The sequence below is a fragment of the Muntiacus reevesi genome, chromosome 7, assembly GCF_963930625.1.
Source record: "Muntiacus reevesi chromosome 7, mMunRee1.1, whole genome shotgun sequence".
Classification (NCBI taxonomy): domain Eukaryota; kingdom Metazoa; phylum Chordata; class Mammalia; order Artiodactyla; family Cervidae; genus Muntiacus; species Muntiacus reevesi.
The window spans coordinates 25,151,475-25,204,263 of NC_089255.1; the positions used below are offsets into that span (position 1 = coordinate 25,151,475).

Consider the following 52,789-nt stretch of genomic DNA (forward strand, 5'->3'; position numbering starts at 1 on the left):
TTCCTGTAAAAGGTCAGCTTGACCAGACCACAGTACACCTAGTCAGTCAATCTTCTCAAACGGCATATTTTTTGGCCGTATACTTATTTCCTTGTTCCTTAATCTTTCTAAGTAAGGTCAGATACACAACCGCAGGCGACCAAACTCTTGATTGCCTTGCTGCTTTTAAGTCTGTATTAAGCTCATTCTTGCCCAAACTCCCTGGGGGAGTGCTCCACTGCTTGTGAGTCACCCTACTCTTCCAACCATGAATTGTTCACGTTTGAGTAAAGGACATTAAACTCGTTACTAAATTGTCTTGATTTTTGCCATGTGACAGGTTAAGTTTCCTTGTGACTCTCTCTGAAATTAAGAATTAATTCGAAACTAATGCATAAAACTGTATTCACAAATGCATATATTCCTTAAAATGCATAGAGTATTACATTCTCTAGATAAGTGTTCTGCGTCTTGCTTTCCCCAACTACACAGAGAAATATCCTTTATTCCTACTCCTAGCACATCTGGCCCTTATTGCATTGCTGCTATATTGCTGTTCGGCTGCTATAATATAACCAGAGGGACTGCAGTGCAGACGATGCCAGTAGGTGGAAGACAGGATCATTTCAGGATGCGAAGAACTAAGGGACCCGATCGTGGGTTCGGGTTGGGGAGAGCTGGCCCGTTGAACCAATTTGGTTGGCATACAGAGTATTAGAAAGTGAGATGACTTGGGGCCAGAGGACGAATGCTGTAGCATTCCAGGCCAGTATTTTAGACTTTATTTACCTTTTGCTGTGGAGAGGTGACTAAGTCAGTTGTTATGCGTGAAACAATGGGTTGTCTGAAGGGCTTGACAAGCTGAGAAATGTCCAGAAAGGAGCTCTAGGGTTGGAAAAACTGCAGGGCTGGTTTGTATTCTAGCTTTTAGTGCTCCCTCCCCAGTCAAAGAAAAAAACATTTTTTATTTTTTTTTTTGTCCACACCGCGGGCTACAGCTTTTCCTTTTACTTAGGCCGGGAGCTAGGACAGACCTTACGGAAGTCTACCAAACAAGACCCGGCAATCTTTACCCGCCCCCCGCGCCGCGGGAATTCCAAGATCCGGGTGGGCCTCCTTCTAGGCGCTCTGAAGAGCAGGGATGGGATACTGAGACCGCCAATCAGACATCTCGAATACCCGGATGTGAAGCGGTGCGCCTTACAAAGGCAAGTTTCCACCCAGAGCTTCGTCAGGGTACAGTGGCCAATAAGCATGTCTCAGAAGATAAATGACAGGAACTATAACCAGTTACAAACTAGTTTCTCCCACGCATGTGGAAATTCTCTAGATTAGTCTAACCCACTGCTGATTGTGATTGGATAGAATTGTGAAGAGCGGTAGAACTGTCTAATGAGAAGCGGGAGCGAGAAAACTCGCAGCCAATAGGAGGATTCTCAGGAGTGGGGCGGGCCTAGACCTTCGCCTCGGCGGCAGAGGAGACTCGGGGGCCATTTTGTGAAGAGGCGAAGACTGAGCGATTGCGACCGTGTTGCCGACCTCGAGCAGCAATCGGCTTCTCCACATAGAACCCAGGGGTAGGAGATTCAGAATCGAATCTCTTCTCCCTTCCCCCTCCTGGTAAGTGGAGGGAGCGGAAGAAGGGGAAGCGCTGGGTTCTTTGGGCAGCGCGAGGTGGAGTGGGAGAGAGGACGAGGGAACCCTCCCCTCGGTAGAGTAAGCAGGCTCCCATTTATTCTCTGGTTTGGGGGATTAGATCTTACGCGGAGTTTTCTAGGCCTCAGCCCTTAAGTAGATTTTTAACCCAGCGTCCTCTAGGCCACAATCGGCAGGGAAAATGCTGTTTTTCTTTTTTGCTCACCTGTGTTAACGGCTGTTCTTTCATTTTCTGTGACCATGAGGACTCTGAAATTGTGAAAGGGATGATCAGAAATGCTCATGAATGTAGTTCAGTTAATGTAGTGCCGATGCTTCCTGTTAAATTTTTAAAATTAGGTGGGGGATGGGGAAGGGTTATCAAACAAATTTTTTGTAGCGCAAGCCTCCAAATTCTGGAGCGTACCGCAGGGTATAAATATGAAAACAATAGGTTTAATATTTTACTGGTTTCTTTTTAGTTTACGCCTCTCTGAACAAATGATGGACCTCGAAATAGTTTCAATTTTATTAAAAAAAATTGTAATCTGATTTACATATTAACAGTAATAATTAAAGCTGGATTTTTATCTGCAGGTTACAAATCACTTGAAATAAATAAGTTAGTGGAACTTGCTTGAGGTAGGTATTACTATCTTTCTTAGACAGAAACCGAGGCATGAGTGTTGATTGCCTGGGTCATATTAATCAGCCGAACTAGTAAGGAATTTGGTCGCCAGGTTAAGTCAAGTGTCTTTACCTCCCCGTTGAATAGTAGATACTAAAAGTAATTACAGCAAGAACTAGCGGCAACTGGAAAGTCCCAAACTGCTCTTGGGGAAAAATTATGAGTATTACGTTCATTAATGGAACGTTCTAAGATTTTGTGAAGTTTGATTTTAGGGATATTCTGGCATTAATTTTCCGGACCATCCCAAAGTTGGCAAAAATACACAACTATATGCTTTTTGTTAAGCAGGTATTATGGTGGTTACTATTTGCTAAGCCCTGAAAATTACTAAACAATTTTTGCCAAGTTTGTGAAAATTACATAAGCTTCAAAGTATCACATTCACTTATCCAAGATACCGCTTTTTTTTTAATCTTTGTGTAAGATTTAAGTGATTTTGTTTTTCATAATGCGTTAAACATTCACAAAAAGTGATGTTAAGCACAGTTTAAGCCCAGATTGGGTAAATTTGTCCCTTAGGAACAGAAGCTAAAACTATTACTCTAGGTAGCTATATATTGATCCCTTACCATATAGATTTTGTAATAGGAATCAAAAGCTTTGCCTTTAAAAAAATAAAAGCTTAAGCATTTATATTGTCACATGGACTTTAAAAGGGCAATGATTGGTTAATTTAGGAAATCATACACCTAATACTGTTGGCAAATAAAGAGAAATGTAGGAAATAAGTAAGAATGGTTAAATCCTTAAATGGAAATTAAAATTACTTGAAGGGCACTTTTCTCCCCTGAGGTGTTAGAAATGGGTTCCTTAAAAAAAAAAAAAATGGGTTCCTTAGGATCAGCGTGTACCAAGGTAACAGTTTAATATCACTCATCCGGAATGATTTGGCCACAAAATTAATATCTGAAATAATTCTAGATTTGATTTCAAATAGATAGGCATTAGTAACATTTTCATGTTGGCTGGAGAAGAGGGATTTAAGATGGCTTCTTAAACTTGGAGGACCTCTTTGTGTTTCCCATGCTTAATGCCTCCTGCTGTTTTCTTTAGTAGAGGATATAAACACCTTATTCCTGATTAGGTCTCTAGAGGATTTTGCATAGTGTGTGACCTTGTTTTGGATGGAATTTCTGTTCGAAACAAGCAAGGAATAAGCTCCAAAATAGCTAGTTATTCTAATCTTAAAGATTAACTTATATTAACTGGTGGATGTGTGAGATGTCACGTGGGGAGTGTGACAGTTGAAAGAACCCTGGTCTAGGAGTTAAGAGAACTGGATTTTCCCCCTCCTGCTGCTTATTACCTACCTGTTAGGCAAATCAGTTAAACTTTCTGAAATTCAGTTTTATATTTATAAGGGATCTTAGACTTCTTACCTCTTAATATCTATTTTCTGTAATTCATTTGTTGCCAGAAGGCTAAATAGTGTACAGAAATAGTTTTATTTGTTGACAGCAGTTTTTGTGTATTAGTAATTACTGTTAACTGTCTTAATAACAGTATTTCAATCTTCAGGTCATTTTATTGTCTTTGGGGAGCATTATTTGCTCATGTTTTAATATATATATTCATTCATTCTCATTGGGATCAGGGAGGCTTAAAATTTTGTACATAATAGATTTACTAGATAGTTGACTATGGTGAAAACCAGAACTTTAAGATGTAGCACAGCTGCGTGTGTTCTCTTAGATATTGGAAATCTGAGGTTTATAAAGGGAAAAGGGATTTCTGTAGGGCTTTATGGTATAGCATTTAGTGTGGTAGGTTATAATCTTTGAGTTACTATGTTTTGATCCTAATTGGGGATAGAGATTCTTTATTAAACTCTATACAGTAGTTGTTTTTTTTTTTTTAACTCTATATAGTAGTTTCTAAACATGAGCAGACATTAGGACCAGCAAGAGGGCTGGTTAAAACAGATTGCTGGGCTCTCCATCACCACTTTCTAATAAATTCAGTGTGGGGTAGACCCTATTAATTTGCATTTCTAATGTATGCCACGCTATCTTGGTTGGCAGCCCTCTCTTTGAGAATACCCGTTTAGAAGATGCAAATCTAGAGGTTTGACAAAGTATAAACTTCAGGTGTAGTATTAATTGCAAAGGTTACAATTAGGTGTTCAATTTGGTTAATCATTTTTATGAGGGGTAGCTCATCAATTAAACATAGCATCTTGGGAGACATCTTAAGTTCTTGAATTTGAAAGATGTAAATGTTTTCACATTACTTTTTAAGCTTATAACATGTTTGCCGAGGATTTGTTTGTAGATGAACCAGTTATTTAACATCCTGACATTATTGACTACCACGTTCAGGCTGTGATTCCAAAGAAGAAAACTGAATGTCTCACCATAACTGAACATCCCTTACACTTAACACATTCAGAATGTATATTTGAATGTACATTCAAATAATTGTACATTTCCTGTAACTTTTTTTTAATAGTTTGTACATTTGTAAAATTTAACACATCAGTTAAAATTTAACACAGTCCAAGTGTAAAAGTAGCTTGTGTGGTCTGCTACTTCTCAAAAATAGAGTTAATAATACCTTTTCCATTGCTGTAGTCATTAATTTGTAATTGATTTAAGGAACACTTTTTAAAACTCAGCTTAAATTTTTTTAGTTCACTGACATTTGGATAGAATAAAATCTCATGGCTGAATATTAAAATGCAAGTACAGTCATTCTTATTTGCTCAAAGACCTACAATCTAATTGCAAATCTTAGCCAGTCTTGTGGTGGTACCTTTCAGATTCTTAGAATTCCTATCTTGGAATTAGCCATGTGTACTATTTGTAAACAGTGGGACCACAAAGAAACATGTACTTTTTGCCTGTTTTTTTTTTTTTTTTAACATTGTATAGTCAGTAGCCATAATAACCTTTTTCCTTCATCTGACTTTTCATTCTGTTACTGAGTGGATTAATGTGCTATTTGTGTAAACTGTTTCCCTGACAGATTCTGTCAGGTCTTACAGATTGACCACTCATTTGTTTTGAGATTAGATGTCATCTCTAGTATGTATCTTCAGAGTAGACCCTTCCCCTTCAGTTTGTATGGTAGGAAAAGCTACCTGGGCCTAAAATTTAAAACACGAATCTGCTTTCTGATGTTTGACATTTGCTCACTTCATCTCTGTTTACCTGGTTTTTCTAAATTTTCTTTTGCCAAACTGATTATCAAGATGAGCGTTTGAATGTGGATTTTTTTTTGAGACCCTTAAGGGAATATAGGTGCATATGTAATTAAAATAGTCACCTACTGACATTGAAGAATTGTGAAGCCAGTCACTGGTAGAGGTGATAATTCTATAGAGGCTCTCCCCATCCAGTGGGATGTTGATGCTTTACCAGAATGTTACATGAAATGGACAGATGTTTCTGTCTTGGGGGTTTAGGGCACAACATTTCTGAGGAACTCTGACTCAATCTGTCCCTTCTCCTTTCACAGGGCAGCAAGGCGAACCCCATCCCTACTCACTGGAGCTCAGCTTTGATTTTTAACCTCCCTTCCCCACCCTTCCAGAACACACACATTCCCATTCCAAAATTGATTTTATAAAGACATTTTAAACATAATGATGCAACTTGGTGTGCACTACGGCAAATTTGCAGGTGTTTTTTTTTTTCAATTGTTTCCAAAAACGGGACTTGGATTTAAGATGTAATTTTTAAATTTCTATTTCTATTTTTTCTGCAGCAATTGGGTTAGAGGAGGAGGAGCCTTTTAGCCTCTCATAAACTGACCTCTCTACTTCCTCGTGTATTTTTAAGATTGATTGATGATGTGGAAAGGGCTTTGCTTGTCTGCTACTGAGAACTTTACCCTTGCGGTTTTTGTGGAAACTGCTTTTGGAAAGAGAAAAGAAATGAACTTTACTGACTTGACATTTTTGCACCTCCCGTTTTTCTAATCTGGGCTATTTTTATTTTTGTTTTTTTACAGTGAGATTTTTTTGATCTTCAGCTACAGTAAGTTATTCCAATTTTTTTTTTACATTTTTCCTGACTTTCCGCTGATTTCCTTTTTATTGTTGTTACTAGTTACTATTATTTATTATTATACTTAATGATGGTGATGATGATGATGATAATGACACTGATGATTTTTAACCGGATTAAAATCGAGTTTTTCTGAATGTTCATTAAGAATTTCTCCGGCCTCCTGATTGACTTTGGAGTTTTACATCTTGGGAGAGAAAGTGAAGGCATTAGCATTTTTAAGTGGATTGATCACATAAACCTTTTCTCTCCCAACCCTCCCCCCTTTCCCTTATCCCCTTCCCCACGCTCGAAAGAATTTTACTGGCTGTTAAGTCTGTGACCTTATTTTTCCTGATCTTTAACTTAACTGTTTTAGAGCATCTCTGGACGTCTGTATTTTTTATTTTTTTATTTTTGTTTTTTTTTATTTTTAATCTTTCATTTGTTAAATTTTTAAACTGTGCTGCAATAAAATGTGTGTGGTATTACTTAACACCTATGACGGTGATGGCATTTTCCCAGAAAGCCATCCCCCTCCTGTTTCCCTTGAAATCCCATCCTGCTTGTCCTGTACACTACCCGTCACAAACCACAAGCTGCAGCAACACGGATGCCCAGCCTGGAGCAGCAGCAGCCAGGATGACCTGGAGCCAGGGGGGCCTTCGGACAGATGCACACCCTTCCTGGGTGATGGTAAGAGGTGTGAGGTCCACTTGGTTTCATTGGAAAGACTAGGAAATAACCCCTGTTTAAGTTGGTGTGGTGCAGGTGATAGCTTCTGGAAATGTTTGGGTTAGGCTTTTGTGTGTGTTTCTCAAGATGTTTCCTAAGGAAGGACCCTTGAGGGTTTTGTAAACTAATGGAATTACGAGTGTCAAACTTGGGGTCCTGAGGGTTTTTGATAAAGGAAAGAGCAGCTGAAGTTTACATATATTTTAGAATGAAAATAGCATGTTTTAATTATCAGCAAGACAAAAACATTAGGTATTCTTTTTTTAGATTATTGCAAATTAGTAAAGATTTTCTGTCATTTAGAGTAATCTTCCTTGGGATTGTGGCAATAATTTTGGATTGTATTCAATTTTGACTTTTTTATCATTAAAATTTAGTGTGAATCAACCCACAAGAAACATGCTTTGATATTGAAATGCTTTCTGACTAGAAGGGTTTTTAAAAAGAAAAGGATAAATAGACTTTTTAACCTCAGAAAGCAGGAAAATCTGAATAATCTCTGTATCCAAACCAGGTAGGATCAAGGATTGACCTCTTTTTCAGGGATTACTTGTGGCCCAGCTACATGTTAGGGAATCAACTCTGTTCCAAAGGTTATAGTAAGACTGAATATTCACAAGAAAAATGCAGAGATTAATAAGGATGTGGATAGTCAAAGTGTTAAAAATAATAGCAACCTGTAGAAATCGCAGAGAGTAGGACACAATTGAGTGACTAACACACTGTAATGTTTTACTGACAGCGGTGAAATGTTTTGATAATTCACTTGAGAGTTGTTTTAATATTGAGCGGGGGTAAGGCCAGGGGAGAAGTAGAGTGGTTTTTAACAGTATACTTACTGCTGTGTGTACTGGAGTACATCACATACTTGACCCCTCCCCTTATTCCTGTTGAAAGTAAAATCTAGTTAAAGTGAAAACTGAAGGCAGCCTCAAAGGAAAACAAAATGGGAGAAAATTAAGTAAAATGTCGTGAGGTTACCTGGAAGAGGAATGGAAAGTGTTCTTTTAGGTCCAGGTTTTATTGATATCCTTTTACAAATCCATTATTTTATGGGTCATGTTCTTCTGGTTTGCAGAATGCAAAAAGGTATAATAGTTCTTCAGGGACTCATAGCCTTGTGAGGGAGACGGATGGATGAGATAATGTCACTGTGGTTAAAGGTAGGCACAGAGCCTATAGAACTGTGCAATAGATGGGTGCCTAATTGACTCTTAAGAGGTCAGGAAAGGCTTTTAGAGAGTTAAGGCCAGATTATAAAAATTTTAATACCACGCCAAGGGATTTGTACTTTATCCAGAAACCGACAACTATTAAAAGATTCTGAACTGAGGAGTGACATCAGATTTTCATTTTTAGAAATGTCATTGTAATAGCCATGTGGAAATGGCGTAGAGGAGAATGAGATTGGAGTAGGTGATAAGAAACTGGAATAGAGGGAAGAATAATGAACTGGCTTTACTGGCCAGTTCACTGGGCAAATATCACTGCCAAAAGCAATGGTATTGGGATTAGGAACCAGTAAATTTAGGATTTGGTGGTGACTGTGATATGAAGAGTGACAGATTTGGGATGATTCCCAGCTTTCAAGTTAGAAATGTTTGTTAAACATTTGAATGCTTGTTCTGAAAATCACCATTAGGCTTGGGTGTATACAGGTGAACAAAACATACTGTCTCCTGCCCTCGAGTATTATAGCCATTGAGAGAAGAGAGAAAAAAACAGCACTTTCACAGTCTAGATCCATGAAGGAAAAGAGATGATAGTTAAGGGAGCCAGATACAGATACGGCAGTGAAAGGGTTCTGCCAGCAAAGAGACCTTAGGAGCTGATGTTGAAGTCAGAAGTTGGATTATCTTAGAGAGCCCAGATAGGTGGGGGGTTGGGAGGGAGTTGGCCTCATTTCAAGAAATCCTACTAGAAAATAGTCACCAAGAATACACAGAACAAGATGTGAGGTTGGAAAGGTAGGCAAGAACCAAGCATAGTATATGGGCCCATGTTTAATATCTAGATTACTTCAGACACAATAGGAATTTGTTTGAGGACTTTGGAGATTAGAGAGAGTTGGTTACTTTCTTGGAATTTCCTTTTGGCAGTTGTGTGGGGAATGTTAATGAAGACTAAGTGTAAGAAGGACTAAAGACTAGGTTAGAAGACCTCTGTTAAAATAGGCCACTATCTATTCATCTCTTGAAGAAGGTAGTAATCCTAGGCCTGACAGCACTTGGCCCTGGTTTTTCAAATGAGATTTCTTTGTGTGTATTGATGAATAAGAGTTTGAAGAGGATATTTAGTTAGGCTTTAGGGTTAGTTATTTCTCTAACACCCCTGTTGAATCAGACCTGACATAATAGCTTTCCTATTTGAAAGGAAAAATGAAGTACAAAATCTTTAGTTTCTTGAAAGTGGTAAACAGGAAACTTACCGTGTGTCCATTGCTGTTAAAGTTCCTGTGTTAACTTAATCATCATAAGCTTATGTAAATATTACTGTCTTTCACATTTTGGAGATGAGACTATTCGAGCACAGATTTGCATAATTTGCCAGAAGTTAGACATACCCAATGAATGTCACATGAGGCATGGATTCAACCCAGGCAGTTAAAACTATAGATATCAAGTCTTAATCATACTAGATTGACTGTACGTACTATGTGAAGTATTCTAGAAAAGCATCTTTAATTTGATTAAAGTGCCTAAAACAAAAAACTTCTCTGGACTTCTGTTTTTAGCAAGTTTTAAGCAAGATGTCATTTTTGTTAAACTGTTTTGTTCAGTTTACAACAGTTTAAATAGCATGAAGTATCCAAGGTAATTATTTGGGTAGATACAGGTTTGTGGTATAATTTTGAAGACTCTTTGGTTGTAGCAACATTCTTCAGGGAAATAAGCATAGTAAACATTTAAAAGTGAGTTTCACTTGGGAGAAAAGAAGTAATTGTATAATTTATGGTTTTAAAAAATATGTAACCCAGAAGGATTTACTAAATCCAGTGGTCCTTTTCCAATCCTTATCAGTCTTGTTGGTATGATTTAACCAGTTGAGCTGCCACTTTTAAAAAATATTTTCTACTTAGCTTCCAGGTTTTATTCTCTTTCTGGCTATTCCTTCTCCCAAGTGTGTTCTTCTACTTCTCTTTTCTACTCACACTTCCCTGGGTCATTTTATTCAGTCACATGATTTTCTATACTATCTGTAAGCTAATGATGCCCAAACATGTATCACCAGCCTGGACTTGTCTTTATTGTCTCTATCCATTTACCCACCTGACAGCTCCCGTGAGTGTTATGTATATATGTTTAAAAGTCCAAAACTGGGCTCCTGCTGTTCTTCTCTCAAACCAATTCCTTCTGCAGTGTTGCCCATTTCAGTTAATGAAACTGGCGTTTTCATGTCAGTTAGGTCAGACTTTGATTAGCCATCCTTGACTTTTTTCCCCTGTCATACCTCATCTTTGGCATTGTAGAAAACACTATCATTTCTGCCTTTAAATTATAACAAGGATTCACTTCTGCTGTGACTTGATCCAATTTCAAGCCATCATTTGTCTTTGGTACATTATTGCAATAGATTATATTTCTTTTATACCTCCACCCCAGTGTGTGGTAGCTAGATTGATCCTATTAAAATAATAATGTTTGAAAAATGTATTACCTGAGTTTCCAGTTTGAAACTCACTTAATAACTGCCTATTTCAACATTCAAGTCAAAATTGCAACATGTGCTATATGATCTGTTGTGCACCTCCTTCCTTGTTAATTGTATACTACTATGCTTCAGCCACACTGGCCTCCTTAACTGAGATTTGAATACACTACATATTCCTACCTCAAAAGCCTTTGGGAGGGGGCGGGGGGGTGTGTGGTTCTTCCCCAGACAGGTTGGATTCCTCAGTTCATTTTCGTTCTTACTCAAAAGCCATCACCTCAGTGTTGTTTTCTCTCACTTAGCCTTCTAATTGCTCTTTAGCACTTTTCATCAGCTCACATATTATAGAAGTTTATTTTCTACTGTGTAAGATACAGAGAAATATCTGGAAAGATGCGCGTGAAACACCATTGATGGATTACTTCTGGAAAAGCGGGAAGGACTTAGGGTTAGAAGGAAACTTGCTTTGTGTGTTTAGAGACCGTTAATGAGCAACACAACAGTATTTTACTTCGAATTAAAGCTAAAACTCCTTATTGTCAATATACTTCAGCTCTTTGATTTTATGTCTGAATATAAATAACATAACTGTGGCTTCTGTGGTAGGAGTTTAGTAAGTTTTAAGAGCAGCCTTAAATTAGGTTTAGTTAAGTTGTAAGAGCAGCCTTAAATTAGGTTTGCCTGTGATGGAATGAGTCCCATTAGCATTTGAGGATATAGGCTGCTGTATTGCTGGTGATGGAGCTTTAATAAAAATTTGGAAGAACTTTGTCATTTTTAAGGATTTATTCTCTACTGAGAATACATAGCTATTTTTAAGCAGAAGCCATAGGGAAGGAAACAGCAACCCACTCCAGTATCCTTGCCTAGAAAATCTCATGGACAGAGGAGCCTGGTGGGCTGCAGTCCATGGGGTAGCTGAGTTGGACATGACTGAAGTGACTTAGCAGCAGCAGCAGGTGACTCAGTGGTCAAGAACCTGCCTGCAAATGCAGGAGACACAGGTTCCATCCTTGGGTTGGGGAGATCCCCTGAATTAGGAAATGACAATCCACTCCAGTACTCTTGCCTGGAAAATTCCATGGACAGAGGAACTTGGTGGGCTTCACCTATGGGGTCACAAAAAGTTGGACATGACCGAGCACACATATAGTAGATTAAAGGGCATCTGAATTTTTCTTTCTATCTAATCTGATTCCAGTTTGACCCGTCTGAAATACTCTTCCTGTTTATTGTTTAGATTAACCTATAGCTTTTGAGTTGGTTTCAGAACTAATATAACTCCCTGGAAATTCATTGAACCAGTCTTAGGCTTTTCTAACTTGTCTGGAATAACATTTAGGAATAGTTGAATACATGTTAAATGAAAATTTTTCCTTCGTGCTCTTACTAAATTCTGAAAATTCGGTAACCATAGTGTGCTATAATTCCTTAAATTTTTAAATATAGTCTTTGCCTTAGTTTTGTGATAACTTTAAAAAACTTTATGGTTAAAATTGAGGTAGTAAATTGTGCTTTCCAAGGAAAAAATTTCCCTTGTTATCCTTGAAAGTTTGTTGGCTTCCTGTGTTGGAATTTGTGTTAAGATGTAGTTTTACTGAATTTAAAAAGGAAGACTAATCAAATGAATTAAGATTGATGTGGATTTTTAAAAGAAGTTACTCCCATCTTTATTTTAGCTTTAATCTAAATTAAGCAATGCATGCACATACAAAATTTAGAAAATGCAATGGAGACCCATCAAAAAAGATACACTTTCTTACCCATTCAGAATAAAAGTTTTGATGTGTCCTTTCAGACTTTTTTTTTGGTGTATGTACGCTTTTGAAAAAGTAATATCCTACATATGACTCCTGTCTATGGGATTTCCCAGGCAAGAATACTGGAGTGGGTTGCCAGTTCCTCTTCCATGGGCTCTTCCTGACCCAGGGATTGAACCTGTCTCTCCTGTGTCTCCTGCATTGGCAGGCAGGTTGTTTACCACCGAACCACCTGGAAGGCCCCTTACATATGGCACATACATTTAAGTAGACTTCCCCCCCCCCCCCAGTATGAACGTAACATCAGTGTTATTAGATACAGCTCTCCTAAAGATTTTAATAACTGCATAGTATTACATTGCATACTTAGGCAATGTTTTTACTTAACCAGTACTCTTATTTCCTTTTATTTTTTTTTCTTTTTTTTTTCTATTTCCTTTTAAAAGCAATTGAGCAGTCTTAACAGCTAAGATTTTGTGAATAACCCTTAGTTATTTGCTTAGAGTTAAGCCCTAGAAGTATAACTGTTAAAGAGCATTCATGTTTTAAAAGCTTCAGTCTAGGTTGCTTTCTAAAAAAGGTAAAAACAATTTACTTAATGTAAGTGACCACTAATATTTTACTTCTAATTTTGTTAATTTCTTGGGTCTTTTTCATTATGTTTCAGGGTTTGGTCCTGAAATTTAAATGTTCTTCATGTTTGATAAGTCTATTAATTGAAGAGTAAGAATGTTTAAAGAGTTAATACATTTTCTGAGTAAAAGGCTGCTGCCAGGTTAATTGCTACGAACTTGTCTGGCTTTGGCAATTTTGGGAGTAATCTTGTTTTTATCTATACCTGCATCCATTCCCTTCCCCTTATGTTATTTTGAAGTAAATAATTGATTTTATTCAATCTATAGCTATTTCAGTGTTTCTTTGAAAGATAAGGACTCTGTCACACAAAAACATGTAATATATTTGAAGACTAAGGTACTACTCTGAGGACTGAATAAGGCATTCTCTAGTTTTTTCTACGGGAATGGTAACTTGGACGACTTTTTTTTGCTTATGTTTTGCTTATTCCTTCCTAGAATTTGGAAACTTCTGTTAATTCGAGATAAGTGTAAAATTTTGAGTGAGAAACTTGGTAATGATTATCCTTGTGTGTTATAAAATTGAGCTTTCACGCTAGCGAAAGATGGGATTTGCTGTATTTCAAATACATTTTGGCCTTCCCAAGTGGCACTAGTGGTAAAGAACCTGCCTGCCAATGCATGAGACGTAAGAAACTCTGGTTCGATCCCTGTGTTAGGAAGATCCCCTGGAGGAAGAAATGGCAACCCACTCCAGTATTCTTGCTTGGAGAATGCCATGGACAGAGCAGCCTGGCAGGCTATGGTCCATAGGGTCACAAACAGACACGATTGAAGCAACTTAGCACACATACACATTTTACTACTAAATTCTGGGACTTAAGAATAATCCTACGTTTTAGTTGCTTGGGTCTGAGAGATGGAGAATGATGTAGTAATTTTAAGTTGGGTTTCCTTACTAAAAATTATTTTGTTGTACCATCAGATCTTTTGTTCTCAATTCAGAAATCTGTGACAGTTTTTCATCAGTTTGATCATAGAACCTGACTTCAACTGATATGAGATTATTTATAGTCTTTGTTATATATAGTGGCTATGCATATGTATTATTGCAGAAATATTAATGTATTATATCTGGTAGCTGGATGCTTGACCAGATCCCACTCTGTATTACATAGCAAAACTATAGTATTATCTTGGCAAAATCTGAAAAATCTTGATTTTTTTCCCCTAACATGTGTCTCCTGGTGAGACTTTTTTTTTTTCCATTTATTTTTATTAGTTGGAGGCTAATTACTTTACAATATTGTAGTGGTTTTTGCCGTACATTGACATGAATCAGCCATGGATTCACATATATTCCCCATCCCGATCCGATCCTCCCTCCCACCTCCCTCTCCACCCGATCCCCTGGTGAGACTTTAAAAAGCTTATTTGTGTTACTAAAGGCTCAGTTTGAGTTCACTGATAACATTGATGCTTTCTACAAGATAATAAATATAGTCTTACGTGTAAGTATTGTTGACCCTTGCTATTCAGACTATGATCTGTGCTACAGCAATAGCATATCATTATCATTATCTGGAAACTTCTTAGAAATACGGAATACCATGTCCTACTCTTTCACTCCTTTTTATTACTTGGGAATTGAACATTTTAATAGACTTTCTGATGAGTGTATTTGCTCTTTGGGGAACATAGTTGAGGGTCATAAAGTAGCCACATTTTATGTAAATTTGAGATGATGCAGTATTAAAGATGACTCTTATGTACACATTTTGAATAATGACTCTTCCTAATTACAAATAGAATTAAAAATCAAGTAATTTCCATCAGGCAATCTGAATAAAATGGCTGAGCCACTTAAGCTAGTAATCAGATAATACATGCCATCCTGAAATGTGTGTATTTTGAATTATCTGAGCTCTTAGGCAAATCATATATCTTATATAGTGTGACCAATGTGCAATTATTTCTTTGTGATAAATGATAACTGAAACATTTGAAAAACAACGTTGCAGGTCAAGGTGGCTCTTAAGTTATGGCCATTTTTTCCTTTGCCCAGCCTTTGACACATAACAAAACAGAATAATGAATTTCTTTCACCTAGATTGCTATGTTTGCTTTTTCTCAAATGTTTTTTGCTGAAAACAGTCAAGATTTATTGACCTTACTAAAGTAATTCTTAACTCTTTTGCTATGAAACGCATTCTCTTACATATTCCTAATGCTTATAGCTTCAGGAATGTTTTTTCAAAAGGTTTAAAATATTCTGAGGAAACATGTTGATGGGGAGTTTTCCTTTGTAGAAGTTGTTCTAGTTAAGAATATGATGGGTTTAAAATTTTTTCCCCCTCCCCCTAAAGTGTGATGTAACACTCATATTGGTGACTTAACATTTAATGATGGGTGAGGAGGACACATTAGGAATATGGAATTAAAAGATAGAAACTACTAAACATAAAATATAAGCAAGGATTTACTGTTTAGTAAATACAGGTGGCATTGTTGGTGAAGAACTTGCCTGTCAATGCAGGTTAGATGTAAGAGATGCAGGTTCAATCCCTGGGTCAGGAAGATTCCCTGGAGGAGGGCATAGCAACACACTTCAGTATTCTTGCCTGGAGAATCCCATGGACAGAGGAGCCTGGCGGGCTGCATTGCATACTGTTGCATGAGTTGGACATGACTGAAGCAGCTAAGCACATATACACAGGGAATTACACCCAGCGTTTGGGTGTGTTGGGGCTGTCAACAGACATAGAATGAGAAACGCCAAATTACGGAATGCAACATCTAGTCAAAGTTTTGCTGTCCTAAAGATGCCCATTTCCTTGATTTTACATAGTTCTGAATTGCATTAAGGAGAGGAGGCACTCAACTTTTCTAACTTCTGTTAAATTTATAGAAAAGCATTGATGACTACACCAAGCCATATAATTAAATTCCAGGGTAGCATGAAGCTATCTTTACAGAACAAAAAAATTAGGAAACTTACAGTATTAAAGAAAGATTGGGAGAAAAGAGTTTTCTAAAACCTCAGGATCTTACCACATCCTGGGATGTCTAACACTTTAGTGAGTAATCTTCTAGATAATTTATGTATTGTGTATGCTGCTTAACATTTTGAAAATCTCTTAGTGTCAAGTTATTTTTTTTAATTTATATATATTCTTGGCTGTGCCACCGCAGCTTGTAGGGTCTTACTTCCCCAGCCAGGGCTGAGCTTGTGCCCCCTCTAGGGGAAGTGTGGATTCTTAACCACTGGACTGACAAAATTCCCAATAAGTTATTTTTTTTAAGTTGTTACTTGTTTCCAGTTAGACTGATGTACTGAAATTCATTTAGTCTCATATTATGTGTTTATTTTCCAATTTTTCACTGTAATATGTCCACATCCTTGATTCCTTCAGATAAGTTCTCAGAGGTAAGATTATTGAGTCACAGAATATGCGTGAGGTTTTTTTTTTTTTTAAAGAACGTGTACAATTTTAAGGCTTTGATAAAAAGTCCACTTCTGAATATACCGTTCCCTGTTCATATTTTCAGAAATAATGTGTGAAAATTTCAATTTAAAATATTTTTACTTGTTTGGTAGGTATAGTGTTTGGTTTAATTTTTAATCATCTTTTGTGTCCTTGTGTCTATGTCCCATTTTTATTGGTGTGTACCAATAATAGAAAATGATGTAGTAGTAGGAGCAGCTGCAGTGGCTACACTTCCAGGCACCACGTTCAATGTTCTCTGTATCTTCACTTACACCTCATACCTATCCTATGAGAAAAGCGCTTTCAACGATACTCATTTTATGATTGAAGAGTCTGGTGTTTGAAGGGATTGGTTTTCCAGAGGGAAGTCCACACCACTTATGTGGTTAAGTTTGAAATTGGAATGTGTTTATTTTTTAATGTACAATATTAAATGTTGTGGACAAATACATATTGCACACATTGATCAGTTTTTTGCTTTTTAATTATGGTATATTTTTAGTATGGGGATTCTCTTTTTGTATTTTCTATTCAGGAAGTTCTCATGTCAAAGTTAGTACTTTAAATGTAGTTCAGTCACGATGGGCATGGCATGACTGTGGGGATAGATATCTTTGTATCTACCTTTTCAGTTAAGATATTTTTTGAAATAGGCTAGTCTAAACTTTCATAGTTAACTAACTTGGGTCTTATTCAGAAATAAACCTGGTTAGAGCTTTTCTGTATACAGAACATTCGCAGAAAGGTTTTTCAGTTGAGATTGATCTTATTATCATTTCAAAACTAAAATACAGCATAAAAAAATCTTTTGAAAGAAAATTGTGTTAATCTTCATCGCTAAGTTGCTAAGTCATGTCTGACTCTGCAACCCCATGGACTGCAGCACACCAGGCTTCCATGTCCTTCACTCTCTTCCACAGTTTGCTCAGACTCGTGTTCATTGAGTAGGTGATGCCACCTAGCCATCTCATCCTCTGTTATCTGTTCTCCTCCTGGCCTCAATCTTTCCACCATCACGGTCTTTTCCAGTGAGTCAGCTCTTCTTATCAGGTAGCCAGAGTAGTGGAACTTCAGCATCAGCCCTTCCAGTGAATATTCAGGGTTGATTTCCTTTAGGATTGACTGGTTTGATCTCCTTGCACTCCATGGGACTCTCAAGAGTCTTCTCCAACACCACAGTTCAAAAGCATCAATTTTTTCAGCGCTCAGCCACCTTTATGGTCCAGTTCTCACATCCATACATGACTATTGAAAAAACCATAGCTTTGATTATATGAATCTTTGTCGGCAAAGTGATGTCTCTGCTTTTTAATACGCTGTCTAGGTTTGTCATAGCCTTTCTTCCAAGGAGCAAGCGTCTTTAATTTTGTGGCTGCAGTCACCATCCACAGTGATTTTGGAGCTCCAGAAAGTAAAATCTGTCACTGTTTCCACTTTTTCCTCTTCTATTTGCCTTGAAGTGATGGGACTAGATGCCATGATCTTCACTTTTTGAATGTTGAGTTTTAAGCCAGCTTTTTCACTGTCCTCCTTCACCCTCATCAAGAGACTGTTTAGTTTCTCTTCACTTTCTGCCACTAGGGTAGTATCATCTGCATATCTGAAGTTGTTGATAATTTACCTGGCAATCTTGATTCCAGCTTGTGATGTTCAGCATTTCTCATAATGTACTCTGCCTGGAAGTTAAATAAGCAGGGTGACAGCATACAGCCTTGACATACTCCTTTCCCAATTTTGAATCAGTTTGTTGTTGCCCACTTCTAACTGCTGCTGCTTGACCTACATATGGGTTTCTCAGGAGATATAGGTCAGGTGATCTGGTATTCCCATCTCTTTAAGAATTTTCCAGTTGGTTGTGATTCACACAGTAGCTCAGCTGGTAAAGAATCTGCCTACAGTGCAGGAGACCACAGTTCAGTTCCTGGGTCGGGAAGATCCTCTGGAGAAGGGATAAGCTACCCACCCACTCCAGTATTCTTGGGTTTCCCTGGTGGCTCAAATGGTAGAGAACCTACCTGCAATGCAGGAGGCCTGGGTTGGGAAGATCCCCTGGAGAGGAAACAGCTACCCAATCCAGTATTCTGGCTTGGAGAATTTCATGGACAGAGGAGCCTGATGGGCTACAGTCCATGGGGTTGCAGAGTTGGACGCGGCTGAGCAACTTTGATTTTCACACAAAGACTTAACATAGTTTAGCTTTAGTGTGTTAATCTTACTAAACTTTAAAATGACAATATGTTGAAAAAATGTGGAGAATATATACTTGGGAGAGATTGTTAAAACTTCACACAACAAAATCAAAGTTTGAAATTTTCTTCAGGTTGGAACCAAGGACTGTGAATTAGATATAAGAGGATTAAATAGTATTTGAAATGCAGAGCCTTGCACTTAACAGTGAATTCTACAGATACTGACAGTGCTAAAGATAGCAGACATGATAGCATCTGGGTAGCATCTAGAATGTAGTTCAGAGCCTGTTAAGTTTTAGAATTGAATATCTTTTTCAGGTCCCTTGACTTCAGTGGCAATTCAAGAAGTTTGATGATTAATCATCCTCTGAAGAATTTGGGACATTGATCTATGTGATTTAATTTTTTTGTCATTGAGGTCTGTTGCACTATACTTGGACAGGAATAGTCCTTTTTTATTATTATGAAATACTTATTAAAACTTGGAAACATGTAGAGAAAGAAAATATTTACCTACTCGGAGATAACCATTACCAATATTTTGATGTTTTGATCCATTTTCCTGTCTCATTAGCTATAGGTGTATCTAACCTCTCTATGTTTTATATTCTTTTAACATCTTTACCAGTATGTAAACTTTGTACAATATGTTTTTGTTAAAAGGCTAATCTTTTTTTACTTTTTGTCCAGGAATTTACAAAACATCTTTTGTTTCTCTTTCCATTCCAAAATAGGATTACCTGAAATTTATTTAACGTCATCAGTTGCTTAATTAGTACAGATTTATTGACCTCCCCATTGCTTAGCACTTAGATTTAACTTAGATTTTTCTGTTCTTTTTTTAAAGAGCTTTTTTAAAAATTAGTTTTTGCTCTAATAGCTTTACAAAGGATTTTCAAATGAGTTTACAGAAATGTATACTAGTTTTACATAGTTACAGCAGTATAAGTGCCAGTTTCCTCCTCTACCCCGCTGGATGACCATTCTGCATATCTGACAAGAAAATGATTTTTTTGGGAACTTGCTCAAGAGTGTGATGTGGTATATATTTCTTTTCCATTTGCTGTAATAGGTTCTTAAAAAAAAGAAAAAACTTGAACAGATAATGTGTACTTTTATAAAATAAGCCATTCTTGTCTCAGCCTTCCTGTTCTTGTTCTGGTAACAACTATCTACATGTACCATGTTTGATCTGTGTTTTTTCCCCTCCTGAGTGATACTAAAGTTACAGGCGTGATACTTCAGATGGGAACTGCAACATGGCAAACATTAATTCAGTATTATCTCTTACACAATCTACATTAAATTTCTCTTGTTTTCACAGAAAAGATCTCTTTCACATGGTGTTGCTTTCTTAATCTAGAAATGTCTTCCTACTCTTGAGTCCTTACAAGTTGTATTGTATAAAGTCCCCACAGACTTGAAATCTGATTGTTTCCCTACAGTAGCGATTCAAGCCAAATATTTTACTAAGAATATTGCTTAGGTGACATATGTTTATTTCGTCAAATCAGGAAGCATATAATGTTAGATCACTTCATATAAGTGGTGACTCATATTTCTATAGTAGTAGAGGTAATTTTTTTTTAGTTAATAGTCATACTTGGAATCCATGTAAAGCCTGTTTTTCTTTTGACAAGCTTTTCACGCAGGGCTTTTGGCATATATTGATAGTTGTCTTAATCAGTTCTTACATGGGTGTAATCGTCACTGATTTAACAGGTTGTAGTCTGAGTCTTTTTCAATATACTTTTCTTAAAACACTTCTTCATGTTAATGGTTTATTATTTTATTCCCCTTTTTTGTTGCTCATAACTTTTGGGGGGACCATTTTGTCTTACTGTTTTGATAATTATACTTCTGGTATGTAGAGTGAGATTGCTCCCCGATATTTGTTTAGATGGCTGTGGGGTACCATTTTTACTTTTAATCTATTTTTGTTTTTCAGTGTTAATATTTTTATAATTGGTTCTGCAAGTATAGTTGATTTATTACAGTGTTGTATTAGTTTCAGGTGTACAATGAAGTGATTCTTAAAATGGTCAATTTGGTATTCTTGTGGTCTGAAAATACCAGCATGTGCTGTTTTTTCATGTTAGTAGTCTTTACATGATAGTCTTTACCTTGGGACTATGTCTGTGTTTTGATAAATAATTAGCTTTGGGAATGAGCAAATTACAGTCCCTTGGTATCCTAGGAAGACTGATCGTAGGACCCTGGCAGATAACCAGGCTCTGGGATGCTCAAGTCCATTGTATAAAATGGTGTAGTATTTGCATATAATCTATACACATCCTCTCATATACTTTAAATTGTTTCTAGATTACTTATAATGCCAAATATTATAATTATTTATATTAATAATACCTTAATGTAGCATAAATAGTTGTAAAGAAGATACAATGTAAAAAAATTTGTATGTTAATGCATATATGTGGAATCTAGAAAAATAGTATAAATGATCTTATCTTCAAAGAGGAAATGGAGACACACAGAGAACAAACATGGATACTGTGGGGGAAGGGCGGGTGACTTGGTAGATTGGGATTAACATATATACACTACTATGTATAAAATAGATAACTAATGAGAACTTACTGTGTAGCACAGGAAACCCTACTTGGTGCTCTGTGGTGACCTAAATGGGAAAGAAATCCAGAAAAGGGGCTTTTTGTACACGTTATAGATGATTGACTTTGCTGCACAGCAGTGTAAAGCAACTATATTTCAAAAAAAGGAAAATCAGTATGTGTAAGAAGCACCAAATACAGTGCTTAGTGGGGTATTGTACATTACAGTTAATGCATTTAAAGACGGTGGCTGACTGGCTGCTTGTATGAACAAAGCAGTACCTGCTCTGTGCCAATTCATATATTCTACTGTTGAAAATGTTCTGAAAAGAAAACATAGCTGAGTTTAAAAAGTAAATATAGTGTAAATGTTATATAAATGGTGTGCAGCAAATTCAGGTTTGGGGTTTTGGAACTTTATATAGTAAATTTCCTCTGATAGTATTTTTTGATCCATGATTGTTTAGATCTACAGATGTAGACTCTGCAGATAGGGAGGGCCAACTGTACGATGGCCAACTTTTTGCAGACATGGACAGTTTGTTGTTGCCCACCAAAGGAGGCCAGAGGGAAATAGTTGATGAATGCAATGAAGACACATAGGAAGCAGAGAATATGATGGTGGGGAAGAATAACAGGAAAGTAGTGTAAAAGGAACTTAAAGGGGCAAAATAGGAGCTTAAGTGTGTTAAAGGAAAGCAGTTTAGATCAGGTGATGTTGCCCTGAGTAGGCAGAGAAATTTATAGTATCTAAGAGGTACTGAGAAACTCTTGATAAGAAATTGTGAAAGACAGTGTGAGATAGGAAGTCTTTGGATTCAAGAAGATGGCTATCATTTAAAAAATTTGTCAACTCATTGCTGCCATCTAGTGACACTTTGTCTTTAAACTGCTTCAGAGAAAGGAAGTGGCATATTAGGCCTATGGGAGTTATACACCATAACTCAAACTTCAAGATAAACAGTTGAAAACAAATAAAATTGACAGGTTAGCTTGTATTCCAACTCCATTCCAAATCTACGTGGTGTAGATTTCATGATTTTTGGTTTAGGATATGACTGATGTGGTAGAATTGGTAATAGAAACACATTTCTGTATCCATGAATCTTGAGCAGTTCTTGTCCTTCATACAGCCACTCATTGCTTTTATTGCTTCAACATAAAACATAATCAAATGGACAGATACATCCTTTGGTGTAATAAGTAACTCACCATTGTTGGTTTTGACTTTTACTCACCAATCTTAGTAATTTTTTGATGATAAAAAATTGTGAAAATAACCTAGGATGAAAAGATAGAAGCACACACATGAGTATGCTTCCATTAAATAGAGGTTTGAGTTCTACCACCCTGTAACCTCTAGGGAAGTACTCAATCTTTTTCCATTTGTACTGTTATGGAATTCTGCTTTTCTGGAAACCATTTGATATCTGCTACTGAGTTAAACAGTTCACAGAGTAACCAGGGAGTCAGTCATTTCAGAAATATTTCCCTCTGTGGTTTTAATCTTTGAAACTAGTTTTAGGGAAGAAATTGATTATGTGTGTTTTTTATTCTGTGTTCTTTTTTTACTTACTGTTTTTAAAAAGCTAGGGGAAATTGACTTGTCTTATAAGAGTGACTCCAAAGTGTAAACTTCTGTGGCTGGTGAGGCACCCTCAAATACACTCATTTAGATCTATTTCATTTCTATTTGTCTTTAAAACCAGAAAACCCCATCTTAATGAATTATTATAAAGCCAAAACCCTGTAATGTCTACTCAGGTTGAGAGAACAGAGCTTTGCCAGCAAGGTGTATAGTTTGGAATGATTCTGTGGCAGTCCAGAAGTAAATGGAGTATATTTAAGGAAAGAAAATGTGATTAAGTGATTTTATACCCAGCGAAACTGACAGATACAGAGGACACAGGCAAACTAAGTTGCAGGAACTGATAAAACTATTTTCAAGCTCTTTGTAAGTAATAATACTAAGGATAAGCTTGAGTTACTATAGAGAGATCTGGTAGAATTTTAGCATTAATAACATTACAAAAAGATAATACTGCTTGAATATAACCTTGCAGAAGTGTCACACGTGAGTCTGATCAAGCCTTTGGTCACAGCTTCCAATTTCTGAAAATACAAAGGACAGAAGAATATGTGGAATTATGCTGAGGGTATGAAATTTTGAAAAACTGCAGGACAAATAAATGCTCAAGATTAACATAAGATAAATGTTAAGTTAAAGGGGAACTTATCTAAAAAGAGCAGTAAAAGACATCAAATTTGTATCAGTGGGTAAGACTATACTACCCAGGGGTACACTTTAGGTAGTAGAATTATTTTAAAAGGAAGAAAGTGATTTTACTGTGAAGTTACTTTTAGGAGGAGAAAAGAGATTGAGAACGGAATGCACATGGGGCTTCTGAGTGTTGAGATTCTTTAGAGACTTTAGCTGCTTTAGCACCTACGGACAGTTTTAGTGCAGTACCTTGTACCCGCCCACTATTGACTCAGGCAAGACGCTTCGTGTTGAAACTGCTTTTCCTAACATTTGTTCTTTTTCTTTCCAGTAAATACTACCTGGATATTTGATGTTCTTCAGCTTTTTGGCTTTTTTAGGCTCCTAGTTGCTGCTTTTGCTTCTCCCACAGTGATATATAACATGCTTTTTAGCTTCTGACTTGCCCTTACCAGTGTGCATTATGGAGTTTTGTTTGGGATGCACTGACATAAAGTTGTATTCTGTATGTTGTCCATAGGTTTTTGCGTTACCCACAGTTAATTTCTTAAACTCAAAGAGAGGGACTTACCTGGTGGTCCTGCAGTTGAGAATCTGCCTTCCAGGGCAGGGGCCCGAGTTTGCTCCCTGGTCTGGGCACTGGACCCCACATGCTGCAACTAAGATTTTGCAGACCACAACTAGAGATCCTATATGCTGGGGCAGAGATAGAAGATCCTGCCTACCACAAATAAATAAATACTAAGAAGAAACTCAGGGAACTTTTACCTGTATTTACCATATATATATATACACACATAGTTTGTGAAAAAAACATTTGCTGAAAACTGGCTTATGTCTCCACATAAAAGAATAGCAAACCTTAAGAGCCACACAGAACTGTTATTATTTGAAACCAGTTAGGCCTTGTTAGTAGGCTTCTGTTTTGATTCCTCTTGGAGTTCTAAGCCTTTTTGGTGCTCCTGCTTAAGTTGAAAAGCTGTTAGTGAGTCTGAGTAGCCACTATTAGGTTAATTTTTACTGCTTAGTGTCAAAAAAAATTGTAAAGATACAATTTAGAAACTCAAAGGCAGGCTGTTTCCTGAATTTCAGAAGGATCAGAGCTTTAAAGCTTTAGACTCTGTTTGTGTATGAAAAGACAAGGTATTTAAAGGGTCAGAATGGTAGTGGTCATGTGTAAATGTTACACCATCTGGTTTTTTTTAAATGTATATAAGACCTTTACATAATCCACAAGAACTAGTTTGTCATTATCTTCTTGAGGATTGGAAAGTGAAGAAATACTAGACACTGCTATTCAGTACCTTTCAAGGGGTTAAATGGGAAATAATCTTAAGAATGTTACTCTATATCTAGGGTGGATCCATCTTAAGCCCGGTTTAACTTTGGTGGTTGGAATGGGAAGGAGCAGTAGACAAAAAGCTGATAGAAAAGCTAAAGAATATCAAAACATCTTGTGCCTTAAGACCTAAAATGATTTCATGAATCTCCACATAGTTACAGATTATGCCTCTGTAACATATATAAAGATAATTTTTGTTTTGAAATGGTCTGAGGAAAGTTGGTTTTCTTACTGCTTCTTGTTCTTTTTTGATTAAGGCAGTGTTCTACCTTCTAGTTTTATCATCATCACCATCCACATTATTAAATGTCCTAGCTATATTTTGTATTGTTTTCACATAAAGAATCATTAACATTCTATAAAAAAATGGTATTGATATTTAAGGTATCTATTGGATGCTATAAATCAGTCAAAGTATCTGGAAATAGATTATTTCCAGAGTGAATGAGTTGGTTCTATTTGTTGCCTTCATATAATAAAGTTAATTAAACTTGATGGGCAGAGTGTCACTTGTCCACATTCATCTAGCTAAAGAATAGTTTGTGGGCAGAAACTGGAGTTCTTTATATCTATGTGGCAATGAGTGAGACTCGGTAAAAGCAACATGAAAAAAGGTGGAGTTATTGATAGATGGCAAGGGATGGTTCAATTAACATGACTGGGACAGTGAAAAACAGAAATTTATGGTAGAGAGATTGGTGGGGTTTTGATTTGCTTTAGGATTTTTAAACAGAGTGAAGTTACTTGGGATTAATAATTTCCAAGAGGATTGTGTTGCCAGTATTATGTGAAGAGGATTTTCCCCCCCTTGAAGTGATGGTCTAGCAGGAGTATATTACAGAAAAGGAGGTTGAATTTCTATAAGGATATATATTCATGGGCTCAAGTCTCTGAATACGAATAAACTTGCTGCTGTGAGATCCATTTTGTTTAAGTTGACTGATAATTGTAGGTAGAATGGTTCAAAATAAGAGTAGAACAGGTTTTTATCAAGGATTATTTTGTTTTTAGCATCCTTTCACCTGAGTGCATTTTTTCCCCTCTCAGTTTTTCAGCTTTGTGAGGCACCGTATCATCAAAGACAATGGCCAGCAATGTTACCAACAAGACGGATCCTCGCTCCATGAACTCTCGTGTATTCATTGGGAATCTCAATACCCTTGTGGTCAAGAAATCTGACGTGGAGGCAATCTTCTCAAAATACGGCAAAATCGTGGGTTGCTCTGTTCATAAGGGCTTTGCCTTCGTTCAGTATGTTAATGAGAGAAATGCCCGGGCTGCTGTGGCAGGAGAGGATGGCAGAATGATTGCTGGCCAGGTTTTAGGTAAGATCTGGGTTGAATTAATTTTTCATTGGTTATGTAATTCAGATCTGGGAGTTATTCTCTTCATGTTTTCTTTTTCTTTCCCTCCCTCTCCATAAAGCTGTCAGTCAGAGAGGTGTTCTGGATGTTATGTCTGACATCAACCTAATAAAAAATAAAAATATTAGGTTTATAGGTCTAAAGAGAGTTTTACTTATTAGGCCATTTGGTGTAGTAGAGACTGGATAACCCTTAGCTGGCAGTCTTGAGTAAAGTAGGAGAGAGAGGGACAATATTTCATAAGGTACTTTTGCTGCCTAAAATGGCTGTGTCATTTTGAACACAGTCGACTGGGTGAAGAAACAGAGCTTAGTCATGTGCTCTAGAGTCAGATGTATGTTAGGGCCTCACAGCTATGTGTTGGGCAGCCTACATAGCTTTTCCTTGTTAAAATAATTGTGTGTGCGCGCATGCACTACCTTGGTTTATTAACTATTCTTATGAAGGTAATACTACTATGTGGTTGTCAAGAGAATTTAGATAACTTGGGAGGATTAATTGAGGTGATTCATAGGTTGTTCCTCAGTAGGGTTCGCCTCTGATGTAGCATGTTCAGATTTTTGAGAAATGAGATCTGAGCTCTATTCAGAAAATTTATATTCTAAACTTTAGATCTCATTACATACATTTCAATCATATGTTTGCAAATTATTGTTTGAAACTCGAGATATCTTTGGCCAGTGGATCAGTCACCTTTAAGTTGGTTCCTGTGTCCTTGAGACCTTACTCTTGTGATACTACATTTCTTCCTTGCTTGCTGCACCACAGGATATTCTGGGTCATCTGGGTATCTTATAAGAGTGTTGGCTCCTTTTAATGGGAGCTATTTAGAAACCCACTCCCTGTTGTATACCAGGAGTGTTTACTGAATTTTAATTGCATCTTGTTAGTTTCAGTGGGCAGAATAGGGGACACTTAGGTCTTTAAGAAAACAAAACGTCAGATTTTTGTGTGCACATTGTGCCACAGCCTCAAACAACCATATCACTGTTTTTACCAAAAGTATTTTATTTTGGATATTGACTTAATACATTTTTCCCTTGATGGAATAATACATGTTTGAACTGCATGGATTCACTTCTACGTGGATTTTTTTTTAATATGTATTACAGTACTACAAGAGCATTGGTAGAATCCCAGTGCAAAACCACAGATGATTTTTTTTTTAGTGTGTATTACAGTACTACAAGAGCATTGGTAGAATCCCAGTGCAAAACCAGCTGTTAATTTGTATGCAGACTTTCCACTCCACAGAGGGTCAGGGCCCCAGTCCCCACGTTGTTCAAGTGTCAACTGTTCTGTAGTTTATTGTGAAATAATTCTTATATGAGGTTGTAAAATCAGTTGGATACATAGTGTAGTTAATCCTGTTACTACATTTTTTTAAGCTTCTTTTAAAAAGTGTACCTTCAGTTTTATAAAATCTTATGATTCCAAAGTCAAAACTGTAAAAGCAGGGTTGTTATAAACATTAATTATAAAAATAGAAATGAGTTTAGTGAACTAAGAACTCTGAAGATTATTCGTAAATGTAATGGTGTTTAGCAGATAAGGCAATGTACTTAAAAGTCTTTTTCTACTGGTCACTTGATGAATTGAGTTTTGGAGAGCTGGCTAGTTTTTATTTAATTGTTTTTTGAGAAATTGTCTCATCTGTTAGAATATTTGGGAGAACATGAATTCTTTGATAGGTAGTGGGTGGCATGGTGAGCAACTTGGCACTCTGGCATAGGTGTTTTAAAAATTATGTTGTATATGGAAACTAGAATTGTTTTCCTTTAATTCTTTCCCTTTTCTTGGAGTGTGTGCATACATATGAAGATTGTTTACCTATAAGCAGTTCACTGCACAGTGTTTATTTTTTTATGCAACTTCTCAGTTTATCCTATTTGTAAGGAGAATAAAAGTCCCCAGTTTCTCATTGAGGTGTTCAAGTCGAGGGGTAAAAGGTACTAAAGACAAACTTTGTGTGTTTTGCATTTCTGTTTTGTTGGTACAGAACAGAGGACAAAGAAATGGAGGATTAAGTCCTAACCTTGTAAAAAAATCTTGAGCCTATTTTATATAACAGGGAAAGATGAGATACATCATTTGACTTTTGTTAATTATATGGCCATGTACACGTTAGAAAGGTGCAGTTTGAGACACCTCCCTCCCAACAGAGTTGTCATTAAAGTTTTTTTCCCCCCTCAGATATTAATCTGGCTGCAGAGCCAAAAGTGAACCGAGGAAAAGCAGGTGTGAAACGATCTGCAGCGGAGATGTACGGGTCAGTACCAGAACACCCTTCTCCGTCCCCTCTACTCAGGTCCGGAACTTTATTATTTATAACTGCATTGTATCCATCAGTGGGCATCTTCTCTATCTGTTTTCTGGATGTGGGGAGGGTTAACTTTAGTATGTTTTATATATGTGAAAGGACTGCTTTATTAATTTTGTGTTAATATACTTCATTTTAGCCCATTTCCCAGAGAGTTGTTGGAATTCCTGAGATTTTTTACTATTAAAGAGTAGTTTGTTATTTAAAGTTAGTGTTAGTCGCTCAGTTGTGTCTGACTCTCTTGAGACCCCATGGACTGTAGCCTGTCAGGCTCCTCTGTCCGTGGGATTTCTCAGACAAGAATACTGGAGTGTGTTGCTCTTGCCTTCTCCAGGGAATCTTCCTGACCCAGGGGTCAAACCCGGGTCTCCTGCATTGCCGGCAGAGTGCTTACCATCTGAGCCACCAAGGAAGCCCTACTAGTATAAATTAAATTCCTTCAAAAGAAGTTACTTAGCTTCTAAGAAGCTGGGGAGGGAGTAAGAAAGGGAAAGAGGATGACATAAGAATGTTTAATTTACTATTGTGTTTTTCCATATTCTTATTTTAGCTCTTATGTGTTGGCATTTTAGCAATCTTATGGCTAAATTTGCAGTTTGGCCACTGTATGTCCAATGGCCTAAAGTGGTTGGAATTTAGTGATCTGTTGCTTAATGATTGGGCATTAGTCCATGCTAATCTGTTGATCTATTTGTTGGGTTGGTTTAGGGTGGGTTTTTTTTTTTTTCCCATCTGGTGTTGTCAACAGCTCCAAATTAATCCTCTTTGGTATTTGTTTTTCAGCTCATCTTTTGACTTGGACTATGACTTTCAACGGGATTATTACGACAGGTATGTTTAAGATGTTTGCTCTTCCAATTAGAGGCTGGCTAGTGAGAATCATTTGTTTTTCTATTTTGTGGTAATAAATGTTCTATTTTGTAGTAATGAATAACAAACATGTTTTCAAATAAAGCCCCCTCTTTCTGTCAGAACATAATGAAAAAAAGTGTGTGTGTTGCTCAGTTGTGTTTGACTTTTTGCAACTCCATGGACTGTAGCCATCCAGGTTCCTCTGTCCATGGAATTCTCCAGTTAAGAATACTGACGAATGGAATGGGTTGCCATTCCCTTCTCTAGGGGATCTTCCTGATCCAGGGATCTAACCCAGGTCTTTGGCATTGCAGGCAAATTCTTTACCATCTGAGCCACCAGGAAGCCCAATGAAAAAAATACCTTTCTGCAAATCATTAGAGTTAGACTAGATAAGGGTGGATTTTTTTGTTGTTAATTTTATAGAATCAGTTTATATATATTGTCAGGGCATATGGAGACATGTCCAATATTTTCTGGACTAACACTTTTTCTTGACAAGTCATTTTTTTAATTTGTGCCACATAAATGTAAGGACTGACTTGCCTAATGATAAATGGAATTTAATTAGCAGTCTCATGTTCTCTATTTTTTTTTGCATATTAGCTGCTTAGATTTGCATTGTGGGAGATTACAGCAAAACTATAAAAAATGATTCCTTAAAATTTCAGTAGTCTCCTTTGAGCAAACCAACCAATGCAAAATAGGATACAATAAGCATATGTAATGATTTTACAATGCAAATTGATTTAGGCATTAATGTTGAAGTGTTAAGATTTGTAGATTGGAGATGATGATACAGTTCTAAAAGGCAGAGGGGTTAGAATAATGGTTTCTAATGCCTCCAGAATAGCATTTGTATTTGAAAAATCATGAGAAAGTTGATAAAGATGCATCATCGCATTCTAAGTACGTTTGGGAAAAGTTGTTTTAAGTGATGAATTTTGAGATTGCGTAAAACAGATGAAGACAGCAAGGAATAATGAAAGCACTGAAATGTTTGCAGAAATATCTTCATATATCTTACCACTGCTATTTGGTCTTAAAAATTGGTGACACCACCACTGTTGGCCTCACTCTAGTTTTTCAAGAGGAAGAGAATACCTTTAGTTCTCTGTATTGCTTGATATTATAAAGTAACAGTGAAAAGTAATGTTTTTGACCTTCCATTCTAAACTTGGCCAATAAAAAAAGATTTCTGATGACTGAGTAACCAGACAGTGGCTTAATAAAGAGCTCATTCAATTATATACTGAGGTTTGTAGGAAAAGCAAGCATGTTTAGTTAAGAATGGAAAAACTTCTTAGGAAAATGGTAGTTATCAGTTTTCTCGGGAGTCATCCTGAAGATACTTTATTCACGAGGTTAAGATAATTATCCTTAGTAACATCATAAATTAACTTTTTGATTCTTTACTAAACGAAGATGGGAAATTGACTCGAGATGTGCTGAAAGTTCTGTGTCCTGCTATATAAATGGGGGGGTTAAATCAGTCTGCTTAGTCACACCCTTAAGAACATGAAGTTCACATGAATATTCTAAGACATACATTTGGCATTTCTACTGCCTATTGTTACATTAGGGTGGCAGCTGATAGAGGAATCCAAAGGCTTAGTCACTTAGCAGAAAGGATTATGACCAGAGTCATATATCACTTCAGTTTTCTTGTCCCTAAAACGATCATGCCTACTAATAGAGTTGTTATGAAGACTAAGGAAATGTGGACAAAGGTTGCATTATATATAAACCTCAAATACTATTATGCTTTCAGTTAATCAAGAATTAATCTTGGGTTTCCTTGGTAGTTTGGTGGTACCTGCCAATGCAGGAAACACGGGTTCAGTGCCTGGTCTGGGAAGATCCCACATGCCACACTGTTAACACTGACATATATTATTGCTTCTGCATATATTGTTGACTCCCTTCATATCAAAATGAAGGGAATCATGGACACCCCACCATTCCTTTCCACAAAATCTAACTTAATCTCTAGCATGCAGAAGTCTTCTAAACTAATGCATAGTGAAATGAAGACTGATGTTTATGTTGACATGTTTTTTAGTAGTTATTTCAAGTTTTTTGTTTACTAATATAGAATATTTTGGTTTATATAAGAAAGTAGTATATCAGTGTAAGATAAAGACTGCTTTTATAAGCATAATGGCATTTTATAAACATAATGATGATACCATTTATACTTAAGATAGGAAGATTCCTTAATAATCCAAGTTTTCCAGACTTGATTTTGCAGGTTGTATTTTATGTTGTTTAGCATGTTAGCCTGTCATCTGTGTTTCCTCTGAACTAGTGGGGTAGATTTGGAGGCTAGTTCAGTTTCAGGTTGTTTTCTTCTTTTCTTTTCTTTCTTTGACATGGGGGAGGTCAGAGAGGAGACCAGAGTATTTCATTAAAGATATTATGCAATTTAATCATCATTAACCTGACTCTTGTCAGAAACTTTAGGAATATAAGCATTAGGTGTTTCTTAAGGAGATACATTTTAGATATCAGGGAGTAGGTGATTAATGATGTTTTGTTAGAATTAGAGTGATTTTTATTTTTGCTTGGGTTTTCATGTGTTTTGATGCACAAGTTCCAAAGATTGTAAATACTTTTCATACTGGAGGATAATCAAACATTAAAATTTGAGTCACTTATATATTAACATATGCTATCTCTGAGGAGGCAACAGAGGAGTGGATTCTATGGTCTTAATGCAAATTAATTTATAAATTATGTAAATTAGGCCTGTCATTTTATTTGTTCATAAGGCCATTTCTGATGCAATATGTGTTGGAAGTTCTTAGGTGACTTTAACATAAATTATTAACATGTGTGAAACTACCATTTTAGATACTTGTTAATGTTACTCAGATACACTGTCATCTCTTTCAGATGCACTATAAACTATCATACATAGTTTATAATTACTCAAAAATTTGTTAACACATTTTTTTCTGGTAGGAAGACAAGCCCCAAAGTAGCTTTCTTATTTAGGGTGACTATTCATGGTAGGGGCTAGTGGGCATGCTCAGTTCTGTCCGACTCTTTTCGACCCCATAGACTAGCCTGTCAGGCACCTCTCTCCATGGAATTTCCCACGCAAAGAATACTGGAGCGGGTTGCCATTTCTTCCTCCAGGGGATCTTCCCATCCCTCTCCTGCATTGTAGGCGGATTCTTTACCCCCTGAGACATTGGGGAAGCCCTCATGGTGAAGGAGGATCTCTGCATCAGTTACTCTTGATGTTTAAGTCTTAGAGCCTGTAAGCTGACAGAGATCCATTTCCACTTGTATCCTGTTGAGTCTTGTTGCTTCTAGGGAAATTGTTGCTGGAGTAGTTCCTGTTGAAGGACTTCGTGTGTGAAGCAGTTCCTTTGAGTGATTTTTCTTTCAAATGCTTTAATGAATTTCTCTTAATTTCTCTTTCCATATAGATATTTAGTCACTCACTTTTGATATTAATGACCATTAGAAAGCAGATTGTGCTGTTGTGCCAGAAGTGCTGTAATAAAAATAATCGGTACATTGTTGGAAACAGACATTAAAGCTTTAGTTTTTGTTGTAGCACAGGGAACTCCACTTAATATAAAAACATGGCCATTTTTAGGAAAAGCTTTCAGATGGATTTTTTGTAAATCAGTTGTAGCCCTGCTTTTCTTTCTGTTATAATTACCCAGGAAAATATTCTGAAATTACAGAGTTGTGATGATGCAGAAGTTTGTGAGAATACTAAAAATCACTCAGTTGTACGTACTCAAAGGGTTTATGTTGGGTTTGGTATGTGAACTGTGTCAGTTTACATAAAAGAAGTAGTACTCGGTTATGACAGTGGAGTGGTTCTGTCGCAGTCATTCTTCTGTGAAGAACTCAGAGCACAAGGAAAATGGCATGCTTGCTTAGATTTGATAATAGGCTATAGTATGATAGCTGAGACTTGGCAAACACCTGTTAAGCAGCTTCAGAAGGACCCTGATTTTAGTTCAGTGGTCTTTGAGGACTTTATAATAAATAACTTGTCAGAAGTTGCATATGTCATGTAGATACTAATGTCAACAGTGCGTAAGGGACTGAACTGTGAAGTTGTTCCACTAGAGATTTTTCAGAGTGCTGTTATTGTGGCACATACAAGTACATTAAGTACTGCTAGTATACCATGAAAGGAGGAGGGAAGTAAGTCTACAAGCAGATCAAATGTGGCACATTTATGATAAGCACTATGTTATACAGTGAAGAAAGTGCTGTGAAATTAATTGGCTGCTATGTGTTCTGCTTTATACAGGATTATCCTATAGAAAGATGAATTGTGTGCCCTTGTGGGAGGTGTAAGCTCCCCTGTTAAAATTTAAAGAGCTCCAGGTTGTTTCACAGAGGGCAATATTTGTACCTGCCTTTGATATTAAGCAGGAGGTTTTTAGACAGACAGGGTGAGGATACAGGGTTATGAATATTCCTAGCATATTTGGGGAAGCAGTCAGCTGTGATTGGAAAAAACACATTAAGTAGTTGTATCCTATTAGCAGTGATACCTTATTAACAACCCCATGACTAGAAAAGAGAAACTGGAGGGGGAAAGACATTTATCGTTGTAAATGTTGGAATGTGGAGAAATCTGTGAGGTAGACTAGTCTTGGCATGATTTATTGGGTCACAGTTACCAGAGCAGGTACTTTCTGGGGATAAACTAAGTTGAGATGAGATTTTTATTTTTATGACTAGAATTATGCCATTAAAGGTGTAATCTTTTGCTAAGTGACAGGTCTGTGAAAGGTTTGAGTTCTTAGAATTTGGGGAAATAAGCAATTCTGTTGATACTTATCCTACAGGTTTATTCCAATAAGATACCCTTACAGAAAGCAGAGAAAATAAATTGAAGTGGGGGAATTGCCATAAATGCAAGACAAATGAAAAATGGTAACAACCATCATAATTGTTAAACTAATATCTGAGCCCTTACTTTGTTCTAGACAAACAACTAATATCTGAGCCCTTACTTTGTTCTAGACAGACAATATTTTAGGTTTTGAATTAGTAAATCAAAATGGATTTGAGGTGCCAAGGCCTTTATTGTGTTAGAGGTGCTGTCTTCTTGGCTCCCTCTTTTTCTTTCAATTTTCTGATATTCCTGAGCAACACTGGATCAGAGAGAGAGGTTTCAGATGTGTGTACAAAAGAAGAGTACGTGAAATATTCAGGTTTTGGAGAATTGAGTGAGATCATCTGCTTGGAAAGGCATGTGATTCAGAGAACCAGAGAGTTCTTGGCTACTTGGGAAAGCTGAAAAATGCTTCTTTAGTTGACAGTTAAGATGATCTTCATTTTAGGCAACGGGTGAGAATTTTCATTTGCTTATAGCCCTTCTGTTTGTTTCTTATAAGAAACTAAACATGTAGTTCTCAGATTTTAGATTAATGCGTAGGTTTGTATGATGACGCTGCGAGCATAAATGTGATACTGTTAGACTTGAATTTGTGTCCTGGACTCTTGTTGAGTAAGTGGGAGATACTTATTTGAAGGGGAAGCTTTTGCATCCATATCAGAGAATCTGTTTTGTGGCTCTGAATTAAGTGGTGTTCTGGGTATGTTATTACCTAACCCATAGGTGACCCCTGCTGTTTTAGGACTCTCTATTAAGATATACTTTGTCAAGCTCCTTGATGTTAATTTTTCTTTTAAAACTTAGTTTTGTTGAGATGTAATTAATTTTAAAGTGTACAGTTCAATATATATATACAGAGTGTGACTACGACAATGATATAATTTTAGAACATTTTATCACCCTAAAAATAAACAACTTACTAGCAGTCATTCTCTGTTCTATCCCCAGGCCTAGCAACCACTTTCTATATTGTTCTTTTAGTTATTAAATTAATGATTCTTTTACAAGCTGGTGGACTGTACCCACCAGGCTCCTCTGTCCATGGGATTTCCCAGGCAAGAACACTGGTGTGGGTTGCAATTTCCTTCTCCAGGGGATCTTCCTGACCGAGGGATTCTCGTCTCCTGCGTTGGCAGGTGGATTCTTTACCACTGAGCCACTAGGGAGGCTGCCTTTCTATCTATAAGCTTTGCTTATTTTGGACATTACATGTCAGTGGAATCATGTGAGGTATGTTTTTTGTGACCAGTTTCTTCCATGTTTTTTCCCAACTGTTAACCTATGTTACACTCTGTATTAGTACTTCATTCCTTTTATTACTACTGCAGTCTGTTTATCCGTTCATCAGTTGGTAGATTTTTGAAATGTTTTTCATATTTTGAATAATGCTGCTCTGAGCACTGGTATACACATCTTTGCCTGGGCATATGTTTTCATTTCTCTTGGGTATGTACTTAGGAGTAGAATTGCTGAGTCTTAGGATAATTCTTTAATTTTGGGGGGAACTGCCATACTGTCTTCCAAAAGCAGCTGTACCATTTTATTTTCCCATTAGCCATGTATGGCATGTATTTCTTTGCCAGCAAAGGTGCATTTAGTCAAGGCTGTGGTTTTTCCAGTGGTCATGTATAGATGTGAGAGTTGGACTATAAAGCAAGCTGAGCGCTGAAGAATTGATGCTTTTGAACTATGGTGTTGGAGCAGACTCTTGAGAGCCCCTTGGACTGCAAGGAGATCCAACCAGTCCATCTTAAAGGAAATCAGTCCTGAATATTCATTGGAAGGACTGATGTTAAAGCTGGAACTCCAGCATTTTGGCCACCTGAAATGAAGAGCCGACTCATTTGAAAAGACCCTGATGCTGGGAAAGAATGAAGGCAGGAGGAGAACGGGACTACAGAGGATGAGATGGTTGGATGGCATCACTGACTCAATGGACATAAGTTTGAGTAAACTCTGGGAGTTGGTGATGGACAGGGAGGCCTGGCGTGCTGCAGTCCATGGGGTTGCAAAGAGCGACTGAACTGAACTGAACAATGTATGAGGTTTTTAATTTCTCCACGTCCTTGCCAACATCTGTTTTTGTTGTGTCTTTGTTATTTAAGCTATTCTGTTGTGAGGATTATCTTTTTGTGGTTCTTATTTGCGTTTTCTTAAAAGCTGATGTTTAGTTTTTATGTGCTTAATTGGTTGTTTCTCTTTGGAGAAATGTATTCAGATAGATTCTGTGGCCAGTTTTATATTGGGAAAAGCTTTTTCATATAATTTGGGTATAAGACTCTGGATACAGTAACTGATACTATCCTTGAAGTTTATTACTCTTAGTTTTTTTTCTTTTAAATATCATAGAATTCTAGACTCTTTGGAAATTATATATAGGAAGTAAGTAGACGTCTGGAAGGAACAAACTAGAGCAGTGCTGTCCAGTAGAACTGTGTGATGAGGTCAGTATTCTGTATCTGCACTATTGGTGTCATAGACAGCCACATATGGAAAATGTGGCTAATGTAACTGCCGAACTGAATTTTAAATTTGTTTTAAATAGCCACATGTGGCTAGTTACTACTTGATTTGATATTGCAGATCTTAGAGTGCTACAAAGTTAGTCCTAAGTATAACAAATAAAAGGACCAAGGACTGCTCTTCAGAAGTTGGGGAACCCAGACTAGTTTTAGGACAAGCTGACAATGTTGAAAGAATATCCAGGAAACTAATGTTATTTTTCAAGGAAAAAAAGAGGAGATATCCTTTTGATAAATAGGATAAGATTATACTTATGCAAGGACTTCCCTGGTGGCTCAGATGTAGAAAGTCTGCCTGCAGTGCAGGACATCTGGGTTCAATCCCTGGGTCAGAAAGATCCCTGGAGAAGGAAATGGCAACCCACTCCAGTATTATTGCCTGTAAAATCCCATGGATGTAGAAGCCTGGCAGGCTGCAGTCCATGGGGTCACAAAGAATTGGACAGGACTGAGCAACTAACGCATACTTTGATACCCTCTTAAACTATAATCAGAGGAACAAGAAATGAAGTCCACCAAATAGAATTTGACTTATTTAGGTGGATAAACTTCTTTTTCAGGACTTATATTTTACAGGGATAAGTATCTTATTACTATGAGATAGAATAGTTCAGCAAGAGGAGCAACAGATTGATAGAGTACAAAATGTATAATAGCACGAGCTCATCAATGGAAAATTGTGATGTCCTTACAGGAAGCATGGCATAATAGTCTTAAGTTGTATACATTATAGGCACAAGATCTTATTTTTATATTGTAATCAGTAGCTTGAAAAAGGATTCAGTTTTGTGGTTAAATTATTATTGAACTTTTTTCAATAATAAACTAATTTTCTTAGGGAAAAACTCGCAGTAGTTTTTATAAAACTAGAAAAAGGGGAGCTGAATCCTGGCTTTCCAGTTAAATGATGAATTGGTTTGTTATTTGTTGTTGATAATGTGACTTGTGATAAATTCTTTCCTAGAGTCCAGTTTAGGAAAATCTATTTTCTCAATGTATATTTGTTAAGATCTTACTATGAAATATTGTGAGTATCATGGGTACTAGTGGAAAATAGATGGCCTCAGAGAAGATGAACAGGTTGAACACATACAGAGCATGTTAAGATACTATGTATCTTTAGTTTTTACTCTGAATTGGGGGATGGCCATTGGAGATAGTTGAACAGAAAGGATCTTATTATTATTTTTTTTTTTTTAACTAGATTATTCTGAAAGTGGCTGATGGAATTAATGCAGACAAATAGTCATTTAGGGAAGGACCAGGGAGGTGACAGTGGGAGTGGTGAATAGTAGTTGTATTTTGAAGTTAATGCAGACATGTTTTCTTCCAGATCTTTGTGAGGGCTGAGAGAGAAATCACTGATGTCACCAAAGTTTTGGCTAGGAATTTATAGGAACAGTGATGGGGAAAGAAAATAGAAGGAACAAAGATTTGGGGTGAATATCACAGCTGAGTTGTGGATATGTTAATATAAGCTCCTTAAGACATCCACTTTGAGAGATGTTTATTAAGCAGTAGCAGGTGTGGAGTTCATTGGGGTCAAGGGTAGATTTTCATAATGGAGGGGGCACAAGACTTTATAAGGCGATTGAAGAGAGAATGGAAAGACAAATTGTGGAGACATCATGTTGTTGAGTCGTTAAGTTGTGTCCAACTCTTGCGACTCCATGTAGTCTGCCAGGCTCCTCTGTCCATGGGATTTCCTCTGAATACTCAAATGGATTGCTATTTCTTTCTCTAGGGGATCTTCCTGACCCAGGGATTGTCCTCTGTATTAGCAGGCATATTTATTCTTTACCACTGCGCCACCAGGGAAGCAGACACGTCATACAAAACTTAAATTTTACTCTTTGGATGTACAATTTTTACCTGCATAGCCATGTATTTACCAGTGCAATCGAGATGTAGTTCCACACCTCCCAGAAATTTGCTGTGAAGCTTCTTGTAGTCGACTCCTTCCTCCACCATGTCCCCTGACGATCACAAATCTGTTTTCACAGACAACTCCTTTAAAGAAATTTTATTGTAAGTGAGAAGAGGTATAGTCTGACCTGGCTTGACAACATGAGAATTTAATAATGAATGATCTTATGTGTTTGTAAGTTACTTACTTACTTCTAACTTACTGTTTATAAACAGTATTTATCATAAATGTTGTTCATTCTCTCAGTTGCTATGACCACATGGACTGAAGCTAGGCTTCCCTGTTCTTCACTATCGCCCAGAATTTGCTCATACTCTGGTGTATTGAGTCGATGATGCCATCCAACCATCTCATGTCCTCTCACCCTCTTCTGCTCTCAGTCTTTTCCAGCATCAGGGTCTTTTCCAATAAGTTGGCTCTTCACATCAGCTGGCCCAAGTATTGGAACTTCAGCATCAGTCCTTTGTATGTTCATGATTGGTTTCCTTTAGGATTGACTGGTTTGATCTCCTTTTGTAGTTTTACCCTTTAAAAAAAAAATTGAACCACATTGACAGTTTAAGACATTATCTTTTGGAAAGATCCAGTGTAATATTTGGGAGTGTTTATAAAGTCGCTCAGTCGTATCCAACTCTTTGCGACCCCATGGACTGTAGCCTACGAGGCTCCACGTCCATGGGATTTTCCAGGCAAGAATACTGGAGTGGGTTGCCATTTCCTTCTCCGGAGGATCTTCCCAACCCAGGGATCGAACCCTGGTCTCCGGCATTGTAGGCAGACGCTTTACTGTCTGAGCCACAAGGGAAGCCCTATTGAGTACCTCATGACAATTGAGTAATAGTGTAATTCTTTGAAAGTTGAGCAGACTTGAAAAGATTTCCATCCATCACATGGATGGAAAGTTTTAAAAACAGTTACTATTTTTCCTAATACTGTTTTGGGTCTAGTCCTGTTTCAAAGGACTCAAAGCAATCTGCATTCTATCACCCAGATAATTTTATTTTAGGTGAATTTTCAAATTGTCCTCCCATGAAACATAGTTTTAGATTAACGTAGATTACCAGTGAATCCATGAAGAAAATTCAGTATAGTTGCTTAACTTAAGCGACTTTTCATATTTTAATCAAATGTATCATTGACTTAGCAAGAGTACCTCTAAATACTAATATCACCAGTACTTTTCAAATGAAGATTACAGAGCCAATTATTGATTGCTTTCATTGATTCTACAAATATAGAGGTTATTGATTCCTTTTCTTTGTAAGTATCAGTGCGTGTGGTGTTCCCCAACTTTGATCACTGTTCTTTGCGCAAGGTTCTTAAACCTTACAGTGGTAATGATAAACCTTTGTTTTTCTGTGTGTTTTTTTTCCTGTTCATTTTGGTTTCCTTTAGCTGAAAAAAACTCAGTTAAAATTTGATGTTTTGGGTGCCCTTATATATTGAATGAATCCTGCACAGCAGACCTGTTTATCATTAAGTCTCTTAATCATTTTAGTTGAGCAGTACTTGCTGTTTTTAATTTTAACTGTCATACAGACAATCTGTATCCTTAATGGACCAAAAGAGCAGTTTAAAGAAAGTTAAGGACTATAAAGTGCAACTGTGTAAATTTACATTAGTAATTGGCACTCTTCCTGTAAATTATGTTTTCAGAACAAGTGTTTATAGTCATATCCAGTTTGGTTTCTCCCAGACTAGTCAAGGGAACATTTGTGGAGGGGTGCCTACAAATAACAATTAGAAATTGTTTCTTAATTTAGAAATAAAACACAAATTACAAGAATTTCACTAGTGGATTTATTTTAAAGGTCAACAGAGTAAGTTTCACATCATGAAGGTGAATATTGATACATCATAGCTTTATTTTAATGTAAACCTGAATTAAACATGTTACATAGTCATGAGGGGAAGGCTTCCTCAGTAACTCAGATGGTAAAGAATGTGGGAGACCTGGGTTTGACCCCTGGTTTGATTCCTGGAGTAGGAAATAGCAACTTACTCCAGTATTCTTGCCTGGAGAATTCCACGGACAGAGAATCCTGGCAGACTACATATAGTCTGCTACTGCTACTGCTAAGTCACTTCAGTCGTGTCTGACTCTGTGCAACCCCATAGACGGCAGCCCACCAGTCTCCCCCGTCCCTGGGATTCTCCAAGCAAGAATACTGGAGTGGGTTGCCATTCCCTTCTCCAGTGCATGCAAGTGAAAAATGAAAGTGAAGTTGCTCAGTCGTGTCTGACTCTTAGCGACCCCATGGACTGCAGCCTACCAGGTTCCTCCGTCCATGGGATTTTCCAGGCAAGAGTACTGGAGTGGGGTGCCATTGCCTTCTCCGATATAGTCTATGAGGTTGCAAAGAGTCGGACATGACTGAGGGACTAATGCTTCATAGTCATTTTTAGCACTTTTCTCTTAGGTAATTAAAGGCAACAGTCTACTCATTCATAAAATAAAACTTTTAAGATTTTAAGAAAATACGTACTATTAAAATTTTATTATGGTAAACTTTAGAATTTTTTGGTTCTTAAATTATGTATTTAAAAGAATTGTATACTATAGTCTTCAGTAATAAGTTTCTAAAGAGTATAATGTTCAAAGATGCCAATTACTGAAGGCCTTGATTTTTTAATAATTTTTATTTATTTATTTTTAACTGTTGGGTCTTAGTTGCAGCACATGGACTCTTTCTTTGTGGCACATGGGCTCTGTAGTTCCAGCATGTGGGCTCCTAGTTCCCTGACCAGGGGTTGAGCCCACGTGCGCTGCATTGGAAGGCAGATTCTTAACCACCAGGGAAGTCTGGAAGACTTTGATTCTTGAACAGTTTAATTCTGGTATTCATGATTATCAGTAGTTGATAACTGCTCATCCAGTGTACTGCTTCATCCACACAAGGCCAGGTAGATAAATGTTGTAAAACTCCTTTTCTTTGTAGAAGATCTATACAGCATAATGTTATGTAAAGGTTGTGTTGATATATTGGGAAACTTATTGAAGTTGTATAAGTTGTAGATTGTTGTAAATTGAAGCATTCACAGAATTTTAGCAGACAGTTTGAGGGAGTATCTGACATCCTAAAGCCCCCAAATATAGTAGCCTATAAAATCTGACCCTTCTCTAGGAAAATCAAAGGTAATCAGGAAGAAACTTCATCTTGAGATTTTTCTGTTGCAAATGAAAAATAATATAGTGGGAGAAAAATATTTCCTAACCCTTGAATGAAATTATAATGAGATTGTGTGTTTAAACTGAATTTGATATCAGTATTGTAAGGGGGGCGGTAATCTTAATAGATTGCCTAAATCTGTCCAATTTTTAGGACCAGAAACAGTTATGGTTCATTAAGTAAACATTCTGGAGAATATAGTTTTTTGCCAATACTTTATTCTAGTTGTTTCTACTTTGATAGTAGTTAAGATGTATTACTAATCAGGTTTTCTGAGGCCAGAGGTCATTGAAGAAGCTTGCCTTTGAATGCCTGTACATTAATAAAGGCCTTGTAATGCTCATGTTTTAGCTTGGAGATTAGGAGGGTGTTTTTTTTGTTTGTTTGTTTGTTTTTGGGGGGTTTTTTTTTTGGTCTTCTCTGTTAGATTATTAGCTAATGTGTGTCCAGAAGTGTTTTGGTTTATTTAAAATGATATTTTAGTTGTCTTTTTATTTTGACTAGATTTTATACCAACACTTAGTGTCCAGGTTCTGAACCAATGGAGTCACAATTCTCTTAAGTGTTCAGTGCTTGTTCTATAGTAACAATGTAACTTTCATGAAGACTTTTTAATGGCTTGGGCTTTGTAATTGGAGAATTCACTCTTTCATTAACCTCCTGTGATTTACTATATAACTTTCTTGTGGGGGAAGTGGTTACTTTGTTTGTACCTGGTTCTTGAAGCTGTTACAGGAAGTTTCCTATTATCTAGTCTATAACCATAAAGATTATCTCAGTAGGTGTGGTTTTTCTCTTTTTTCTCTTTCTCATGTTTTCACATTGATGAGCTTTGGCATCTTATAAGGCATGTTCTGCTTAAACTTCCTTGGAGGAATCTTTGTGAGTTTTTTGAGAGCCCATTTTTGCTTAAGCAGCAGTTAAGTTCTGTGACCCTAAAAGCCCTTCAGCATAACCAGTTGATCTTTTAAAGTACATTTTTCTTCAGAGAACTAAAGCGTTTGACTTCCTTTGTGTTCATGATGTTATTACATAAATCAAAAATATACACTGTGTTTCTTCATTTTTGTTACAGCGATATATACCCTGGTAAGATGAAGTAGTATGGTTCAAAAAAGAAATTAAGTGCCTTAGAGTGTAGGGAATCTGGAATGGCTAGTTCATTGGTTTGGAGACTGATGCCAGTGAGTGAATGGGTTGGAAGGTAGGTTAGATCTCTAAATCTAACAGGGCTCAGGCATGAGCAGTTTCATGCCTAAAGGTGTGGTAACTCACTTTTTTACTCCCAGAAATTGTACAGAGTATCACAAATAAAGTAGCTTCTAAACACTGGTATGTTATAGTTTCTGTATCATTATGCTTTGGAAAATTTGGGGCCAAAAGACAAACAGCTTTATGTAAAAAAGGAAGAAAGTCGTTACAATAAAAAGTTACTAAGTAGCTCTTTTGGTAATTTCCATAAATGGATTAAAACTGACACACAGCTCAGTTAGTACTCTTCTACTGAGAAGAAACCTCTGCAGAAGCATGAGCCTATTTCTGAATCAAAATCTTCAACTTTCCTATTTCTTAGGATTCAGACTTCCTTATTGGACTTAAAACAAGGCATGACTGTTTTAAAAACTTACCAAGGTTGCTTCTTTGGCACATGGGAAATGAATAACTACTGTGTTTCAAGAGGAAGGGTATAGGGTGGTTACAGTACTAAAATCTTTAGGATTAATAGTAAGTTATTCCCTCACTTACTTGGCAGTACACACATACTCTTAAATTAGGAAAATGTTCCTGTCATACCTACTTGCCTTGTTAAAACAGAATAGAAACATTTTTATATTGTTAAGGTTGAGCAGAAGAAAGAATTGTTTGTGAGACTGCAGAATCAATGTTCTCACTGCCAGGATTGGAGACTGTTACAAATTCAGAGAAAATTAGCCACTGATGAGGTGTATAAGAGGGAGATGCATCACATATGGGTTTTAAAATTTCAATGCTTTGAAGTTAGGCAGGGGAACAGTTGGTGGATTGTTCTTGGCCTTGGAGTCAATAGCTAAAAAGGTTCAGAGCTAGAATTACTAGTTTTTTTCCTACTGGTGTGTCTTAACTTAATGCCCTACAGGCTTTTGTAAAAAGAACAACATGAAATAAAAACTTTCTGAAACTACTGTCCTTGTGGGAAGGTTTTTGTTGTATTATTTTCTCTTTACAAATGTAAGCACCTGTACCATGCCATCACTTTGGTATATCTTTAGCAGTCACGGGAATACTTACTTACTCAGTGGAAGCAGCAGTTGCAAAACTGTAATATTTGAGAGCTAAGTGTGTGCTGGGCATTGAATTTAGGCACTAGTGAATAGTGAACAAGATAGACAGTATCCTCTGGAGCTTTGAGTGGAGCTTATGCTAAATGTTGTTAGAATTGATAGTGGTATGTACACCCAGCTAACACATATGAAGTGCCAAAGCAGTTAATCATGGAAGTTTTATGTGGTTCAACCTAATACTACAAACAAGTGATAATTATTTGTATGCTTCTGTGGGTGAAAATGCCAGGGATTTAGCTAATAATAGCTCTGTTTGCAAAGTTGGTTCATTGCAGTCATTTGTGAGTACTTTATTTGCTTATAATATTGTAGTACATATATGAAAGGAATAAGATCAAAGGCAAAGGCTATTCATTGTAAAAAGTAAGGTTCTATCAGTAACGCCATTGTACACCAGGAACCTTTATGTCCAGAACTTAAGGCAACCATTGGATGTGTATGTGTGCAGTTGCAGTATTAAAAAGAATAAACTGGCCTTTTGAATGAAATTAACCTAGCAAAAAGAAGTGATTGCTAGATGATTGACAATAATATTTTATAAGGATACAGTTGTTGGAATCTTCCTGACTTAGTTGTAAAGAAATTCTGTTTTCCTTTTATCCAATAGGATGTACAGTTACCCAGCACGTGTTCCTCCTCCTCCTCCTATTGCTCGGGCTGTAGTGCCCTCAAAACGCCAGCGTGTATCAGGAAACACCTCACGAAGGGGCAAAAGTGGCTTCAATTCTAAAAGTGGACAGCGGGGATCTTCTTCTAAGTCTGGAAAGTGTAAGTATTATTACTGCAGCTTTCTGGTTCTGATATTTCTTATATATTGAAATTCAGAGATCAGCTCAGTTAATAATATTAAAAACTTTTATAATGTTTGTACAAATAACTTTGTGTAATCAAATAATGGAAGATGAGAAAATAATGATTAAGGGGCCAGCTCTAGGCAGCCTTCTGTCCTTAAGGCCTTGGTAATTTGAAAAACATAAAACTCATTAGATTTTAAGGAGTTGTAACACCCATTCAGTGTATAAAAATAATGTTGCTAAAACTAGAAAATGCTTTAAAATAGAATTGAGGGTTTTTTTTAAGCAGGCTTACAAAAGTAATAATGCTGCTGCTAAGGGAATAGATTCATTAGATTCAGTTTTCAGCTAATAATCAAAAGATCAGTGACACCCCGCCCACTCCACCCCATTACTAGGACAGTCTGATATAGATAGGCTCCATTTTCTCTCCAAGGATCTCATGTTGACTACTGTTATATAGTCTAGAAGGGGAGTGTGTTTGGTTATCTGGTAGCTTCTGGTACATTTGATTTTAATCTAGGTTTTTGTTTTTATTAAAAGTGAAAGGAGATGACCTTCAGACCATTAAGAAGGAGTTAACCCAGATAAAACAAAAAGTGGATTCTTTACTGGAAAGCCTGGAAAAAATTGAAAAGGAACAGAGCAAACAAGGAGGTAAGCGGTCCTGTCACTTGCTGGGTGTGAAGTAGAGCTAGTTACCTAAGCTAGTTGAAAGTATATGTTGAAATAGTGGGGTATAAAGCAACTGAATATGTAACTTGTGGCATTTGAATTGGGAAGGGCATTTTGTGGGAGGATTTAGATTTGTGCTGCAGTTCTATGATCTGTTAGTGGGGATTGTCTACATCCTGTGGACATTACTTGCCCCTAGACAGACTTGTCCTTCTCATCCCCAGTAGAGATGAAGAATGATAAGTCAGAAGAGGAGCAGAGCAGCAGCTCCCTGAAGAAAGATGAGACTAATGTGAAGATGGAGTCTGAGGGGGGTGCAGATGACTCTGCTGAGGAGGGGGACCTACTGGATGATGATGATAATGAAGATCGGGGGGATGACCAGGTGAAAACCACGGGAAAGGAAAGAAAGAGGTGGTGGAGGGGGGGTCAGGGACACATGGAGTGCCTCTAACTCCATCCTGTTTGTGTCTGTTTCTCACAGCTGGAGTTGATCAAGGATGATGAAAAAGAGGCTGAGGAAGGAGAGGATGACAGAGACAGCGCCAATGGCGAGGATGACTCTTAAGCACATAGCGGGGTTTAGAAATCTTGTCCCATTATTTCTTTACCTAGGCGCTTGTCTAAGATCAAAATTTTCACCAGATCCTCTCCCCTAGTATCTTCAGCACATGCTCACTGTTCTCCCCATCCTTGTCCTTCCCATGTTCATTAATTCATATTGCCCTGCGCCTAGTCCCATTTTCACTTCCTTTGACCCTCCTAGTAGTTATGTTAAGTCTTACCCTGTAATTTTTGCTTTTAATTTTGATACCTCTTTATGACTTAACAATAAAAAGGATGTATGGTTTTTATCAACTGTCTCCAAAATAATCTCTTGTTATACAGGGAGTACAGTTCTTTCCATTCATAAAATAGTTGCTTCCCTAACTACAAAGGCAGTCTCATTAGTTGAGTAGAACCTGAGAGCAGCTTTGAGTTAGAGGTATGTGTGTTATACCCCACATAAGAGTGCTATGTGGGGCTGTTCAACACAAATGTAACAATGTATTTTTGTGAATGAGAGTTGGCATGTTAAATGCATCCTCTAGAAAAATAACTAGTGTAATAGTCTTAAGATTTGTTTTCTAAAGTTGATACTGTGGGTTATTTTTGTGAACAGCCTGATGTTTGGGACCTTTTTTTCTCAAAATAAACAAGACCTTATTAAACCAGGAATTTGGAGAAAAAATAAATACCCTGATTTTTTTATTTTTGTATTTTATAATTGTTTACTTCAAATTCTTTATTTCACAGCAGCCTTCACAAAACCCCTAGAATGTACTAGATATATTTATCTTTGAGTCATAATTATTATGCATACCAACATACACTTCAGCTTAGGTTTCATTGGGGTGGGTGTTGAATCACAGAGACAAGTACTCGGATTGAAGTGGAGATTTGTTTGCAAAAATGGTTTTTAAAGCCTAATGAAAAAGTTTAGGAACTTCCTTAAGCCTTTTCGTCGGTGTTCTGTGATCCACTTGGCACCTTTTTTGAGATTTTTGTTGTGTGCTGAATTGTTTCATCCTTAAGTAGAAGAGGTTCAAATATGTCAAGAATGAAACAGCTGGAGAACAAAACTTGTCTTTTCTTCCATTTTGTTTTTTAATTGCTGTTTATAGCCCCAGTTAGTGAATGGATTCCGAGTCTGTGCCTGTCAGTCACAGACACTGACACTGCCCAAATCAGTGTTTACGGAAAATTGTAGAGCTCTCTTTTCCAGGTCTTCTGTAGTCTGTTCCTTCCTATAAAACTGCGAGGACAGAGTCACACATTTATTTTAGTTTCAGTTAATTCAGTCCATTCAAGCTAATTATAGGCATGGTACTAATTAGTACCCAAACTTGGACTTATTAAACCGCTTTCAGGTTTGTGATGCTTGCCTTGTCCTGAAAGGCCCTTTTTATTCATGTTTCATGCTTCAGTTTTTCTGGCAGGAAGGACAAAAACATGGTTAGTTTGGGCTGTTAAAACTTATGCAAACCTTGGATTCTCCAGAAAGTTGCTACTGTTTCAAAGACATTTACATACAACTTGGTAGGGACAGAAGTCTTGTCCTATTTATAAAGGTTCCATAAATCATTTTATGTCACAGGTGACAAAGAATAGAAGGGAAAGGCTGAACTGTGGTCTGCCGTTGTATCTCATATCACTGTATACAAGTAGGTTTTGTTAGATACCTTGGTCAAAAATACTTCTGACTACCTTGTTTTATATGTTCTCATATGTTACACAAACTCAAGAATTTAGCACATAACTGATGACAAGAAAATAAACTAGATCCTTAGAAGAAGGGTTAAATTTCTAGGTCAAAGTTCTAAGATGCTAATAAAAGCTGTTTTGAGATTGCTAGCCATCAGTATTTTAAAATACTGGACCACTTAGCCCAGGCATGAAAGTGTTTGTTTTTCATTCCATATGAAACCAAATATTGAAAACCTGTGGAAAGCTCAATACAAAGTAAAATACAGTGTTGCATTTGCTTGGATATAAAATTTAGAATAATGGGTTTTCTCAGTATACCATGAAATCTAATACCCTTGAAACTTTGGGGTACTTTTATTTAGAAATCAATTTTTAAAATGTACTTTTTCTGAGAACACATGGCTGGCCTGTGACCACACTGACTGACCATTGTTTAGTCGCTAAGTTGTGTCCACTTCTTGGCGACCCCATGGACTGATCACTGATGAACTAATTTTATTTTCAGGAGAGAACCAGGACGCATCTTTGCTGACTATAACTTGGGAGAACGAAGGACTTAACCACATTAAAAAGTTCTGTACAGTTGACCTTTTTATTTAATATGAGGCAAATTCAGCTGCACCAGTATAAAGTGGGGTTTGAATTTTGGGACCCTAGTTAAGATCACCTTGACCAAGAAAATGCATTTCAGTTGAATTCAGAGGGGTCAAAGAAAAAGTAGTACCCTGATTACTTGTAGAAACTAGTTAACAGGAGTAAGAATGTGTGACAGAAATGAGGGTGATGAGTAAATCTTATATATAATAATGCAGACTGGGGATACTAAGTAACTTTAAAGAGTCTCACTTGCTTTATCAGTGCTGTAACTCAAATAGAGAACAGGTATTTCTACTGTGATGTTTGAATAATAAGGGACATTATGTTGGAAGATATTTAGTGTTTGAGAAACATTAAGGATAAAGTAAAAATTGGGCCAGTTAAACTGTAGAGAAAAGGCTGGGTATAGATGGCTACCTGACTGGAATGGCAGAATTCTAGATGTTTAGAGAAGAGATTAAATTAGGGATTTCGAAGGTTCCAAGTTATTCTAATTTTTATTAATCAAATTAAGGAGAAAGCCTCAAAACATTGTGTCAGTAACTTTCAAGTTTATAAAAAAAATTGTAGAACCCCAGTTATGAAAAGCAGGTCCTATTTAGAGAGTGTTAAAGAATTAAAAGTCCTATTGTGAGCTAGAGTGGGACTCTTTCCCCCACCACTTGAATTAAAACTACAAGGCAGGTTAGGAAGAGAGAAAGGATAATGTAATGAGGAATATGCCAAAAAGACAAAAGAAGTTAATGGGAAGGAGTTGTAACCTAAGACATACAGGGAATAAGAAGCTGCTGCCAAAAAAAAAAAGCAGTCCACTGGAATTTTCTGAGATGATGGAAATGTTTTATCATGCATTGACCAATATGGTAGCCTTTTGAGTGAGCCTTTGAAATGTGACTAATGTGGGGGATTCCCTGGCGGTCCAGCGGTTAGGATTCTGTTACTGCCAAGGACCTGGGTTCGATCCCTAGTTTGAGAACTAAGGTCCCACAAGCTGTGCAGCCTCATCCCCCAAAATGTGAGGAGTTGGATTTTCATTTTAACTTGAGTAGTCACATGTACTATGTGACTGCCTTCTTGGGTAGTATTAGAGAATATTGAGCAGTGTTTAAACAAGTAATAGATAATTGATTACTAATTCAAACTTACATGAACAAATGCAACTGTTTTAAAGATGTTCCAAGTCTGGAGTTGAAAATTACTTATTACTGAGCCCCAGGCACTAACATTGAAGACTTCCCTAGAACACTGAACATTACCTAGAACATCCCTTGACCCTAAATTGAATATTTCCCTAGCATAAGGACATCTCCAACCGCAAGCCTACTCTGTTGTGTAATCCACTCTTTTGGAAAAAATCCACCATTTTTCTTCCCATCTGTCCACGGAGTACTGGAGTGGTTCATAGACCTAATCATTGGAAAAGTGCATTGTTGAAAAATGCCAGCTTAAGAGCTGAATAATTTGTAAAAATTATTCTTTGTTAGGATAGAACAGTGACTGCATTCTTTGACCCTGTGCCTTGAGGCTGTGTGTGATTCATGAGACGCGCCTGGCTGTATCATTGCAGGAATGTCCAAAGAAAAGTCTCTTCCAAAAGGACTTAATGTGGAGGGAGTTGATGACACAGGTTGACCCAGACAAGCCCCAATAATGAATTGATGGTGTGACTGAGACATGTTGGGGGTAGGAGGAAAGTGAACCTGTTGATTTCCAGCTTGGTCCTTGGTTAACAGCTTTACTAGTTTCCATCCAGACTTAGAGGTCTTATATTGGACTTTGATATACAGACATTTTTTGGGTTTAGGGGTTTTTTTGGCCTGTTTTGTCCCTGCCTTGAAGGATACTTGCTCCTTCAAGCAGAGTTAACAAGGTCATACTTCAAACACTCTGTTGATCTTTCTGGGAGAAATCAGCCTAACCAGAGAGCTTGTAGTGGACCAGGTAGTCTGCTGAATAGCAGGCTAGAGCCAGCTGCCAGCCCAGCCTCACCCACAAAATTTCTCTCCCTGCTTGGAACCTGTGTTTTACTTTTTGTTAGTTTGCTGATCCAGCCAAACCTGACCTTTCCTCAAAATTTTATACTCACTCTTCACAAAAGTTGTTGGGTAGCAGCAACTAGGTCATTCTCAGAAGTTGCTGGGGTTTAGTTGCCAGGAAGTTGTCTGCATAACTGCAGAAAATCCTGTGGTGGCCTGTACTGTCCTTTCCAGGTGCCCCATGTTGGACTGACCTTCCAACTACAGGTGTTTCAGCCTTGCCTTGGGCAGAGTAACCGCCTTTGACAGCATCCTCACTTTGTTTTGTCATGACACTTTGGGGGATGGATGACCTCGGTGTTTGCTGTCAGTGTTTGCATTCTGACTTAACCTGGGCACACAAACTTGATCCATTCTGGTGGGCCTGCACCTGCCTGGGTACATACCCAGGGCCCTGCTGCCTCCCCCCTCCACCTGGGATCAGGCACATGGCCGCACACCCCTGCAGTTGTGCGTTCTTGTCCAGTGTCCACCTGAGTGTAAGTATGGACATCTTCCTTCGAAATAGTAACACCCCCAGCAGAGTTCCGCACTTCAAGGATTCTGCAGTCTTCACACAAGGGACTCGAAGGTTTGTTTTCCATAAATCTCTGCACAACTTGGAAAGCTCTGTCTTAGCTTTGGTGTATCTGGAGTCATTTTTCAACTTTTCCCACCAAGATGGCAGCCTCCTGCCTGTCTTCTGTACACTTGGTTTTCATTTTGCCTCCCTTGGAATGTCCTTGGGTGATTTTTCATCATTGGTTCCCTAGCCATGTTCTCCCCCTGCTCTCTTTTTTGGCAGTTTTGTGGCAATCTTCAGTTTTCCTTAAGCAGTATTGACACCTATCAGTTTCAGAATATGCTGGCACAATTCAGTTGCAACATGGGCACACCTTTTTTTGTAAGAAGTGTGCTAGTGAAACATCAACCAAGGTTAACCACACATGTACATTTGCATCTAGCTCATGTAAACACATAATTATTTGCTCTGTTTAGAAATAAAGATGATACACTGTATATTAATAGCTAGTGTTAAAGCCCATGTGCCTTCTAAACAACTTGTTTTTTTCTCAAAATCTTGACTGCCGTCATCCCAGGCCAGGCTACCGTCACCTTTCTCCTGACTTGCTCAGTACCCTCGTGTATAATCATACCCACTGTGATCCTTTTCTAGTCCACTTAACTACACACCAATCACAGTAGTGTTTTCAAAATAAAATGATGGCACTTTTCAGCTTAACCCCCCCTGGCCTTACTTGCCCTTAGGATAATGACAAAACTTCTTAACAAAGTGTTCAGTTTAGTCACTTAGTCATGTCCTGCTCTTTGTGACCCCATGGACTGCAGTATGCCAGGCTTCCCTGTCCATCATCAACTCCCAGAGCTTGCTCAAACTCCTATTGAGTCAGTGATGCCATCCAACTGTCTCATCTGTCGTCCCCTTCTGTCTTCAGTCTTTCCCAGAGTCAGGGTCTTTCCCAGTGAGTCAGTTCTTCACATCAGGTGGCCAGAGTATTGAAGCTTCAGCATCAGTCCTTCCACTGAATATTCTGGACTGATTTTCTTCAGGATTGACTGGTTTGATCACCTTGCTGTCCAAGGGACTCTCAAGAGTCTTCTCCAGCACCACAGTTCAAAAGCATCAATGGTCTAACCTTGCCTGTCTGTCCAGCTGCTCCACCATATGCTCCTGGTCTTGTCTTTTTCAACCATACGGAACTTCTCTTTGTCCCCCCTACTCCCCATGCTCTCCCTCCACCTTTACTCGTTTGTCCAGTTACCTTCTGTTCATCCTTCGAATTTAGCTCAGGTGTCACTCCAGGAATCCTCCCTACCTTTCCTAAGTAGACCAGTAGGCTCTCAGAACCAGGAATCTTTGTAGAACTGATTACACAACTTGTATGGTTATTTGATTAATAAGTTTTAGAGCTGAAACAATAAAAGCAGGAACCACATCTATTAATGCTCACCAATATATCCCAAGTGCTTAACAGCATCTGACACAAAAAGACATGTTTGATGTATGAATGAAGAAAGGAAGAAATGAAGGAGTTAGCCTAGTGTAAGGCAGTCTTAGAAACAGGCAGCAGGAATGCCAAGCAAGGCTGAAGAACTGACTTCACAGCACACCTGGAAGAATGTTGTAATGCCTATGCCTGTCTCAAGGAGGTGCTCTGCTAACAGGTGAACGTCACTGCTTTTGCTTGCACCATTTCACAATCCTCTCCCAATGTCAGCCACTAACAAGTCCCTTAATCTGATGCCGACAGTGAGAGAGAAA

At 37.4% G+C, this 52,789-nt stretch overlaps 1 protein-coding gene across 9 annotated transcripts; it reads left to right on the forward strand.

Moving 5' to 3' along the window:
• Positions 1-1,460: 1,460 nt before the first annotated feature.
• On the forward strand, positions 1,461-46,897 carry HNRNPC (heterogeneous nuclear ribonucleoprotein C). 9 transcript variants are annotated; one of them, XM_065941773.1, is made up of 11 exons: positions 1,461-1,599; positions 2,212-2,256; positions 5,762-5,925; positions 6,257-6,282; positions 25,870-26,147; positions 28,380-28,494; positions 29,290-29,337; positions 44,785-44,945; positions 45,515-45,628; positions 45,871-46,031; positions 46,131-46,897. In XM_065941773.1, the coding sequence occupies exons 5-11, from the start codon at positions 25,907-25,909 to the stop codon at positions 46,212-46,214; spliced, it is 924 nt and encodes a 307-aa protein (XP_065797845.1). In that variant the 5' UTR covers positions 1,461-1,599; positions 2,212-2,256; positions 5,762-5,925; positions 6,257-6,282; positions 25,870-25,906; the 3' UTR covers positions 46,215-46,897. The 9 variants fall into 9 exon arrangements, with proteins under 9 accessions (XP_065797845.1, XP_065797844.1, XP_065797846.1 ...); XM_065941772.1 differs by lacking the exon at positions 5,762-5,925; XM_065941774.1 differs by lacking the exon at positions 2,212-2,256.
• The last annotated feature ends 5,892 nt before the right edge of the window (positions 46,898-52,789 follow it).

Excerpts from the sequence above, each read along its gene's own strand:
- HNRNPC (XM_065941773.1), top strand. The coding sequence starts at position 25,907 with ATGGCCAGCAATGTTACCAACAAGACGGATCCTCGCTCCATGAACTCT. Across the intron at positions 28,495-29,289 it reads TCTCCGTCCCCTCTACTCAG|CTCATCTTTTGACTTGGACT; the intron begins GTCCGGAACTTT and ends TTTGTTTTTCAG. Across the intron at positions 44,946-45,514 it reads TTCTTCTAAGTCTGGAAAGT|TGAAAGGAGATGACCTTCAG; the intron begins GTAAGTATTATT and ends TTTTATTAAAAG.